Below are 72,089 nucleotides of genomic sequence, written 5' to 3'. Positions count from 1 at the left end.
CATTAAAAACAATTGTGTTTTGTAAGCACATGAAATTGGCCTCGACTAGGTACCAGGACAAATAGTCAACCACACAGGGAGGGAGGCAGGGAGAGAAAGAAAGACATGGCCATAGACAGGGTGAGAGAGGGAGCCCAGGGCAGTTGGACCTCAGATGTTCACCTAAGGAACATGGGGAAAGGTGGGGACATTATTGGAAGATGGCAAAGGTGCAGGGCACTGATTAGATAAATAAAGTTGTTCATAAGCTGCTTCCTTGGGGTGAAAGTTGCAGCTTCTTTCAGAACTGACAGTGAATTGCTGAGTGGTTCTGAGGCAGCTGGATAAGGTGGACACCAGGTCCCTGGGTCCTCCTCCCACCCCTACTGCCACCAGTCCCGAACACACTGTCTCCTTGTCCCTTGGTCCCCAACAGAAGCCAGCAGTGTCAGGCATGTGCTCGCAGGGATTGTCACAGCTTAGATGGGGCGCTCACCAGACAAACAGGCGCGACCAGAAGTTCGCCTTCTGCAGCGCGTTGGTCTTCACCTCCGGGGACACGGCCAGCATCTTGCCAGCCAAGACGGACGCAGACCGGGGTCGCCCTGCTCAGGAGGCGGTGGGGCTCCTGCTGCTCCTGGAGGTGCCGGCGCTGATGCTGGAGACTGGCCACCCCACAGGTCCACTGGGCCAGAGCCTGAGAACACCTGCTTCTGAGAGTGGATTGCCCTTTGTGTGCCAGGTCTCACCTCCCAGGACTGAGAAACCTCCAGAGTCCACTTTTGAGGCACCCACTCTGTACAGCTGCTGCCACAGGCCTAGGATGGATGCAGCATGCCACGTGTGGGGCTGCAGGACCAAGAGACACCCAGGTAAATGCTGCTGGGAGCCCCACGCAGGTGGGAGGCAAGGCTACCAGCTCTTTAATAAAGGCAGGCAGGCAGGCTGACTGCGGGGCACAACCAGCCCAGCTCCCTGGAGTGCACCTGGCTGCAAATTCGCGGAAGTTCCTGCTCTGAGTCCAGGAACTCACAGGAGGCGGGAGTCTCAGGCCCCGCCCATCTCTGCTGCTCAGAGGCTGCCCATGCGCTGCAGAGGAAACCCTGAGAAAGATGGCAGAAGGAGACAGCAGCCCACCTCCTGAGGAGGACATGCTGCCCTCCTCAGGACCAAACAAGGGCACTGTGGGAAGGTCTCCAACTGGAATGGAGTAGGACACTGATGGACCTTCCTGGGATAGACCCTACCCCAACCCCATGACCTCTGCCTGGCTCTTGTTTGTAGAAAAGCTTCAGTCTCCCAGGCCTCCTCTGAGTCACAAAAGGCTGGCTCAAGGATGACTGGAAGAATGTGAAGATGTAATAACAAAAAAACTTCATCGATAGATTAGCCATACAGCAGTCACAGAATCTTTACAACAGGGTCTGGTGCATATTCCTGAGTTGTTTTGCAGATGCTAAAATGTCAACCAGGTGGAAGAAGTTAACTGCATGATGACCAGGATAAACTGGAACCTAAGGATTTATGATCATAACCCCTGTTACATTACCCTGGTCCTCAACATCAATCGGAATAGTGCATGAGCTAATCAAATACCCTGGACTCTCTCCCTTAGCTTGCCATTAAAAATCCTCCCCTGAAATCCACTGGGGAGTTCCAGCCTTCTGAGCATGAACATCCTGTACTCCTTGCTTGACCCTTGCAAGGAACCTTTCTCTGCTCAGAACCCCAACTTTTCAGTTTGTTTCACCTCAATGTACATTGGGCACAAGACCTTGGTTTGGCCAATACAAACCAGGCACCAAACATTTGACGATGGCCAACAATCACGATGGTGTGATCATTCACCTAGAGCCAGACATCCTGGAATGTGAAGTCAAGTGGGCCTTAGAAAGTATCACTACAAACAAAGCTAGTGGAGGTGATGGAATTCCAGTCGAGCTATTTCAAATCCTGAAAGATGATGCTGTGAAAGTGCTGCACTCAATATGCCAGCAAATTTGGAAAACTCAGCAATGGCCACAGGACTGGAAAAGGTCAGTTTTCATTCCAATCCCAAAGAAAGGCAATGCCAGAGAATGCTCAAACTACTGCACAACTGCACTCATCTCACATGCTAGTAAAGTAATGCTCAAAATTCTCCAAGCTAGGCTTCAGCAATATGTGAACTGTGAAATTGCAGATGTTCAAGCTGGTTTTGGAAAAGGCAGAGGAACCAGAGATCAAATTGCCAACATCTGTTTGATCATTGAAAAAGCAAGAGAGTTCCAGAAAAACATCTATTTCTGCTTTATTGACTATGCCAACACCTTTGACTGTGTGTATCACATTAAACTGTGGAAAATTGTGAAAGAGATGGGAATACCAGACCACCTGACCTGCCTCTTAAGAAGCCTGTATGCAGGTCAGGAAGCAACAGTTAGAACTGGACATGGAACCACAGACTGGTTCCAAATAGGAAAAGGAATACATCAAGGCTGTATATTGTCACCCTGCTTATTTAACTTATATGCAGAGTACATCATGAGAAACACTGGGCTGGAAGAAGTTGGAATCAAGCTGGAATCAAGATTGCCAGGAGAAATATCAATAACCTCAGATATGCAGATGACACGACCCTTATGGGAGAAAGTGAAAAAGAACTACAAAGTGAAAGAGGAGAGTAAAAAAGTTGGCTTAAAGCTCAACATTCAGAAAATGAAGATCATAGCATCTGGTCCCATCACTTCATGGGAAATAGATGGGGAAACAGTGGAAACAGTGTCAGACTTTATCTTTTTGGGCTCCAAAATCACTGCAGGATGGTGACTGCAGCCATGAAATTTAAAAAGACACTTACTCCTTGGAAGAAAAATTATGACCAACCTAGATAGCATATTGAAAAGCAGAGACATTACTTTGCCAACAAAGGTCCGTTTAGTCGAGGCTATGGTTTTTCCAGTGGTCATGTATGGATGTGAGAGTTGGACTGTGAAGAAAGCTGAGCACCAAAGAATTGATGGTTTTGAACTGTGGTGTTGGAGAAGACTCTTGAGAGTCCCTTGGACTGCAAGGAGATCCAACCAGTCCATTCTAAAGGAGATCAGCCCTGGGTGTTCTTTGGAAGGAATGATGCTAAAGCTGAAACTCCAGCACTTTGGCCACCTCATGTGAAGAGTTGACTCACTGGAAGACTCTGATGCTGGGAGGGATTGTGGTCAGGAGGAAAAGGGAATAACAGAGGATGAGATGGCTGGATGGCATCACCGACTCGATGGATGTGAGTTTGAATGAACTCCCAGAGATTGTGATGGACAGGGAGGCCTGGCGTGCTGGGATTCATGGGGTTGCAAAGAGTCGAACACTACTGAGCGACTGAACTGAACTGAACAACAGGGTTTAGTACATATTATGCTTATAGAGCTGCAAGATTTAGAGAAATGTGACAGATTAGAAAACTCCAAATGATTTCAAAAGATTAATTTGCTGTCATTAAAGAACTCCACAACATGTGAGATGTCTTGCATCTCACAGGTTACATTGTAGGGGTACTCTTGTGAGCTTTTTGCTGCCCTCTTACAAGGGGAATTTGGGACAGAGAGATTGCCTTATGATTTCTTTCATCATGAGCTCAGCTCAATAAAGCTGGAGGAGAAATCTATTTTAAAGAAATCCTTAATGTATTCAAACATTTTTTATAACTCAAACATGTAACAGTGGCATATGTTATAGAACACAGGTTATGTGCATTTGTCGGGAACTTGCTTCACTTTTAACTCAAAGAATGCCCTATTCAAGGAGGTGTTATCTGTTTTACAGCTGAGAAAAATGAGGTTCAAAGACAGCACTTCTCCAAGGTCTTCGAATCAGTAAATGATGAATCTTGATTTGGATTCAAGTCCAAGTCCCTCATGACTGTTCCACTGGTGGATGGTCAGTGTGTGAAAAGAGCCAAGAATATGCTATCTGAATGAATCAATGACTGTAGGACTGAGAACAAAATCTTGGGCCCTCACTCATAAGTCATAAGTTATTTCTGTGGCTGCTTTACCAGCTCAGAAGCTTTTCTTCCCTTTCATCCTAAATGAAGAAAGATCTAAGTTTGTGGGGCTTATAACAAGTTCGCCTCATTATTCTTTGATAATTTCCCATGAACCTTGGCTAAAATGGTGTTATTAACAATGACTTTTAGCTTCAGGTTTGCAAGATGAATATGTCCTGCAGAACTAGGGCATGGCAATGTGGCTACAGTTGATAATTCTGTACTGTGTTCTTTTCATTTGCTGAGAGAGTAGAGCTTAGGGGTTCTCAACATAAAAGAGAGAAAAAAAATCTAAATGATTAAGATGTGAAGTGATAGATACATTAATTGGCTTAGTATGATGAGCATTTTAGTGTATATGTATGTCAAGTCATCAAGTTGTACATCTAAATATATAAAATTTTTGATTGTCAATTAGATCTCAATAAAGCTGGAGGAGAAATCAATTTTAAAGAAATCCTTAATGTAGTCAAATATTTTTTATAACTCATACATTTAACAATGGCAATGTGTTGATTATTTTCTATTAATGGGCGTGATGGTGGTTTATTATACTATTTTCTTGATATTATTTTCTTAATTTTTATGCAGATTTAAAATTTTTCTATTGCAAAAAGGAAGACAGAGCTGAAAATCGTCAGTTTTCAATTACCCATCTTTCTGGTGTTAACTCTTTCTCAGATAATGCAATCTACAATCTAAATAATCACTCCTCACCTAATTTCCAGTTGTCTTTGAAATTCTCTACATTTTCCATCCCTATAAATGTTCAGCTACTAGTTCTTTTTCAAAGATGAAGAAATTGCTTGCTGAAGTTGGGAGTCTGGTGACTTCCCTTTTCCCAATTCCCCAGACTGTTCTCTCCAGTTCCAACTATCTCAGAACCATAATTGTCATCTCTAAACTGTCAAATCACTCAGTCCCTTCAGCTTCTGCTGTATGTTTTAAAACTAAGAGTTTTTTGAAAATTTTTAGCATTGTTTTCTGAGCATAAACTAATACGATGTTTAGAAGAAATGTTGAAATCCAGTATTAAATTGTTCAGAGAAGAGTGGCTCTAGAGCCAGGGGACCAGATCCTTCACTCATCCTACTTCCTACAGGGTTACTGTGAGCCTCAGGATTTGTGAGAGCATTTTCTAAAAACTAAAACCTAAAACAACATACAAATAAAACTTTGTTTTGAACAGATGTTCAGTGAATGTCTTTCAGGTGCAGGACCACTAGGCCAGACACAGAGCTTACAAATGGGGGAGATGACATAAGACTCTATCTGCACTTGTTTATTGATCTGAAATGGCTCAATACTATGACTAAAGGAGCAATAACAAGTGATGGAGAGGGTGCAAAGAAACCAGAATCGTCATATACTGCTGGTGGGAAAGTAAAATGGTACAACCACAAAGTTACCACATAACCCAGAAATTCTTCTCATAGTTTTCTATCCAAGATAAATGAAAACATATGTCCACCTGAAAACTTAGTTACAAATGTTATAACACCATTATTCATAAAAGATAAAGGTGTGAGGGGTGGGAGGAAGAAAGTGTACACCACCTTATGAATGGGCAAATGAAATCTGGAATTACATGCAATAGGATATGATTTGTCAAGATAGATACACTGAAGTATGCCACAAAGCAGATGAACACTGAATATATTATGCCGAGTTAATGAAGACAGCCATTGACTCTAATGAGGAGGGCAAAACAATATCTAAGGAGAAATGCAATCTTGTTGGACTTGATGATTCATTTCCAAACAAACCTCAGGGATACATGGTGGAAATTTGTATCTGTGCAAACTATAAAATATTGTATGGTCTACAGCAGGGGTCTTCAACCACTGGTCTGTGGCCTGTTAGGAATCAGGCCACATAGTAAGAGGTGAGTGATGGGCAAGGGAGAGAAGCTTGATCAGTATTTATAGCCATTCCACTCATCACTCGCATTACCACCTGAGCTCCACCTCCTGTCAGACCAGCAGCAGCATTAGATTCTCATAGAGGCACAAACCTTACTGTGAACTGCCCATGTGAGGGATCTAGCTTGCACACTTCTTATCAGAATCCAATGCCTAATGATCTGAGGTGGAGCTGAAGTGATGATGCTAGCACTGGCGAGCACCTACAAACACAGATTATCATGAGCAGAGAGGTTGACGACACAGAGACCAAAATAAGACAATTGCTTGCAGACTCATATCAAAATCCTTTCAGTGAGTGGCAAGTGACAAGCTGCATCTGCTGGCAGGCTTTACAGTAACATGAGTTGATGTACTTCAATTGGACAGCCACATCTCGTGATAGGCTTTAAGTCAGAATCCAACACTCATTTCAGTGTGCACAAGGCCTGCCCATTATTTTCCATCAGCGGCTCTTCCTGCACTGCACACTTGACTCCGTCTCAGTCTGGTAAGCCCACAGCTAACTTTACCAAAATGAGTGAAAAACAAACACAGCTGAAGAGCTTCTTTGATAAGGGGGAGAGACCCAATGATGAGACAGCAAAAGACTCTAAGACCACCAACAAAAAGGAAACAATTTAAGATAAAATATCAAGAGTTCTACTTCAATTATGAGTTCATTGCAACACATATATGTGGCAACCAGTTATCCAACAAAGTAAAGTGGCTGCATTCCGTGCCAAACTGGATCTATGGGGGTGACAAGTGAACACTGAGATTTTTGACATGTTTCAAATATTAGCAGATATTTTGAAAAAGACTGAGCCAGGGACTTCTTTCTCCCAGGTGGTCTTTGATCACCTATCTCAGCTTTCTAAAGAGTTTGAGCATTACATCCCAACAGCAAAAGACCCTTGAACTGGGAAGGAATGGATCTGTGACCTATCTGTGAATAAGCCAGGTAAATCAACTTTGTTCATGCTAGAAAGAGGATCAGCTTCGTGAGACTGCAAATGATGATGACCTAAAAGTATGTTTGAGACAACTTCAAATTTCTATACATTCTAAAGTCAAGGCAGAATATCCTGCCACAGGATATTCTCTGTGGCAGAGATTGCCACAAAGCACTGAAAAGCCTGCTTCCATTTTGAACAAGCTATCTTTGTAAAGCAGGGTTTTCTGCAGTGACAGCAATCAAAGCAAGATCACAAAGTAGATTGGATATAAGAACACACTTCGGGTGTCACTCTCTCCCATCAAGCTTGGAGGAGACCATTTAGTTGTAGAAAAACAAGCTCAGGGCTCCCTGATTCTGAAATATAGTGAGTTGTATAATTATTTAATTATGTATTACAATGTAATAATAATAGAAATAAAGTGCAAAATAAATAAAGTGAATCATCTCGAAATCATCCCACTCTCCCTGGTCCGTGAAAAAAATTGTCTTCCATGAAACCGGTCCCTGGTTCCAAAAACGGTGAAAATGACTGATCTATAAGATCTCTGTCAAATCGTCAAAGCTTCAAGTGTTAAACCTACAGCAGGTATAAGAGCAGTACTAAAATGATTCAGCTGAGATAATGCTGGTCCTCAAGCATTTTCAACCAAGACATATAAGAAAATGAGATTTACAATTTAAACATAATCCTGTGGGTATGCATAGTTCTGAATATAGTGATAATTTCTCTATCACTTCTCCTAGTGATATATCCACCTCTGTAAACTCAGGAGTGAGTACCCAGCTGAAATCTAGCCAATCATCATATACCATGACCTTGTCCAAAGGGCTTGGTTGAGAGATAACCTCATGGCTAACCAGACCAACTGGATTTCTTCCTTGAGAATATTGAGCAGTGAAGGGGGCGGGGAGTGAGGGTGATTTTTGTTTTGCTTTTGCTGGAGCTAGAAAGGGAAAACCTCTCTTTCCTTTCTGATGAGGGAGTTTTAAGGACATGACCCATGATTGGTAACCATGTGCCCCATTTACATTGAGAGCCTTAAAGAATAAAGCAGGCACTCAGGGAAAGTCATACAGTCAACATTTATTAAACACCTACTATTCCAGGAGCTAGGGATATATAAGTGAATAGGATGAGTGGTATAAAGCGGAGTCTTTGTAACATCAAGTCTTTGTAACATACTGAGGCTAATAGGATCCCTCCTTGGACAGTGTGACCTGCTGGAGCAGAAGCTGTCACTTTCTAGCTCGTGACCTCTGACTCTTCTCCAGGACTAAGGAGGTCACTGCCTATCTGCAACTCTCCACTTAGGGCCTCTTTCTGGCTATGGAAGCACACTGGGGCCATATGAAAAGCAAGCCCAAAACCTTGGATTCAACCCTTAACCAGTGATGGATGGGAAGTGGGTAGATAAATGCCCCAATGCCCTTGCCTATGAGTTGGAATAACTGTGTCTACCAAGGTGACCACAAGGGAAGGAGCCCAGTTGCAAAAGCAGTAACTTTCTTGCTAACACACTTTTTATTGGTTTCCTTCCTGCTTTGTCTCACTTGTCCACTTCCTACATGTGTTTTCCTGGGATCACTTCTAAAATAAACCACTTTCACTCAAATGTTTGTCTCAAAGTCTGTGACTGGAAAACCCAAACTATGAAACCTCTGAGGAACATCATTCCAAGTATTGAAAACTATATTCACTTCCTCTTTGAGCCCATGAAAATACTTTTTAATATTATAAACCTTGGGTTTATAATATTAATACAGTAGCACTATTCACATGATGATTCTGAGGTCTTGAAATGCATCTGGTCCAAACTGAAGTGTCCTTTAATTGTACAATACAACACAGATTTCAAAGATAGTGTAAAACTCTTTATGCCTCAATGATTTTTTATATTTATTACACGTTGATATAGTATTTTTGACACATTGGCTTAAAAAAATCTTACTAATATTATTTGTCCCTATTAACTTTTTCACATGGCTACTACAAATTTAAATTTACAGATGTGGTTCACTGTATATTTCTATGGATAGCACGGCTGTAACCAGTGGAAAGGCTTTAGCACCAAAAATTTCTCTCCCACTCAAGAAAGCAAATAAGTAAGGGTAATGTTAGTATACAAATTTCGAATGTGATCTAATTCATGGAAAGAAGTCACACTCACATTTCAGAACTTTGTTGTTAGTGATGAGTTCCCGTCTCACTTCCCACTGGCCCTCAGTCCCATTTGCATCATTGACTATCATATAGAGACCTGATGTAAAAAATTAAGCAAAACTTCTCAATTTGGGCCAATGGCTTCCCTGGGGGCTCAGTGGTAAAGAATCTGCTTGCCAATCAGGAGGCCCGGGTTCGATCCCTGGGTCGGGAAGATCCCCTGGAGAAGGAAATGGCAACACACTCCAGTGTTTTTGCCTGGGAAATCCCATGGACAGAGGGGCCAGGCAGTTACAGTCCATGTGGTACAAAAGAGGATGCTGCTGCTGTTGCTGCTAAGGCGCTTCAGTCATGTCCAACTCTGTGTGACCCCATAGAAGGCAGCCCACCAGGCTCCCCCATCCCTGGGATTCTCTAGGCAAGAACACTGGAGTGGGTTGCCATTTCCTTCTCCAATGCATGAAAGTGAAAAGTGAAAGTGAAGTCGCTCAGTCGTGTCCGACTTTTAGCGACCCCATGGACTGCAGCCCACCAGGCTCCTCCATCCATGGGATTTTCCAGGCAAGAGTACTGGAGTGGGGTGCCACTGCCTTCTCTGACAAACGAAGATGACTGAGTAACTAAACAACAACATTAAGATATTATAATAATACTTGGAGCTTCAGTTATTTTGTTTTAAGCCTTTTGGAAAACTAGTCCATTATTGAGATAAGTTGTCTGGAAACTGATAAGAGTTGATAAGGGTGTTCTCAGAAAATAATATACCTAAAAAGATGAAAACCCTGCTTTCATTAGGCTCACAATCTAGAAAAGGAATAGGTAAAAAGAAAATTGCTGCAAAATGATACAAATATAAATGTATAAGTATATTCATTCTCATCTTTTAAATAAGCAACACTCTTTAAAAACCAGAATAGCCCACACTAGTGAAAAGTGTGGTAGGCACTGTAGTCTATTGGTAAACTGTATATTAGAAAAGCATTTTCAGAACATAATCTGACAACATCTATTAAGAGCCTTAAAAACATTCATCTTTTTTGACTCAATAGGATTTTTACTTACATGATGATGAAGGCAAAAAAGTCATTTATAGAGCACTATTTATACACAATTTTATTTATATGCAAATGTTTCTCAGAACAGTGATTATTATTAAATTGTAATAGGATTTAGAAATATCCTAACTTCTAAGTTTAGCAATAGCAACATGATTGAACAAATTATGAATTATTTTTAAACAAGTGCTTTTGAACATGTACCATACATCTACCTTTCAAAGCACTGGGAATCAATGGACTACAAGATATGTAAGGTTTATCTTCTCATGGTGTTCACATTGAAGTAGTGGGAGATAGATGGTTAAAAAGTAAATGGATGAACAAGATAACATTAGGTTTGATGAGGAATCTGAAGAACAGGAAGTGATAGTGGCTGGAGATGGCTGGCAAGCCCTGCTTTAAATTGGGTGGTCAAGAAGCCTTCTTAGAGGAGAAACTTAGCCAAAATCAGGGAGTCAGTCTTCTGCAAACCTGGGAGCAAAAAAAAAAAAAAAAAGATAAAAAAATTCCATGGTATTGGATAAGATAACTTAGGTAAGTGTAGATTAAAAAAAAAAAAACAGAGAGAGAGGAAAGGGAAACCTGCTCTTGCATCTGTCAGAGGAGGCAAACTGCCACCCCCGAGACTGGGGAGGCTCACAGGTAAACAGAGGAAGTTGAGGCTTCCTCAGGGTGAAACAATCATGGGAACCTGTGCTTGGGGAAGAAACCATAGCCGTAACTGACAAACTGCTGGAGGCTCAGTGTCAACAATCTGAAAGTAAAAACTCCAGGGGACCCAGTCATGGGGGGACTCACAATATTGTGAGATTTACCTCCAGGAGCTTCATCAGGATCCTACAGGAGTACCAGGGAAAATCCCCTCAGCCTTCCTGCTGGGAGTGGGGTGATAGGGGGTAGCCAATTTGAAATAGACCAGAACACTCAGTCCTCTTAAGAAGGCCCTAGAGGAAAACTAGTACTAGAGTCTAACCCTCTAGGGTATTAACTGAACCCAACTGACCTCAGAGAAGGGAATATCCAGCTCCAGCTGGCTCAAGCCATTCTGTCCCACACAAGGGATGGGGTAGGGGAGAGAAAAATGAGAAACACTTGTGAGGTTCACAGTCCAGAGGAAGAGGCTTACTGAGGGGCTGAGACCTAATCATGGGATCTGCCTGCCCTCACACCTCACCTCCTCATTACTAAAGCCCTCTTATAGCAGTCCCTTTAATCCAGGACATCATGTCTGCATTTCAAGAAAAACTTACAAGACACTGCAAAAGAAAAAAGAAAAATATTTTTGAAGAGACAAAGCATCATCAGAACCAGACATGGCAGGGATGTTGGAAATATTAGATGAGGAATTGAAAAGCAACTATGCCTTCCCTGGTGGCTCAGTGGTAAAGAATCTGCCTGCCAATGCAGGAGGCCTGGGTTTGATCCCTGGGGCAAGAAGATCCCCTGGAGAAGAAAATGGCAAGCCACTCCTGTATTCTTCCCTGGGAAATCCTATAGACAGAGGAGCCTGGTGGGCTACAGTTCTTGGGGTCACAAAAGAGTCAAATGCTAAAAAGAAACTAAACAACAATAACAATAACATGAATAATATGCCAAGGGCTCTAATGTATAGAGTATACAGCACATAAAAACAGATGGGTGATAGAAGCAGAAAGATGGAGATTCTAAGAAAGAACCAAGAGTAAATGCTAGAGATAAAAAGCAGTGTAACAGAAATGGGGGGGGGACCTACAACTAGGCATATTATTTTCAAATTAAAGAAAAAACATTTTGGCTATAGAGGAATAAAGATAAGAATTATATCCAATTCTCCTCAGAAACCAAGCAAACATGGAAGAGAGTAGAGTGAAAAAGTTTTAAGTGTTGAGAGAAAAAACCACCAACTTAGAATTCTGTAATTTGTGAAATGATTGTTCAAAAGTGAAGGAAAAATGAATACTTCTTCAGACAAACAAAAATTGGGAAAGGAGTACAACAAGGCTGTATACTGTCATACTGTTTATTTAACTAATATGCAGACTGCTGCTGCTGTTGCTGCTCCTAAGTCACTTCAGTCGTGTCCGACTCTGTGTGACCCCATAGACGGCAGCCCACCAGGCTCCCCCATCCCTACATCATGCAAAATCCCAGACTGGATAAAGCACAAGCTGGAGTCAAGGTTGCCAGGCAAAATATCAATAACCTCAGATACGCAGTTGAAGCCTGGTGTGCTACAGTCCATGGGGTCACAAAGAGTCAGACATGACTGAACAAATGAACTGAACTGATGCAGATGATATCACTCTAGTGGCACAAAGCAAAGAGGAACTAAAGAGTCTCTTGATGAGGGTGAAAGACGAGAGTGAAAAAGTTGGCTTGAAACTCAACATTCAAAGAGCTAAGATCATGGTATCTGGTCCCATCACTTCATGGCAAATAGATGGGGAAAAAGTGGAAGCAGTGACAGATTTTATTATCTTGGGCTCTAAAATCACTGCGGATGGTGACTGCAGCCATAATATTAAAAGACACTTGCTCTTTGGAAGGAAAGCTATGACAAACCTAATAAAATCTAAAGGGAAGATGTAGAAATTCTGGAGATGGATTCACAAAAATGTGAATATAATTACTGCCACAGAGCAGTGCATTTAAGAAATGGTTTAAAAAGTTCGTTTTACATTATGTATACTTTACTGTGTAGGGGAGAGGAAAATTCCTCTTTCTTTTACACTTCTAGGCTCTCTGGATGGAGCCTTGGAAATTCAAATGATGTAAGACAGATGAACAAGTGAAATACAGTTTATTAACCTGTGCAGCACGCACACTTATGGAAAGATCTTCTATCATTTACAGATTGCTATTGTTGTACTCGGACAGTTTTGCAAAAGTGTTTCATGTTCAAGAAGATTCATAGAAAGGACTTTTGATAAATACAGGTATCTGATATATTTCAGACCATGCTAGTCAACTTTGTAAGAAATTGTATAGATCTAGCAGAAAGCCTAATGGCTTCACAAAACTGTTAACAAAAAGGATTAGTTGCTGAGTGAACTGGTGAACATGGCTATTATTTTTATGTCTAAAAATATTGTCTAAATATATTTTATGTCTAAATATATTGTCTAAAATATTGAATTCATGTTTATGTATGGCAAAACCAGTATAATATTGTAAAGTAATTAATCTCCAATTAAAATAAATAAATCTATATTAAAAAATAAAATAAAATATTACCAGTTTAAGTTTGCATTTTCCAGATATAATGAAACAGTTCCCTTCAAGATAATTATGACTTACAACAATTTGGAAAATTAGACCTTTGTAAGTAGAACTAAAACATGTCTTTTCTTTCTACCTGATCCCTCCAAAACTTGGAAACTCTTAGGTTCCCAGCAGATGTATCAGATAAATAAGGAAGGCCACTTCCTATCAAGGACAACTCTTCCCCCTCCGGGTGATAATTGTATTCCGTGAACAAAGTTTCTTATCTGTATAGGGGGTACTGAAAATCAGTATCAATTTCATGGAGTTATTATTGATGTGAAAGTGCTTACTGCAGTTCATAGCACAGAAGAGATGTTCAATAAGTGGAAACAATTATGGAAATATATTTTACCAAAATATTAAATTGATTGTCCCTTGCTAGGGTGTGAATGTTTTTGTAAAAGGAATGAAAATGGAATTCTTGAGGTTATAGCTTAAAGGGTACTGGTGCTGGTATAAAGAGCACAATTGGCAAGAAAACAGCCAACCACAATTTCCTCCACAGAAGACAGATCAAAACCCAAATCAGAGGACAGCAAAGGTCTGGGAATGAGAGGCAGAGAGCTGGAGACATCTGTCCCCAGTGATCACCATCCCCAAAGTAGGGGGGATACAGGATATGATAGAAACCCCTTCAAGTATGGCTCATGCCTTACCTCCTGCTAGAAGCCAGCAGAGTTATCAGCTTTGTAGAGGAGACTCCCAGGCCATAAACCTGTGTTACGAGTGAAATAGAAAATCCTGATTTCCCACCTGGGGTCTGGAAAATTCAGAAAGCGGGAAGCAACAGGCTTATGGAGTGTGGAACCAGGATGAGAGAATGCCATAGAGGGAGATGAAGTGTGTGCCATCCAGCTGGGGAGCAAATGAGAACCAATTACATCCCTCCTTTAAAATTCCATGAAGCAAAGAGAAATGAAAGTCACTCAGTCGTGTCCAACTCTTTGTGACCCCCATATACTGTCCATAGAATTATCCAGGCCAGAATATTGGAATGGGTAGTCTTTCAATTTTCTAGGGCATCGTCCCAACCCAGGGATTGAACCAAGGTCTCCCACATTGCAGGTGGATTCTTTACCGGGGAAGAATTTACCAGGGAAGCAAAGAATACTGGAGTGGGTAGCCTATCGCTTCTCCAATGGATCTTTCCAACCTAGGAATCAAACAGGGTCTCCTGAATTGCAGGTGGATTCTTTACCAACTAAGCTATCAGGGAAGCCCGAAAATCCCATAGAAAAGTAGATTTTAAAAACAAAGCAAGTTTAAAAAGCAAAATCTGCTGGGAAATCAGAAATCAGACTTTGCTAGAGTTTAAGAGACACTAGGACAATAAATAAGAATTCTTCTTAAATATAGGTCAACTACTTTATAATCAGGTTAGATCTATAATCTCTATCCTTCATTCTCCAGGTTACCAGTGGTGCAGGAGAAGGAAATATCATGTCCTGGGAGCCCTGAGACTAGCTGTCAAGTGAGAGTCCTTGGCTTCTGCAGGAAAGAATACAAGAGCGAGCTGAAGTAGAGTGAAAAATGGACTGATTCAGGGAGATACACTGTCCACAGACAGAATGTGGACTTTCTCAGAAGGCAAGAGTGCTCCCAAAGTATGGGGTTGTGAGTTTTTATGGGTTGGGGAATTTCATAGGATAGAGAGTGGGAAGAATATTCTTGCTATTCTGAGGAAGGGACGGGGAGTGCCAGGAGCTGGGTCATGGAACATTTTTTTGCCTTTTATGGTCAGCCTTGGAACTATCACAATGCCTGTCATGGTGCAAGGGGAATGATTTTTAGTGTTCTAATGAAGGTGTAATGAGTTAGAGGTCAGTGACCAGATCATGCTCAACACCATCTTGATTGTAGCTGGTTTGAGCCAGTTTTTGTGGGATCCTGCCTACCAATGCTGGAGACACAGGAGATGCAGGTTTGATGCCTGGTTGGGAAGATTCCCTGGAGAAAAAAAAACAGCAACCCACTCCAATATTCTTGCCCAGGAAATCTAATGGACAGAGGAGCATGGTGGGCTACAGTCTATGGGGTCACAAAAGAGTTGGATTCGACTGAGCAACTAAACAACAGAAATTAGAATCAGGGTCATAAAATAAAAATTTAACCTTTTTTCTTTCCCTTTGTGCTGACTTGACTTTCACTTGCTCACAAGTCACCTCCTGCAGAGGCCTCCCATCCCTGGCCCTTCAGACAAGACTTCCTGGGGAGAAATGGCTCCACTGACACCTCAGCTCTGAGGGCCGAGGGCAGAGACGCTGCTCCCGGGGCTGTGATTCAAGATGGTGGCCAGGGGGCCGTGGGCAGAGACGATGCACCTGGCACTGGATCTGGGCGCGTAGCTACACAGCTGAGCCCGGACTCTCGAGAACCCCGCCCCTCTCCACTCACATGAACCACTAGCCCCAGCCCCTGGAGGGCTTTTAGCGGGGAGCATGTGCTCCAGAGCAAGTTCTATTGGAACTAGCCACAGCTGGCAAAGGACGCTTGTTGGGGTCTGACGTGGGACGGACGGTGGGTAACAGAACAGGAAGAAATCCAACCCCCTTCTGCTCAATAAGAGTGTGATTCTCCTAGAGACCTAGGTAAGGGAGAAGCAGCAGACTAGTTAAGAAAATTAGACTTAATATCATTGTAGTTTGCATCATTCCCTTTAAAAGTTATGTTCACTCCTGAAAACCTGTGCCTCCCCTCCTGATAGAAGCCAGGTGAGGCTGATACACCTTCCTGTTCTATCAGGTCAAAGACTTAAAGAACCAGACTCTCAGGAGCCTCTCAGAGTGGGACTCTTGAGGGAAATCCATTGTCTGGGTGACCAGGCTCACACTAGACCCAGAAACCAACAGCATCTTCTCCTTCAGATGCCCCCACCCTTCCTGACCTAAGCCCCAAGAAACACCCTGTCATGATAAACTGAGGTTATACTAAAGATTTGGTGACTGGCCAGGGAATGGAGACTGACTCAAGTGATGAGACCTTCATGGGGATGGGGTTTTCCCATGAGGATGAGTCTCCTGCAGGAGGCAGGTGGAGATTACTGTGAACAGAGTGGAAGGGGGTTCTAAGTAAAAAACCAGGTTCAAGAGTACTGGTGTTGCCCTGGGGTGTTCTCCCAAAAGAAAGAAAGAAAGTGTAGTCGTGCAGTCGTTTCCAACTCTGAGACCCCATAAACTGTAGCCTGCCAAGCTCCTCTGTCTGTGGAAATCTCTAGGCAGGAGTACTGGGGTGAATTGCCATTTCCTTTCCCAGGGGCTCTTCCCAACTCTGGGACTGAACCTGGGTCTTCCACATTGCTGGCAGATTCTTTAATATCTGAGCCACAAGGGAAGCCTAAGTGATTCTCTAAGTGATTTCCCCTTTATAATATGGGAAAAGACAAACTGTGAAAATCTTTAGCTCTTTCCCTGCTTACTGAAATAGATACTGACCCTTTGAAACATATTCTGGTTCTTGAGTTAACTAAGTGAGACCATCCCTGCCCAGCGCAGGACTGCAGTTCCAGGGAGGCTGATGGGACAAGAAGGTGAGATGGTAGGGGAACAGTCTCCCCACCTCCACTCACTGACCTACTGGGGAGAGAGCCTCATCCTGTCAAGTGGACCGTGACTCAGAAACTCAGGTCCTGAGAGCAGTCCTGTGAAGGGGACAGAGCAGGAGGTGAGGGGGGAATTCCCCACAGTAGCAAGGAGCTCTCCTTACTGCACAGTCAGGAACACCAGGGAGAATGAATCTGCTGTCTGTCACTACATCAACCACCTGAGACATAAGCACCCTAAGGCAGTAACTTTTTCATTACTCAATACATTTGTGAGGCTGATGAAGCAGAGTTGTTGCTAGCCTCCTGGGCTCACTCACAGGTCTGCCCAGAGCCAGGGCCCCCACTGGCACTGGGTGTCCAGATGGGCCTCACTTCCACTCCGGCCTGAGCTGGGATGGCCAGAGGACCTGGGGTGGCCTGGTTTCTCTCCCCATGTGGCCTCTCACCTCAGACTGCTGACCGCTCGGTGGTCACGGAGGGAGTCTGTGATGGAGTCCCCTTCAAGCTGAGGTCTCCTAAAGGATTGGAAGGCAGCAGTGAGCAGGGAAAAGGGGGAGAGGCTGGTGAGAGGGGAGAAATTGACTTATAAGAGAGAATAGCAAGACCCTGTGAGGGAGGAGGAAATATGATGCTTTCTAGAAAAACAGGAATAAAGTTAGTTTTGTTACTGCAAGTAATATAAGAAAAGAGGGGAGGTGAGTGTCAGGTGATGCAAGTTCAAGGAGCTAAGGAGGTTTTTTTATTTGTTTTTAATCTTCGTACTAAGAGTGGGAAACCGTTGAAAAGTTTTAAGCAATGAGGTGACTTGATCTGATGTTCTCTTTAAAGAAAGAGCCTGATTATGCATTTCAGGTTTTACAGGGGGACGAGAGCAGCCTTTCTCAACATTAGCACTGTTGACATTTGGACTAGACAAGTCTTTCTTGGTGAGAGGACCTGTACATTGCATGGTGTGTCGCAGAGTCCCTGACCTCTATCCACTGGATGCAGTAGTCACCTCCTCCCTCAGTCGTGACAACCAAAAATGTGTCCAGACGTTGTTGGTAAGGTATCCTTGGGGAAACCAGTTCCTGGTTGAGAACCACGGGGCTGGAGTGAATGCAGGGTTTCCTCTGTCTTCCGGGTGAGAAATACTCCTCACCTGGCTTGAGTGGTGGAGGTGGAGCTGAGATGAGCAGATGGGACTGCAGAGACCAGGAGATGAACTCAGCAGTACTTGCGTGGACAGACTCATCACAATGATCCAGTTCTCAACCCTCTCTCTGCTTCTCTCCTTCAACATTCCACCTGCTCTGAAGAAGGAATCTGGTCTTGTGTTGGGGATACTCCTGGTTGGGTGGCAAAAGGATAGTATGTGGAATGTAAAGTTCTCTTTCACCCTGTTGTAGTTTGTTGATGCAACACTCATATAGTGTCGAAGTCTGATAAAGGAATTGATTTCTCAAGTGGGGTCAAAGTTTGATCAAGGAACTGATTGAAAATCAGCAAGGCAGGTCAAAAAAAACACCAAAGTTAAAAAACAATAACAACAAAAGGGACTTCCCTGGCAGTCCAGTGGTTAATAAGACTATATGCTCCGGATGCAGGAGGTACAGGTTTAATCTTATTTTCCCTGGTCAGGGAACAGAGACCCTCCTGCCACAGAGTGTGACATTAAAAAAATAAAAAAGGAAAGAAGGCAGGTTAGTCCCAGCATTGTTTGTTTACTTGTTTTATTTTTAGCTGTGCTGGTCTTTCGGTCTTTGTTGCTTTCATGCGGCTTTCTCTAGTTGAGGAGAGTAGGGGCTGCTCTGCATTGTGGTGTGTGGGCTTCTCGTTGAGATGACTTCGTTTGTTGCGGAGTACAGGCTCTAGGTATGTGGACTTCAGGAGTTGCAGCATGGGCACTCAGCAGTGTGGCACACAGGCTTGGATGTTCCACATCATGTGGAATCTTCCTGGACCAGGAATCGAACCTGTGTCCCCTGCATTGGCAGGTGGATTCTTATTCACTGTGCCACCAGGGAACTCCTCCCAGGCTCATTTTTGAATGAGGGAAGTCTAGAGGTCTGGAGAGCAAACTGAGATGTGAGGGCAATGGAGAGAGGACTCTGGAATGAACTTGCTGAGGCACTGGCAGCAAAGCTTAGAACATCTGTCTGCAGAGGCAATGCTGTTCTTTTAAAATATAATTGTGCCCTCATCCCCTTGGTTTTTCATTTTCTTATTCAGTCACTTAGTCATGTCCAAGTCTTGGCAACCTTATGAACTAGAGCACACCAGACTCCTCTGTCCTCCACTGTCTCCTGAAATTTGCTCAAATTCATGTCCATTTAGTCAGTGAAGCTATTTAACCATCTCATCCTCTACCACCCCCTTCTCCTTTAGTCTTCATTCTTTCCCAGCATCAGGGTCTTTTCCAATGAGATGGCTCTTTGCATTAGGTGGCCAAAGTATTGAAGTTTGTCTTCATTCTTTCCCAGCATCAGGGTCTTTTCCAATGAGATGGCTCTTTGCATTAGGTGGCCAAAGTATTGAAGTTTGTCTTCATTCTTTCCCAGCATCAGGGTCTTTTCCAATGAGATGGCTCTTTGCATTAGGTGGCCAAAGTATTGAAGTTTCAGCACAATCCTTCCAGTGAATATTCAGGGTTGATTTCCTTTAGGATTGACTGGTTTGATATCCTTGCTATTCAAGGGACTCTCAAGAGTCTTCTCCAGACCACAATTCAAAATCATCAGTTCTTTGGCCCTCAGCCTTCTTCATGCTCCAACTCTCACATGGATACACGACTATGGGAAAAACCAGAGCTTTGACTATATGGGCCTTTGTCAGCAATGTAATGTCTGGTTTTTAATACACTATCTAGCTTTGTGTCACCTTTTCTACCAAGGAGCAAGTGTCATTTAATTTCATAACTGCAGTCACCATCTGCATTGATTTTGGAGCCCAAGAAAATAAAATCTGTTACTGCTTTCACTTTTTCATTTTTTATTTGCCATGAAGTGATGGAATCATATACCATAATCTTAGTTTTCTTTCATGTTGAGTTGCAAGCCAGATTTTTCACTCTCCTCTTTCACCCTCATCAAGAGGTTCTTTATTTTCTCTTCACTTTCTGCCATTGCAGTGGTATCATCCACATATCTGAGGCTGTTGATACTTCTGCTGGAAATCTTGATTCCAACTTGTAATTCATCCAGCCAGACATTTTGCATGATGTACTCTGCATAGAAGATAAATAAGCAGGGTGACAATATACAGCCTTGATGTACTCCTTTCCCGATTTTGAACCAATTAGTTGTTCCACATCCGGTTGTAACTGTTGCTTCTTGACTCACATACAAGTTTCTTTTTACATAATGAATAATAATTCTCTCTCCTGTGCCTGCCTATTAAGGAAATATCATGAGAAATGGTGAGTTCCCAACCCTAAAACACTGGGAATTCATCTGATCAAAGACCCTGTCTTTAGTTCTTATTTTTTCATATCCTATCATAGCAAGTAGGTGTTTAAACTTTTTTTTTATAGAAATTTTCAAACATATCCAAAAGTAGAATAGCACAATGAACTTCCAGGAAACAAGCTTCAACAATTATTCACATGTTGTCCATCTCATTTCATTAAACTGTCCTCTTTTGCAGTAGTGCCACCAGTATTTAGCACAACTCCCAGATACATATTTCACCCACTGATACTCCGGTACACATTTCTAAGAGCTAAACACTTGAGAGAGATAAACACAGTACCATCATCCCTTTACTAATCACCTTAATATGAATATACATATGTGTGTGTATGGATATATATACTCATACTCAGTACAGTACCTCAAGAGCATCTTAAGAAAGTGACAGATGCCTGCTAAAATCTTAATGCTAGGATTCACTACAGTTTCCTTCAGCCTTTATAAGCATATACATTTAATTTGGCATTACAATCCTTTATGTATTGAACCAAGAGATTGTTCCAATGATCACTGCTTCATTTTCTGTTTTTTTAATTAAATTTATTTATTTTAATTGGATGCTAAGTACAATATTGTACTGGTTTTGCCATACATTGACATGAATCCACCACGGGTGTACATGTGTTCCCCATCCTGAATGCCCTCCCACCTCCCTCCCCATCCTATCCCTCTGGGTCATTCTAAATTATCACAAGCCATTGGTTTAATACTGCACTTGGGCTTCCTTGGTGGCTTAGTTGGTAAAACATCCACCTGCAATGCAGGAGACCTGGGCTAGATCCCTGGCTTGGGAAGATCCCCTGGAGAAGGAAAAGGCTACCGACTCCAGTATTCTGGCCTAGAGAATTCCATGGACTATGCCCATAGAGTTGTAAAGAGGCTGACACTACTCAGTGACTTTCACTTTCTTTCACACTTATTTGGAATTTTACATGAGGGCAGTTTCTGGAATGATTTATTTCTTCCCTTTGAAACATTGGATAATGAGCTTCAGTCTTATCTTGATACCACTCCTTTTCTTTTGTTATTATTATGCAATAAGCGAATGAGATAATTTTCCACCCAACAACTGCTGCGGCTAAGTCACTTCAGTCGTGTCCAACTCTGTGCGACCCCATAGACAGCAGCCCACCAGGCTCCCCTGTCCCTGGGATTCTCCAGGCAAGAATACTGGAGTGGGTTGCCATTTCCTTCTCCAATGCATGAAGATGAAAAGTGAAAGTGAAGTCGTTCAGTCCTGTCCGATTCTGAGCGACCCCATGGACTTCAGCCTACCTGGCTCCTCCATCCATGGGATTTTTCAGGCAAGAGTACTGGAGTGGGGTGCCATTGCCTTCTCCGCCCAACAACTGGAGCCAGATAATAAACATGAGTTTGAGGGCTTCCCTGGTGGCTGAGATGGTAAGGAATCTGCCTGCAATGTGGGAGACCTGGGTTTAATCCCTGGGATTGGAAAGATCCCTTGGAAAAGGGAATTACTACCCACTCTCATACTCTTTGGACAGAGAAGCCTGGAAGGCTACAGTCCATGGGCCCACAAAGAGTAGGACATGCCTGAGCTACTAATACTTTTACTTTCAGTTTGAGGAGAGGTAGGAACAGACCAAAGACCTGGAGTTTTGGGAGGAGCTGCTGGTGACACGGAGGTCAGGTCAGCTCAGTTCAGTAGCTCAGTCGTGTCCAACTCTTTGCGACCCCATGAGTTGCAGCACGCCAGGCCTCCCTGTCCATCACCAACTCCCAGAGTTCACTCAAACTAATGTCCATTGAATCAGTGATGCCATCCAGCCATCTCATCCTCTGCCGTCTGGCGGGAGCCAGCACGGGAGTTCCCACCCATGACAAAGGTCATGCGGAGAGGATCTGACATGCAAAGGCGAATCAGAACTGGAGAGGCCCCCTGGACCTGCCCGAGCATCTACCCCAAAACCAAAATTTGTCTGTTTTACTATTTCACGACTTTCACCAACTCTTCTGACATTAACAGGGGGCTATCCCTGACTACCTTTCTCTGAAGAAAATCAACTTAGAGCTCTAGTTAATAAGTTTCCTGGGCATAATAGGAGTGTTTCAATTCAAACCCCTCTGATGACTTTCTAGCTTGCCTTACAGGTTTGTTCGGACTCCTGCAGCTACGCATGTGATTGTTCACAGCCTCCCAACCACAAGAGGCATGGGAAGCTTATGATATTCTAACAATGCAGAGCTTCTCAGAGAGTTAAAATTGTTAGAATAGAACTAGTAGAGGATTTCTTTGTTTAGCTAATGCTTGGTGCCAAGTTTCCATATCCCTCACCTACTGTGTCCCTGGGAGTGTATTGATTAATATAGTTGGTATATAGAAATGTAAGTAGTAGCTTTAATGTTTATAACCTTGGATGCTTGAGTTAATTGTTTCTTGTTATAGACCACCACACTTTTGCCCTATAGGAATGCAACTTTATCTAATGCTTTCGGAGGGTGGCACCTGATTTTAGAATAATCACCTTTAGAGCAAAATAAGTTTTCTGAAGAAAGGGTCATAAAATGTTAACAGGCCTCCTGGCCAGAAGATGATGTAAATCACCTAAAGCTTTGGCATATGATAAGTTTTCAGAAAGAAAGCCTGGCTTTGATAAGGATGAAGGACTGTTGACCTTGCATGACTCTACCTTCCCCCCGCCCCCTATTATCCTCTATGCACAACTTAAGGTATAAAAAAGACTTTGTAAAATAAAGTGTGGGCCATGCTCATCAAGCTTGGTCTCCCCATGTCGTTCTTTCTTGCTTCCTTTTCTCTCCTTTTCTTCTCTGTTCTGCCTTCAGGACAAATAATTGAGTGCGGGGGCCCTCTGAGACCACTTATTTGCCCGGGCTTCTAAGACCCACTCGAGAAGGTGCCTAAGGTGGGGCACCTTCTGCTATTCGAGAGGGCGCCTGCAGCCTCCCTGGTCAGTGCAAACCTGGTATCACAGGTTTTATTGGCTTTCCATGTAAACCAGTTATATTGAGCCTCTGATCTTTCTCCTTTTATCTATCCTTTTAATCACCAACGCAGTCCTCCCGAGGGAATCCCTGGATCCAACCGGGGCTGGACCCTGGCAATCGTCCCCTTCTCCTCCTGCCCCCAATCCCTCCCAGCATCAGGGTGTTTTCCAATGAGTCAACTTTTTGCATGAGGTGGCTAAACTATTGGAGTTTCAGCTTCAACATCAGTCCTTCCAATGAACACCCAGGACTGATTTCCTTTAGGATGAACTGGTTGGACCTCCTTGCAGTCCAAGGGACTCTCAAGAGTCTTCTCCAACACCACAGTTCAAAAGCATCAATTCTTCGACACTCAGCTTTCTTCACCGTCCAACTCTCACATCCATACATGACCACTGGAAAAACCATAGCCTTGACTAGATGGACCTTTGTTGGCAAGGTAATATCTCTGCTTTTCAATATGTTATCTAGGTTGATCATAACTTTCCTTCCAAGGAGTAAGCATCTTTTAATTTCATGACTGCAATCACCATCTGCAGTGATTTTGGAGCCCCCCAAAATCTGACACTGTTTCCACTGTTTCCCCATCTGTTTCACATGAAGTGATGGGACCGGATGCCATGATCTTCGTTTTCTGAATGTTGAGCTTTAAGCCAACTTTTCACTCTCTTCTTTCACTTTCATCAAGAGGCTTTTTAGTTCCTCTTCACTTTCTGCCATAAGGGTGGTGTCATCTGCATATCTGAGGTTATTGATATTTCTCCCGGCAATCTTGATTCCAGCTTGTGCTTCTTCCAGTCCAGTGTTTCTCATGATGTACTCTGCACAGAAGTTAAATAAACAGGGTGACAATATACAGCCTTGACGTACTCCTTTTCCTATTTGGAACTAGTCTGCTGTTCCATGTCCAGTTCTAACTGTTGCTTCCTGACCTGCATATAGGTTTCTCAAGAGGCAGGTCAGGTGGTCTGGTATTCCCATCTCTTTCAGAATTTTCCACAGTTTATTGTGATCCACATAGTCAAAGGCTTTGGCATAGTCAACAAAGCAGAAATAGATGTTTTTCTGGAACTCTCTTGCTTTTTCCATGATCCAGCAGATGTTGGCAATTTGATCTCTGGTTCCTCTGCCTTTTCTAAAACCAGTTTGAACATCTGGAAGTTCACGGTTCATGGACACGGAGGTCAGGGGCCAACAAAGCTAATTTTCCTCCCTGTCACAGGTGTAGGGGATCTGCTTCTGGTGAAATGCTGTGATGTTTGCCTTTGCTGTGTGTTAAGTGCCTCACACTCTAGTTTAAAAGTGAGATAATAAACTAAGCAACACGTCAGACCCTCCTGCCTTTTCCATACTCCGGGTTCTCCCCTTGTCCTCCTGAGTGAACTCACTCAACTATCAAGGGATAAGATTTTAAACAAAGGAAAAGATGGCTTAAGAAAGATTTCAGCTCTGAGATAGAACTCTGGGAAGCTTTGAATAAATATTAGAGGAAATCCAAGGGCAAGTACAAGGGCAGAGGGAACGGAAGGGTGGAGGTGCTGGGGGCAGGGCCAGGGGAGGACTGGCTGTGGGACCAGAGGACACTCATTTATCTCACCCTCCTCCCCAACTCTCAGTCACAGGCTCACACAACAGTCAGGGGGCTGGAGATGGAGACACGACAAGCCTTCTCTTACCCTCAGCCCTGCTCTTCTGGGGAAAGTGAATGAAGAGTTCTCAGAGGTTGAAGGATAGGACTCACGGACAACCAGTCCTTCCTTCCCTGGGAGTGGATGAGAGATTTGGACACTTTAAAATGTATGACGTCCCTATTTAAGCAGCTTGTTTTGGGGTGCAGAGTAGCAACCATTTATACAAAGAGACACAACACATGTTTCCCTCAAGTTGAGTTTCCATTCACAGCTTTGACCTCAGAGACTCAGCATATCAGAGAACCAGCCAGAGGAAGCCCTCAGGGAACATCTCCATGGCACGTTCATCCTGGGAGCCTCTTTCACACACACAGGACAGGCTTTGTGCAAATCACAGCAACTGGCTGTCGGCCATACTCTTCCTGAACTTCCCAGTTCTTTTCTCCGTACTCTCTCCAACTGTCTTCTATTTAAATCATGCAGGTGTCCTAATCCTCCCCTCAAACACCTGAAGTTTTATAGCCACTATTTCCTAAGTCCAAGGGGAAAAGAAAAGCAAGTGGACATATTTTAGACTTGGAAAATTGTTCACCTACCACCTGGGTGTTTTCAAAGTCAGCCACCAAATACTGAGCCCACCTGTGCCCAGGCTCCCAGACAGGTTCTGGGGTCCCTGGAGAAGACACAGCTGCTGCTCTTGCAGCCCGAAAGAGAGGAGAAAGGAGCCAACACAGGGGAATCAGGAGAGGGGGGGATAGGGAAGGAGGGGGGCCTTATCTCAGGGAGAAGGAGTCCTGCTGGGTAGAGCCATGTCTCACTTGTGAGCTGAGAGAAGAGTAAAAGTCTGTCAATAAAATATGTGTGTGGGGGGAAGGTTTCCTTGGCAGAAAAAGATGGGTCCAAATGTCCAGAGCAAAGGAGAGGTTAGTGGGTGTGAGAAACTAAAACAGTTAAGACACATTGGAGCTCAGGCTAGAGTGAAAGAAAATCTGGAGATGAAGCAGGAGAGCAGGCAGGACTCAGGTGGTGGAGGAGTCATCCCACTTCCTCCTGTGGACACAGTCTTCTGTCCTAAAGGAGTCCTTCCCCAATTTCTTACATGCCCCATTAGGGTTTTTCACTGAGTCATTAAAATCCAACCTTCCTCAGCACCTACTATGGCAGGCCTGGAACTAGATCTGGAGGAAAATAGTGATAACACTCAGTCCTCCTAATAAGGGGGCTATGTAATTATGTTCTTTTTGAAACACTAACTATTAAAAACAATGTCTATCTAAGACATAGGAGAAAAAAATTAATGACTAAAAAATACTTAAGAACCCCACATAATCAACTCCTTTCAGTTCAGTCACTCAGTCGTGTCAGACTCTTTGCAACCCCATGGACTGCAACATGCCAGGCTTCCCTGTCCATCATCAACTCCCGGAGTTTACTCAAACTCATGCCCATAGAGTGAGTGATGCCATCCAATGATCTCATCCTCTGCCATCCCCTTCTGCTCCTACCTTTAATCTTCCCCAGCATCAGGGTCTTTTTTTTTTTTTTTTTTTAATTTTATTTTTTAAATTAAATCAGGGTCTTTTACAATGAGTCAGTTCGTCCCATCAGGTGGTCAAAGTTTAGAGCTTCAGCATCCAACGAATATTTAGGACTGATTTCCTTTAGGGTGGACTGGTTGGATCTCCTTGCAGTCCAAGGGACTCTCTAGAGTCTTCTCCAGCACTACAGTTCGAAAGCATCAATTCTTTGGTGCTCAGCTTTATTTATGGTCCAGCTCTCACATCTATACATGACTACTGGAAAAAACATAGCTTTGACTAGACAGACCTTTGTTGGCAAAGTAATGTCTCTGTTTTATAATATGCTGTCTAGGTAGGTCATAATTTTCCTTCCAAGGAGCAAGTATCTTTTAATTTCATGGCCGCAGTTACCATCTGCAGTGACTTTGGAGCCCCCCCAAAATAAAGAATCTCACTGTTTCCATTGTTTATCCATCTACTTGCCATTAAGTGATGGGACTGGATGCCATGATCTTTGTATTTTGAATGTTGAGTTTTAAGACAGTTTTTTCAATCTCCTCATTTACTTTCAAGAGTCTTTTAGTTCCTCATCACTTTCTGCTAAAAGGGTGGTGTCATCTGCATATTGATATTTCTCCCTGCAATCTTGATTCCAGCTTGTGTTTCTTCCCACCCAGCATTTAGTTGCTGGGCGGAAAGAAGCACAAGCTGGAATCGAGATCCAGTCCCATCACTTCATGGGAAATAGATGGGGAAACAGTGGAAATAGTGTCAGATTTTTTTTTTTTTTTTTTTTTGGGCTCCAAAATCACTGCAGATGGTGACTGCAGCCATGAAATTAAAAGACGCTTACTCCTTGGAAGGAAAGTTATGTCCAACCTAGATATCATATTCAAAAGCAGAGACATTACTTTGCCAACAAAAGTCTGTCTAGTTAAGGCTATGGTTTTTCCTGTGGTCATGTATGGATGTGAGAGTTGGACGGTGAAGAAGGCTGAGTGCCAAAGAATTGATGCTTTTGAAATGTGGTGTTGGAGAAGACTCTTGAGAGTCCCTTGGACTGCAAGGAGATCCAACCAGTCCATTCTGAAGGAGATCAGCACTGGGATTTCTTTGGAAGGAATGATGCTGAAACTCCAGCACTTTGGCCACCTCATGCAAAAAGTTGACTCATTGGAAAAGACTCTGATGCTGGGAGGGATTGGAGGCAGGAGGAGAAGGGGACGACAGAGGATGATATGTCTGGATGGCATCGCTGACTCGATGGACGTGAGTCTGAGTGAACTCTGGGAGTTGGTGATGGACAGGGAGGCTTGGCATGCTGCGATTCATGGGGTCACAAAGAGTCGGACATGACTGAGTGACTGAACTGAACTGAACTGAGATGAGTGCAATTGAGCAGTAGTTTGAACATTCTCTGGCATTGCCCATCTTTGTGATTGTAATGAAAATTCACCGTTTCCATTCCTGTGGCCACTGCTGAGTTTTCCAAATTTGCTGGCATACTGACTATAGCACTTTACAGCATCATCTTTTAGGATTTGAAACAGTTCAACTGGAATTCTGTTACCTCTACTAGCTTTATTCATAGTGATGCTTCCTAAGGTGCATCTCACTTCACATTTCAGGATGTCTTGCTCTAGGTGAGTGATCACACCATCATGGTTATCCAGGTCATTAAGATTTTCTTTGCATAGTTTGGTGTTTTCTTGCCACTTTTTCTTAATATCTTCTGCTTCTGTTAAGTACATTCTGTTTGTGTCCTTTATTGTGTCCATTTTTGCATGAAATGTTACCTTGGTATTTTAATTTTCTTGAAGAGATCTCTAGTCTTGCCCATTCTATTGTTTTCCTCTATTTTTTTTCATTGATCAGTTAAGAAGGCTTTCTTATCTTTCCTTGCTGTTCTTTGAAATTCTGCATTCATATGGGTATATCCTTCCTTTTTTACTTTGCCTTTAGCGTCTCTTCTTTTCCAGCTAATTGTAAGGCCGCCTCAGACAACCATTTTGTCTTTTTACATTTCTTCTTCTTGGGGATGGTTTTGATCACAGCCTTCTGTATGATGTTATGAACCTCCATCTATAGTTCTTCAGACACTCTATTTATTGGATCTAATCCCTTGAATCTATTTGTTACTTCTACTGTATAATCATAAGGGATTTGATTAGGTCATATCTGAATGGTCTAGTGGTTTTCCCTACTTTCTTCCACTTAAGTCTGAATTTGGCAATAAGGAGTTCATGATCTGAACCACAGTCAGCTCCTGGTCTTGTTTTTGCTGACTCTATGGACTTCTCTATCTTTGGCTGAAAAGAACATGATTTTCATGTTGACCATCTGGTGATGTCCATGTGTAGAGTCATCTCTTTTGTTTTTGGGAATTGGGTGTTTGCTATGACCAGTGTGTTCTCTTGGCAAAACTGTGTTAGTTTTTGCCGTGCTTTGTTTTGTACTACAAGACCAAATTTGCCTGTTATTCCAGGTATCTCTTGACTTCCTACTTTTGCATTCCACTCCTCTATGATGAAAAGGACATCTTCTTTTGCTATTAGTCCTAGAAGGTCTTGTAGGTTTTCATAGAACCATTCAACTTTAGCTTCTTTGTCATTAGTGGTTGGGGCATAGACTTGGATTAGTGTGATATTGAATGGTTTGCCTTGGAAACAGAGACCATTCTGTTGTTTTTGAAATTGTGCCCAAGTCCTGCACTTCAGACTCTTTTGTTGACTATGAGCGGTATTCCATTTCCTCTAAGGGATTCTTGCCCACATTAATAGAAGAAATGGTCATCTGAATTAAATTCAGTCATTCTGGTCTATTTTAGCTGAGTCCTAAAACGTCAATGTTCACTCTTGCCATCTCCTGTTTGATCACTTCCAATTTACCTTGATTCATGGGCCTAACATTCCAAGATCCTATGTAATATTGTTCTTTACAGTATCAGACTTTACTTCCATTATCAGTCACATCCACAACGGGCCATTGTTTTCTCTTTGGCTCTGTCTCTTCATTCTTTCTGGAGTTATTTCTCCACTCTTCATATTGAGCAATTGCCAGCCGTGGGAGTTTGTCTTTGTGTCATATCTTTCTGCCTTTTCATACTGTTCATGGGGTTCTCAATGCAAGAATACTGAAGGGGTTTTCCATTCCCTTCTCCAGTAGACTACGTTTTGTCAGAAATGTGAATGAAAGCAGCTGCCATTTGGGAAGAAAGATCTTTTGCCTCCAACAGTGGTTTTCATTTGGCAACAGGGTAGAATCACCTGTAGGGTTTTAGTAATAAAAAGTGTTGACTCCTGCCTCCCCTCCCTGAGACTCTGATTTAACTGAGATGACTACTCAGCACTGGGATTTTATAGAGCTCCTCTGGTGATTTGAATTTGCAGCCAAGTTTACAAAACACTGGCCTTTGTCATATTGAGGATATAAAGGACTATACTTGGAGAAGGTAACTGAATATACAGGGATCAGGTGATTCTTCAGGAGTAGGAGTGTGCATTTCTGTGTGTGGAGGGTGGGGTGAATGAGGATGAGGCAAAGCTAGAGGCCCCAACCCTCTTGCCTGCTGTGAGGCCTTCCTGGTCCCTCATTCCGTGAACTTTCCACCTGGACTCGTGGATTTTGCTGCCCCCTGGTGGTGATTTGCAGTATGGTAGAGTTGTTTTTAGCCTCTTGATGAAAGTGAAAGTGGAGAGAGAAAAAGTTGGCTTAAAGCTCAACATTCAGAAAAGGAAGATCATGGCATCTGGTCCCACCACTTCATGGGAAATAGATGGGGAAACAGTGGAAACAGTGTCAGACTTTATCTTTTTGGACTCCAAAATCACTGCAGATGGTGACTGCAGCCATGAAATTAAAAGACGCTTACTCCTTGGAAGGAAAGTTATGACCAACCTGGATAGCATATTCAAAAGCAGAGACATTACTTTGCCAACAAAGGTCTGTCTAGTCAAGGCTATGGTTTTTCCAGTGGTCATGTATGGATGTGAGACTTGGACTGTGAAGAAGGCTGAGTGCCGAAGAATTGATGGTTTTGAACTGTGGTGTTGGAGAAGACTCTTGAGAGTCCCTTGGGCTGCAAGGAGATCCAACTAGTCCATTCTGAAGGAGATCAGCCCTGGGATTTCTTTGGAAGGAATGATGCTAAAGCTGAAACTCCAGTACTTTGGCCACCTCATGCGAAGAGTTGACTCATTGGAAAAGACTCTGATGCTGGGAGGGATTGGGGGCAGGAGGAGAAGGGGATGACAGAGGATGAGATGGCTGGATGGCATCACTGACTTGATGGACGTGAGTCTGAGTGAACTCCGGGAGTTGATGATGGACAGGAAGGCCTGGCGTGCTGAGATTCATGGGGTTGCAAAGAGTCAGACACGACTGAGCAACTGAACTGAACTGAACAGTTGTCCCTGGAGGTTTCATACAAGCCCCTCCTCAGTTCATCACAAATCTGTGAGCAGGATTCCCTCACATCCCATAGATGTGGTTTGCCAGGAGGGAAATCCTGGGAACCAGACACAAGGAGCAGCTTGGCAGTAACTTCAGGAGTTGCTCCTGCACAGGGAAGCTCAGGGAGCTCTAGGTCACTGGTCAAGCACAGGTCTGGCACATGCCTGTAACTGGAGCCTTCCTGTGCCTGGGGTATGAGGAAATTGGTCTTAACAGCCAGAGATAAGTGCCTGTGAAATCAAGCATCAGGAAGTACAGAGGTGTAACTTGACAAGCTTCACAGTAAACGGCAACAGTCCTACTGTATATTCCACCCTCCTGTATAGCAAAGATATGTTTTTACTTAATTACCACGTTTACCTGTGACACAAGCCTAGAGGGTGTTAGGATCCCCATCTCAGAGACATGGAAACAAGCCTACAGAGGTTAAGGAAATTGCTCAAGGTCATCCGACTCCTAACTGACAGATGCAGCCTGAGCCCAGGCAGGTGGGACCCCACAGTCTGTCCTCGCTCCTCCCATGTCCTGGCAGGACCCGGAGTTCTCTCCTGTCCAAAGATCTGCCCAGCCCTTCAGCCCGACTCTCCTGGTGGTCCAGGTGGTCCCTCCAGGTTCCCACAGCCCCTTTGCTCCTATTTCCCCTGACTCCGGTCCTTCCTTCTGCAGGGCAGCCCCGAGAGCCCCACAGTCAGCAGGAGGACACACTTGCCCCGATCTGGCCGCTTCTCCCTGCAGCCAACTCCCGGGGATGGGGTCAGCCCAGGTTGTGAGGGCTCATGAGAGAAGGAGGAAGGGAGTGAGCTTGTGGTCAGCGTCTTCCTGTGACCTAGGACCTCCCTCTCTCTACCTCTCACTTCCGGCCACTTATGGCAGCTTCCCTCTACGTTCCTCTCTGGCCGCCCCACACCCCCCCCCCGCCCCCGCCCCCGCCCCGCCCCGCCCCCCAATTACAAGTGCTCCTGTAGCTCTGCTGTGGATCAGAGTCACCAGGGGAAAGGTCAGAATGCAGAGTCCTAGGATCCATTCCCAAAGATCTGATCCAGGAGGTCACACAGTGGGGCCTGGGAATTTGAATTTTTATCAAGCATCCCAGTGCATTGGGGGATTGGGATGCAGGGGATCCTGTGAACACTCAGAGAAACATTTAATAGACCTGCCACTCACATCCGTGGGCCCTTGGTCAAGAGTACAAATGAAGGCCATAGTGTATTTTTAAATATTTAGAAGTTATAAATCAATCAAACAAAACTGTCAAGTACACCTTCCTAACTATTAACACCTGGCAGACTGGGGTTTTGGACACTGAGCTCCAAGCCAGAAGGCAGGACAGCAGAGGGCGGGGCTGACCCAGCCCCCAGCCCCCTTCCCCTGCTCTTCCCACCTCTGGCTTTGACCTTCCCTTTGCCCTGAGGAATCTGCTGCTCAAGCAAGAGCACTCCTATCCTTCAAGTTCAAAATCAGGCCACACTCTTCCCACCCATGAACAGCAGTATCTTGACCACCTGTCAGGCTAGGACATGGGCCCCAGGAGGGAGGCTGGCACTGGGGATGGGAACAGGGATTCTGGGGTCCAGGTGCTCAGAGCACAGCCTGGAGGGGGCGAGGCTTCAGGTGGCCACACCCCCTGGTCCTCTCTGGCTGCACCTGGGGAGGATGCATCCGCAGGATGACCGAGCAGGGCCTCGAAACTAGCGCTTCTCAAACTGTACTGTGAGCAGGACTCACCTGGGATCCAGAGATTCTGAGTCAGTAGGTCTGGGATAGATTCCATGTCCTAACTGCCTCCTAGGAGAGTCGATGCTGCTGGTCCACAGGCCACACTTAGGACAGCAGAGCTCTAGACAGGGTTGGCAGAATTTTTCTGTAAAGGACCAGGAAGTACATTTCCAGAATTTGTAGATCTTATGGTTTCTGCTCAGGAAAACATCTACTTCTGCTTCATTGACTACACTAAAGCCTTTGACTCTGTAGATCACAACAAACTGGAAAACTTAAAGACCACCTTACTTGTCTCCTGAGAAACCTGTATGCAGGTCAAGAAGCAACAGTTAGAACCAGAAATGGAACATCTGCCTGGGTCAAAATTGGGAAAGGAGTATGACATGTATGTTGTCACCTTGCTTATTTAACCTATGTGAAAAGGAATGTATGTATACGTATAACTGAATCACTGCTGTATAGAAGAAATTAAGACATTGTAAATCAACAATACTTGAATAAATTTTTAAAGAAACAAGAAAAAAAAAGTCAAGGGTGTCAGTAGGCTCACTATTAATAATATTCACTGGTTATTTGCTTAGCCAGGTGTTTGCCAGATTTTTCCACTTTGAAAATACAATTCTTCCCTAAAGAATTAATCTGAGAAGATGCTTTGAGTCCATGAAAGTGCTGTGTCTCCCCCAACCCATGAACACTCACCGTATATTCAGACAATGATGAATTTTGTCTGAATTATTTATGACAAGGATGGCTGCTATATGGTACTTTTCTGTCCATCCGTCTACATTTGTGAGTTGACCTTCTACTGAAAAAAAAAAGGGCTTTCCCTTCTTACTATCTATTTTATGTCTTATAGGAATCAGTATAAACTCATGGATTTAAAAAAAATTTTTTTTAGTGTTGTAAAATGTAGGTTTTAAAAGCCCACAGCCCTCTGTTTATGGTTATTTACTTATGACATTTCTAATGTGATAAAAACTCCATCTCAGAGACTCATTTTTTGTCTAGATAATCGGAAAAATTTAATTTTAAAAATGCTTTTCCTGTAATGTCCTCCAGAATTAAATATGATAAGCTTTTGGATCAAACACTGGTTTGGAATACCCAAAGCTTCCACCTATTAGGATGGATACTTGTGAGCATGTTTGCTGAGTGAAAGAGTGAGTTTTAGTCAGGACTGTCCAATATAAATGTCTTATAGAACATTCCTAGTGTATCTAAGTCTTAACCTTGGTTTTTATTAAAAAATCACACAATCCCATTTTGACTCCTAAGGCAAGTCAGATGGGCCTGGAGTATAGATGGAGGTCTCACACAGCTGGAGCATGAAATTCCTTCTAATAATGTTATTTTTTAGATCTAAATTCAAATAAATATATCTTTCTCACAGTTTTCAACACACATTGCTATTTTAGTTTTTGGAAAAAAGAAACACTTTTCTTAGAACATTAGGTTTAAAAAACAAAAGCTCAGTTAATCTACATTCTTTTTGTTTTTAAAGGAAAATTAACAGCTTACACTTAAAACCTTGTGTTTAAAAAAATTCTGAAGGTTTTAAAGTGGCCTGTTGTGCTTCCAGGGACCTTCTTCAACATTAGGACCATGCTGCTGATTCAAGAATAGAATTGGTAAAATATATGCACAGTATTGTTTTAGATTTGAAAAAAAAAAACACTTTTAAACTTGAACAGGAATTTAATTATTTCTAACTTTTTAATGCTATTAAAAGCATTGATAATGTATAGTAGGGCCTTTTGAAAGCCTGTGTGCTCTAATTTTAAGATAAATATGATGGGAACAATTAATAAAGAGGATAGGGCTGGAGGGGATAGTACTGGTTGACAGATAATCACATATCCAGCATTGTTCAAAAGCAGTCTTTCTCACCTGTCTTGGATTAAATATGAGTTTTACTTAACGTTACATTTTCAACCCATTGCAACCTAATCAATGATCCATTGTGCACGGCTAGTGTGCAGCTCAGCCACGGGCCCCTCCCCCACCGCACAAGTGCAACACTCACACTGGTCCCCGGGGAATTCAGGATCCCACCCATCCTGAGGGTGGATGTCACAGCAATACAGAGGGTTTTGAATTTCTAGACTTCTTGAACTTCCTGTACTTATTTCTAACCGGGTTACAAACAGGTCAGGGACTGACATTAGCACACAGACCACACTGTTTCACTGTCATAATCAATCTTTGCAACAGCCTTCTGAGAATCAAGAAGGCTATCCCCACCTCACCCTTCAAAGACCCTGAAGCACAGTGGGCTTCCCAACCTTAAGAGCCCACACTCACCAGGTAGCAGAACTTGAATCCAAGCCCAGTCAGTGCCCAGAGGAGCCAGTATTTGCCCCTGACTCCAGATCCTGTGCTCCTCCCCGTGTGCTTGTGTCATTTTAACTACATGTGGAGGAGAAACAGTTTGGTTTAGGCCATCAGATGAGGACCTCCTCACGTACACCTTCTACATTCCACAAACCTCCTTCATCCACACCCATCCTGTTCTCCTCTCCTGGTGATAAGAATCTCCAAGGTCAGTGATACCACCCTGTGTCTTTGGATGCTCTTAGGTCATCATCCCAACCAAAGCAATGGTTCAACAGCAGGAACTGTATTCATTTTCCAGACAAAGAAGCTGAGATTCAGAGGTTGAGATGCTTACCCAAGCATGTAACTAAGACTACGTGGCTGTAGGCTGTCCAGAGCCTATTTTGTCAAGGATGGTGCCATTCTAATGTCCTGGCACCTTGGCTGGTTACTGCTTTCCCACACCCACACTGCTAGTGAGTAGTAGAGAAAGGACAGATCAGTGTGACTGATTCCAAAACCAGGGCTTTCTGTTATCCCAGGCTACCTCTTAATATCTCAAAGTTAAAAAGTTGAGAACGAAGATTTGCTCTCAGTCATCATTTGTTCATTCCACAAACATTTATTGAGAAACCTCTATGTACAGATACTCTGCTGGAAGACATGATTAAAAAGTGAACAGGGCACAGTTTCAAGTGCTCTAAACTAAGTGAGAAAAATTCCACGTGTGGACACTTACAGTCAGGGCAGGCTACATGCACAACAGAAAGAACAGGCCCCTTATTTAAAAATAAGGTCTCACAAGATGGTGACACAGGACACTAACCAAGTATGGTTCAGTTTAACACGAGAGGCGCTCAGGGTAATACACAAATCCGAGTTACCTAGGATGGCAACTGATGTTAATGTGACTTCTTAGAAGAGGCAACAACTGGGCTGACCCTGGACAATGAGGATATCTCCCCTACATGGACCTTCTCTGTCTTTTAGACCAGATGGTATTCAGGAGAATCACTGAGTCATCATTTTCACTTAAACATCAGTCATCAAGAGGTTTCCCCACAGTGCATCCTCACCACCTACCTCTGGAGCTTTGATACAAACCAAGGGGGGACACTGAGACGTGCTGTCCTGACCTCCCTTCAGGGACTCGTTGTCCAACAGCTGAAAGTGCTGCCAGTGGGCAACCTTAAACCACCAGCCCCTCTGGGGGCAGCCTGCATGCAATGACCCATCTGGGTGGAGGTATAAAGGACTGGTCATTGGATGTGTCAGGACAACCCTGGGGGGCCATCATCACTCCAGACTCCCATGTGGGCAGCTCAGGTCGTCTGGCCAGTGATCCAGCTTGATCCTTCCCTCTGCCTTACCCTGTTTATTCCCTCCTGATTCCACAGTGTTGACCCCAAGGGCACCCCTGATACACATCCCAGAACTAAACTCCATCTGAGTGTGCATCCCAGAGAACCAGCCTGAAACACGTATCATAAAACATTCCAGTATTTGGGGAGGATTTTTATTGAAAATTACTGATTACACATGTACCAGTTAACATTTTAACATTAAATGTTAACATTTTAAAAACTCCCAATAAAATACAAAATGGTAGAAACAAAGACCTTTAGTGTGAATGTCATTACCTTTGGTTTAAAGTTCACAATTTAATGTTGTCTGACCAAATGAAATTAAGTTATATATTAACAACAAAAGACAACTATATGTTGAACCATATGAAAGTGCCATTTTATAGCTTATAAAAAGACTGAATGTTAGCCATTCTATATGGTTCAATCTAAAAGAAAAAATCCATAAGCATTTGAAATTTAGAGAACATTATACTTATGAATAACCCATGGGTAAAAGGCACAGTTAATGAATTAAATTAGGAATTAGAAAATACATAATACTATGGCTATTGACAGTGGTAAGTACCAAAACTTGCAGGTTGCAGCTAAAATGGACCTTAGGGGAAAAGTCAGCTTTATATACTTATTTTAGAAAAATGATGACATTACTAATCTCTTTTCAATTTAAGAATTTAGAGGAAAAACCTCAACATTAAGGAAAAGTTGAAGAAAAGAAAGAATGATATGATGATCTAGGGGAAAAAAAAGAGCATCAGTCAAGCAAAAATTTGATTCTTTGAAAACAGGAAAAGGTTATGCAAGATTATTCACAAAAAAGAAGGCTAAAAGAAAATTAAAAAGTTAAAAGAACAGAGTTAGAGATGCTGCAGAGATTAAACATACAAGATATTATGAATAAATTTATGTCAACCAAGCTCAAAACTCACAGGAAACAGATTCCTCCTAGAAAAATGAAACTTATCAAAATGACTCTGCAGAAATAACACACTGAATAGGAAAAACATAACTACCAAAAGTTACCCAGACAGTGTGGCTGCACAACACTGTGAATGCAATTAATGCCACTGGATTGTGTGATTAAAAATGGTTATATGGTAAATTTTATGTTATATATATTTTACCACAATTTGTAATATTAAAAAAAATAAAATTCTCTATCTAGAATACAGTCTAGCACACGTCTGTCCTTCATTAGCAAATCCCCTAGAAGGGCTCCTATTTTGAGAAAGCGTATTTTCTCTTCCTTCTCTTTTAGAACATATAATATTGTCTTTCGGTATTTAACCATATATCTATTTTTTAATTGTTGTTACTTAAACTATAGTATATTATTATGTTTTTCCTATCAGTTTTCTCTGTAGCATTTTAACCAGAGGTCTTTTGATAGAAAAATGGATCCTAGTCATGTTAAAGGAAGTGGTGACACAAAACAGCAACTTCACACAGTCTTCAAGTAAACAGAATCCCTGATATAATTGGAAAGTAATATGTAATTCTGGGAACAGTAAAAATACATCTGTGACAACTTTGTCTCAAATCTTAGAAAATGAGTTTAGCTCTGGAGTCTCTCAAGACACAAAACCTGGGAGACAGCTTTTATTGGTGGCCTGCATCTCTGATTTGGATAAGAGTGAGTAATATAACACTTAAATAAACATAATAAATCCATTTTCAAGAGCTTGAAATCATTGAGTGAAATTGGAGAACAATCATCTTGTAATGTGTAAATATTTGTTGCTGGCATAAAAAAAGTAGAATATAGTTTATGCAGTGCAAAACCTATTGGAAAAAAGCCTTTGGAATAAACACGAACTCATGGTAAAATCAAAGTGTTGATGCAAAAATTGTTCAGGCTGAGGGTTGTCCACTGGAAACATTAATAACCACAAGGTCACTGAATAATATCTGGCTATCTCCTTTTGAAGTATACCTGAGGGAGAAAAAGACAAGAACAACATGTTTAAAAGTCTTTAAGCCCTCCTCCTGATGCAACCATTTCTAGGTTTCCTTCTTCATGTGAAGCAATCATATCATTATTGGAGGCACAGTTTTTGAAAAACCAGGGCTGTATTTATTCTACAGAGGAAGCAACCCCATTAAAACCCTCAGTTGGGCTGGATATAATGCTAAATAACCTGTAGATCTCCTAGATTTCTGGTCATTCAGAATCACATATATGCTTTATAATTACAGTAAATTGATAAGCAAAATCATTTTATTCCCTGAAATAAATTTAAAACAGTGTAACAAAGAGGACAGGAAAACTAGCATCTTAACAGGGTTTGTCATTTTCACACATAAAAGGAGCACAACAGATTTGGATGTTAATGCTGCTGCTGTTAAGTCACTTCAGTCCTGTCCGACTCTGTGCGACCCCATAGATGCCAGCCCACCAGGCTCCTCTGTCCCTGGGATTCTCCAGGCAAGAACACTGGAGTGGGTTGCCATTTTCTTCTCCAATGCATGAAAGTGAAAAGTGAAAGGGAAGTCCCTCAGTTGTGTCTAACTCTTCGTGACTCCACGGACTGCAGCCTACCAGGCTCCTCCATCCATGGGCTTTTCCAGGAAAAAGTGCTGGAGTGGGGTGCCATTGCCTCCTCCGTTGGACTGGCATATACATATGAAATATCCTGGTGTTTAATTTGTGTGGCAAAGCAGTTATAGGGCCTATAGAAATGTGACCTGTGGATAGTGGGTCACAAGAATGAAAAGAAAATCAAATGCTTTAACAATGACTCAACCAAGAAACTTCTCTAAAATGTAAGATGATACCCAATAATAGGACAGATCTCTGCCAGACCTTTAGCTCTTGAATTCTACCAAATTCTAGCTGAACTGGAAGAGATGAAGGTTTTCTCAGTGTATAATCAGAACACAAACGAAAGGAAGTGCTGTCAAGTTCCACAATCATCAGTTTTTAGTAGCTGTGTTGTATCTTGGTTCCTTACAGATGGACATAACAAGATAAAATAATGTCAGGGCTTGTGAAGCCTTATCTCTGAATGTGTTTGGACAAAAAAAGGATTTCAAGTGTAACTCTTTATCCTCAAAGAAGAATGTGAAAAGTTTCATTTGAGTCTTTAAAACAGAAAATGTATTATCTATCAGAGGCTGACTCATGTCACAAACTGGTTTACTTAGACACATGATCCCAGATCTCCCTTATAAAACCTGACTGCAGGTCAGGTGGGTGCTGTAAACAGAGTTATTATGAGAGAGAATGAACTTCACACACGAAACAGAAAAGCACTAGGACACCTACCTTCATAGTAAGTGCACTTTCTTACTCTCTTGTTGCTAACGTATCCTGCTCTGCACATGAAATGCTATATATTTAAATGTCACCTAAGGAGAAAAATAAACCCTCCAAGAATGCTTGGGCCCACTGGCTGAAATCTGAGGCTATTTCCATTGTAATGGAAGCACTTAAAAATAAAGCCTTTGGTGGGAGTCGGGGGATGGTTAATTGCATATCATCACCCTCCTCCATTTTATTAAGCTAGACATAGTTGGTGATTATATGCTTATGTACTATTTTGGTGAAACTAAAAACAGTTAAAGGAACCAAAGAAAATTCATTTCATTTTCTTTTTTTCATTTTCTACTCCTTAATATTCTTTCCAAAATTATCTGCTTCTTTTCTCCATAACCCTTCTCAATACAATTTTTATAAAGAAAATATTATTTCTGCTGCTGCTAAGTCACGTCAGTCGTGTCCGACTCTGTGCAACCCCATAAATGGCAGCCCACAGGCTCTCCCATCCCTGGGACTCTCCAGGCAAGAACACTGGAATGGGTTGCCATTTCCGTGTCCAATGCATGAAAGTGAAAAGCAAAAGTGAAGTCGCTCAGTCGTGTCCAACTCCTAGCGACCCCATGGACTGCAGCCCACCAGGCTCCTCCGTCCATGGGATTTTCCAGGCAAGAGTACTGGAGTGGGGTGCCATTGCCTTCTCCCATATTATTTCTAGCAACATTTAACTAAAAAGGACTTTGCTTCATGGTCTGAAATACCTGAACTGGATACTGCAAAGGATCTTCAGCAATTGGAGACACCTGATTAGGGTCTCTAAAGTGACCTAGAAGAACTATGGGTATATTTGTTTTATTATTGGGAGGCAAGGTTTCTACCTACAGCCTTTTATAAAATGATCCCACTTTTATACCGTTAAATGCTCTATATCCTCAAAGCACTTAAGCATCTGCTCTCTCATCTGATCCCTGTGATAAGTGTGAAGAAGCCAGCAGGGCTGTAATCCTGCTATACACACAGGTGAGGACCTGAGGCTCAGAGACCTGGGGGACACAAGACCACGTGGATGCTAAGTGCCTCCTCCATCTATCCAACTGGACCAGGCTCCTAGAGCTGGGATATGAGATTTTTACAACTGCTGGGCTGTATTAGGAGATTTCATGAATAGGGAAAATGACACCTCTGTTACATACTGAGAACAAAGAAACTTCAAAAAATCTCAACCTGATCTGCTTCATCACAGAACAGAATGGATGGCAGGCATTTATTCTTGGAGCTGAACTGTGTCCCCTCTGAAAGGCTGTTGCTGAACACAAAAGATGCCATGATTCTTGGCCTCTAGAGGAGAAGAATTCAATTTGGGGCTAGTGATGAAGCCTGATCACTCAGAGCTTTTGTGTAATAAAGTTTTATTAAAGTATAAAAGAGACAGAGAAAGCTTCTGACATAGACATCAGAAGGGGGCAGAAAGAGTGCCCCCTGCTATTTTTTAGGCGGATGTTATACAGCTACTAGTAGTAGTAGTGTTAGTCACTCAGTCGTGTCCGACTCTTTGTGACCACGTGGACTGTGGCCCGCCAGGCTCCTCTGTCCATGGGATTCTCAAGGCAAGAATACTGGAGTGGATGGTCAATCACTTCTCCAGAGGATCTTTCTGACCCAGGGATCTAACCCAGGTCTCCTGCACCGCAGGCAGATTCTTTACCGTCTGAGCTACAGGGAAGATCAATATAGCTACTAGCAGTCTGCTAATTAGAGAAAGGAAATGTCTTAAAACTCAGAGAATGGTATCAGGCCCCTCACAAACAACTTGCATTTTGTGACAACATTGGCACAAGATGAGTTGTCCCTGGCCATAAAATGATTGATATGAATCTTGAAGAAAGGCACGTTTCTAAGCAAATATAGTTTCATTGACATAGCTTAAGAGAACATTTGAACGAGTAAACATTCTGGTTTCTCAAGTCCATTCTGAGTCTTAGGGGGAACTGACTTGAAGACAGAATCTAGGATAAATACGTAGTTCATTAGCATAGGTTAAGAAAAACATTTCCATAAGAAAAATGCATTGGTTAGCTCAAGGTTTGAGAAAAGTTCAGGTGGAACCAGGTATCCTATGGCAATACAGAATTTTAAAAGAAATCTCCTTTTTAAATTTGTATCATTTCAGTTCAGTCGCTGAGTCCTATCCTACTCTTTGTGTCCCATGGACTGCAGCATGCCAGGCTTCCCTGTCCATCACCAACTCCTAAAGCTTACTCAAACTCATGCCCATTGAGTTGCTGATGCTATCCAACCATCTCATCCTCTGCCTTCCCCTTCTCCAGCCTTCAATCATTCCCAGCATCAGGGCCTTTTCAAATGGGTCAGTTCTTCATATCAGGAGGCCAAAATATTGGAGTTTCACCTTCAGCATCAGTCCTTCCAATGAATATTCAGGACTGATTTCCTTTAGGATGGACTGGTTGGATCTCCTTGAAGTCCAAGGGACTCACAAGAGTCTTCTCCAACACCACAGTTCAAAAGCATCAATTCTTCTGTGCTCAGCTTTCTTTATTGTCCATCTCTCACATCCATACATGACTACTGGAAAAACCATAGCTTTGACTAGATGGACCTTTGTTGTTAAAGCAATGTCTCTGCATTTTAATATGCTGTCTAGGTTGGTCAAAGCTTTTCTTCCAAGGAGCAAAGAAAGTGAAAGTGAAGTCACTCAGTTGTGTCTGACTCTTTGTGACCTGTGGACTCTAGCCCACCAGGCTCCTTCATTCATGGCAAGAATACTGGAGTGGGTTGCCATTTCCTTCTCCATGGGATCTTCCCAACCCAGGGATCAAACCCAGGTCTCCCACATTGCAGGCAGATGCTTTAACCTCTGAGCCACCAGGGAAGCTCCAAGGAGCAAGTGTCTTTTAATTTCATGGCTGCAGTCACCATCTGCAGTGATTTTGGAGCCAAAAAAATCAAAGCTTGTCATTGGCTCCATTGTTTCCCCATCTATTTGCCATGAAATGATGAGACCAGATGCCATGATCTTAGTTTTCTCAATGTTGAGCTTTAAGTCAACTTTTTGGCTCTCCTCTCTCCTCATCAAGAGGCTCTTTAATTCTTCTTCACTTTCTGCCATAAGGGTGGTGTCATCTGCATATCTAAAGTTATTAATATTTCTCCCAACAATCTTGATTCCAGCTTGTACTTCATCCAGTCCAGCATTTCTCATGATGTACTCTGCATATAAGTTAAATAAGCAGGGTGACAATATACAGCCTTGATGTACTCCTTTCCCAATTTGGAACCAGCCGTTGTTCCATGTCCAGTTTTTACTGTTGCTTCCTGACCTGCATGTAGATTTCTCAGGGAGCTGATCAGGTGGTCTGGTATTCCCATCACTTGAAGGATTTTGCAGTTTGTTGTGATCCACAGAGTGGATCTATGGCTTTGGCATAGTCTATGAAACATAAGTAGATGTTTTCATGGAACTCTCTTGCTTTTTTGATGATTCAGCAGCTGTTGGCAATTTGATCTCATGTTCCTCTGCCTTTTCTAAATCCAGCTGCTTAAACATCTGGGAATTTATGGTTCACATCCTGTTGAAACCTGGCTTGGAGAATTTTGAGCATTACTTTGCTAGCATGTGAGATGAGTGCAATTGTGCAGTAGTTCAAGCATTCTTTGCTATTGCCTTTCTTTGGGATTGGAATGAAATCTGACCTTTTCCAGTCCTGTGGCCACTGCTGAGTTTTCTAAATTTGCTGGCATATTGAGTGCAGTACTTTGACAGCATCATTTTTCAGGATTTTAACTAGCTCAACTGGAATTTCATCACCTCCACTAGCTTAGTTCTTAGTGATGCTTCCTAAGCCCCACTTGACTTTGCATTCCAGGATACCTGGCTCTAGGTGAGTGATCACACCATCGTGATTGTCTGGATCATAAATATCTTTTTTGTATAGTTCTTCTGTGTATTCTTGCCACCTCTTCTTAATATCTTCTGCTTCTGTTAGGTCCATACCATTTCTGTCCTTTATTATATCCATCTTTGCATGAAATGTTTCCTTGGTATTTCTAATTTTCTCGAAGAGATCTCTAGTCTTTCCCATTCTATTGTTTTCCTCTATTTCTTTGCATTGATCACTGAGGAAGGCTTTCTTATCTCTCCTTGCTCTTCTTTGGAACTCTACATTCAAATGGGTATACCTTTCCTTTTCTCCTTTGCCTTTAGCTTCTCTTCTTTTCTCAGCTATTTGTAAGGCCTTCTCAGACAACCATTTTATCTTTTTGTATTTCTTTTTTGGCAGATATAAATTGTATAGAGAAGGGGGAAACATATAACACTAGTAGTTTGATTCTTCCTGCAGCTTATGAGAGAGAGAAAAAAATGTCTGACACTTGTAGCCTACTCCCTCCGTTTGGAGACTCCTGGCCTTCCTTCTTCCAATTTTACATGTTGAAGTCCTAAACCCTCTAGTACCACAGAATGTGACTGTATTTGGAGACAGTGTCTTTAAAGAGGCAATAAAGTTAAAATGAAATCATACAGGTGGGTCCTAATCTAACAGATTGGAGTTCTCATATAAAGAGACCAGGAAGGTCAAACAAAAGGAAGAGCATGTGAGGACACAGAGGGAAGATGGTGTCTACAAGGCAACGAGCGAGACCTCAGAGGAAAACAACCCTGCTGACACCTTGACCTCAGACTTCCAACCTCCAGGGCTGTGAGGATATAAGTTTCTGCTCTTTAAGTCGCCTACTCTTTGGTCTTTGTATGGCAGCCCTAGCACACTACAGCCCCCTTTAGCTTTATGTATCTAAAAGCGACTTTCTCTACTATTTCAAGGATCATCCAAAAGGGTCAATCAGACAGTGTCCGCTCACCTGAGCTGCAAGTTCAAGAAAATGTGATGTGGAAGCACCTTCTCCCAGATATTGGGTTTTCTTTTCAGATGAATGAATTCTGTTCTATTAGAGTGAGAACCTTGTGACTTAGGCTAGTGCTCCCCGTGTTATAGCTCTGAACAATGCACTGATATCTAATGCTTGCACATTCAAAAAAACGATAATCTGACAGTTTATCCTCCTAAGAGGATGCAGAGTATGCAGAAGTAATGTCAAGATGGGATGAGAATTAAGAATTATATTTATTTCTGTAGAGGGACCTGAGCCAGTGGCAGGACTGAAATCCATGAGTGAGGTTCTGCCTCCCTGCGAACTTCGGTGACTGGCCTGACCTTGGCTACCATGTGACACGAGAAGTGTTCTCAGGCTCGACACAGAACACAATACCTAGGATGGCACTTCGACTCTGCCAGCAATTCCCCCTCTGTGCTCCTTGGACCAGCTCTGTCACCTTGGGTGAGCCCTGTACACACTCTCCTCATCCATTACATGGGATAAAAATGGACCATCATGAGATTATGTGAAATCATACATGTGAGAACTGTATAAAACAAATTATAAATAACTACACAAATGTAACTTACCATTAATATTGTTACCATAGGTGCAGGATTACCAGACCTGGAATCACAAGATTTCTAATTCTATGACCTATGACTGCTTCAGTATGTATGTTACACTTGATTTAAAATATTTACTAAAAGACCAAATTTATAATTCTGTGTCTGCTGCAGACTAGCTTAACACCAGTTATATACATAGGGCCACCCTCCTTCTAAAGCACCTTAGTTTCCTCATCTGTACAAAGAGAGTGTTGAATCCTATTATCTTATTATCTGGACCAATCTAAAATCCTGTGTTCTATTTCTCATTATTCAATGTCATGATGATATAGTTTTAAAATGAATACTTTGACATACAGGTGGGAACACCTCTTTTTGATGTGAAATGCCTAAGGTCAAAAGAGCAAAGGGTTTGGAAGATTCCTGGCTCTCTAGGTCTCAGGATGGATAGTCTGACTGGGAGACACTCCAGTGGATAAAAGCACTCTGTGAATTTCAGCCATAAAAAAAAAAAAAATACCCTTGTTCAGCTTCTCTAAATTTGCATACAATGTAAGTACTTATGAAAAGTTGAGAACACAGACTTCCTTGCCCCTAAACCTAAGCACAAACTATAACTCTACCAACTCTTCAGCCAGCTCTGGGACCCAGGAAGTCTCCTACCTGATGAGCAGCAGAAGGTCTTGCTCTGCATTTCCTCATTTCTACAGAGGATTGAGAGAAGACAGTGATGAACTCAGGCCACATTTTAGATAAATCTTTCTTATACAAGTACCTAAGATACTGGGACATGTTTTCTTTAAGACATTTTAAATATTACACAAATACTCTTATTCTGTTTACAAGTGAAAATCTGGGAAAGGCAGAAAAGTATGAAAAATGGAAAACATATCCATAATTTAACATCCAGAGATAAATTTTTGATGGGGAAACCACATCCCACCCTGAGCCACACACGTTAAGGGGTAAGAACACCAGACCTTCCTTCCCTCCCTCTATCTTCTCATCAACTCCAATCCCACTCCCACCTGGTTCCAGAAAGAATTACAGATGGCTGCTTGACAATGGCTAAGTCTCTTAAACCAGACCTTGGTTACCACTACACTTCTGTTAGGAAGATACCATGTGACCTGAATGTGACTCACTGAGCCCCTTCCTCACAGCACACACAGTGCTTAGTGCTTCACACACCTCATCTCTGAGAAAGTGCTTTGTAAACCTTCAGGCACCATTCAGACTACAGTGTGAAGGTATTGTGATTTCTTGATTTGTCCTGATGACAATTTCATCTTCTAGAAAGTAGAGGAAGCATGCGGGGTGGGGGTGGGGGCAGGAAATGGACCTACTAAACAATGAAGAATTAGGGAGAAAGTGATAATATCAGGTAAGAGTTTTCTTTACAGGTTAGGAAACAGAAGAGACCTACACCTTTCTCTAGAAGAGCTTCCTAGAATCAAAATATTCCAAGTTTTTTCCCCTTAAACTCTCAAATTTCCTGGATATTCCTTGACAGAACCTATTCACAAATGTGCTGAGCACCAATCAGAATGAATGTAAAGGGTATGAAAAATGAGACTGTTCAGTGCTCCATGAGAATCTCAACTCAGAGTCTGAACACATGGAAAGTCGAATCCAAAATCTGTCTCAGGCACAGGTGTGTGCATACAGAAGGGTTCACACATCCCGACCCCACCCCCAGCACTGCTGCAGATTCTCAGCAGACCGTCAGCCTTCTACCTGCCACATGTTGTTAAGACCCAGTCATGAAGCTTCCTCTCTGGAGGCTTCTAACTGAAAACAGCACAGAGTGCTTGCTCCCAGACCCTTGGTGGAGATCCTGTGAAGAGTGAACCCTGGAGGCAAATTTTAATTACAGCTTCCCGCAGCAGGCTCACCTATTTTGCCCTTTTGGTGAGGACAGCAGCCTCCTCCTCGCCCAGTTGTTGAACCATCTTGTAAAATAGGCTGTTTCTATTTTGCAGCAAATTATATGGCCGATTACTTTCTTTCTGAGTCCCTGAATCCAAAACCTGTTAACAGAAGAAAGAAACCCATTAGCACACAATATCCCCCAGTAACATAACTCAGACAATATTTCAAAAAGGGGCAGGTCACGGAGAATTTGGGTGGTAGGACTGATATTTAAATGGTTTGATTACTATGTTTTACTAGGGAGACAAAGGCCCAGCCCGACCTTTCATCATTATATGGTTATAGGAAAGGAAGAAAATAAAAAGTTTAAAATATGATTACTGGAACTGAACAGTCTGTAGCATTTTATATACTGCCCAGGGCATTTGGGGTTGTTATCATTAGTTAGTGCTTTTAGCTCTCAGACTCTGGCCTTTGAGGGCTATTTATACAGATACACAAAGTTGGGAAATATCTTGATTCAAGAAAATCAGACTGCTTTTATCTAAAAAGTAGGTTGACATACAAACCACATGACAGTTTCCTGACAACAAATTATTTGTCCAGTTGATTTGACAATCTGAGCAATATTTTTGGGGAAAAAAGTAAATGCTTCTGGAATTTCTTTAGGGTCCGGGATTATGTCAGCCCCTACTGGAAGAACTAATGCTGAAGCTGAAACTCCATTACTTTGGCCACCTAATGGGAAGAGCTGACTCACTGCAAAAAACCCTGATGCTGGGAAAGACTGAAGGCAGGAGGAGAAAGGGACGACCACAGATGAGATTGTTGGATGGCATCACCAATTTAATGGACATGAGTTTGAGCAAATTCCAGTAAGTAGTGAAGGACAGGGAAGTCTGGAGTGCTGCAGTCCATAGGGTTGCAAAGAGTCTGAAACTGAGAGACTGAGTGACTGAATAAGAGGGGCAGAATCCCTTGTCCAAGAGGTTAAGATGCTTCTTGACATTGGCTGTAGCTGTAGTTTATTATTATGAGAGTGGAAGGCTGGCAAAAAGAGCTGCTATATAAGCAGCTTTTGCGGAAGTGCTCTGCACATAAGGCATTTCTAGAAATACAGTTTTCTTTTTGGATAAGACTATAAAAGCAAATAAGAAATTGAGCTCCAAATTGAAGTGATCACAGCCTGCACAGCACATGGGGTAGCCCAACCTGAACTGCCTAGGATCTGAATCTGTTTTCACAAATTACTTTTATTTGCTTCTTTCTCTTTCTTTCTTAGGCTACCTGCCTTTCACCCCTTTTATTGCTCATTAATAAACCTAATTGGAAATTGAAAGGGAGAGGAAGGGGCTCTTAACTTTGCCTCTCTACTTATGAGTGACCTTGGTTAATGGTTATGGAGGAGGAAAAAGTACCTGAAATAATTGACCCAAATAATAGAACTACAAAAACAGTTCTGATGTTACTGCTGCTGCTGCTAAGTCACTTCAGTCATGTCTGACTCTGTGCGACCCCATAGACCGCAGTCCACCAGGCTCTGCCATCCCTGGGATTCTCCAGGCAAGAACATTGGAGTGGGTTGCCATTTCCTTCTCCAATGCATGAAAGTGAAAAGTGAAAGTGAAGTCACTCAGTCCTGTCCAACTCTTCATGACCCCATGGACTGCAGCCTACCAGGCTCCTCCGTCCATGGGATTTTCCAGGCAAGAGTACTGGAGTGGGGTGCCATTGCCTTCTCCAGTTCTGATGTTAAGTGGAATTTAATTATTCATTTAGGTCATATTTAGAGTAAATGTATCTAAAGAGAATATGCGGTATGGGCTTACCTGGTGGCTCAATGGTAAAAGAATCTGCCTGCCAATGCAGGAGTCCCAGGTTTGATCCCTAGTCCAGGAAGACCCCACATACTGTGGAGCAAATAAGTTCATGCACCACAACTACTGATCCCACATGTCACAACTACTGAAGCCTGAGTGCCTACAGCCTGTGTTCCACAACAACAGAAGCCTCTGCAAGGAGAAGTCTGCACATTTGCCACAACTAGAGAAAAGCCCACACAGCAACGAAGACCCAGCACAGCCAAAAATAAATTAATAAAATTATTTTTTTTTTTAAAGAAAAGAATATGCTGGAACTCTAAACAAGACACAAGTTATTTTTTCTACACATAGGTATTGCAGTTAACTTCATCCTGTTTATTTAATTGGAAACATTTTTTAAGTCTCATAAAGGGCATATTTCTATTAATCTTTTGTTTATACTGTGAATCATTGTTAAGAGCAGCTTTCTCAAAAGAGTCCAAGAATAATTTAATGTCTCATCTACATAATTAATTTTCTATATGCCTATTGAGCATGCCAGTTTAGATGCCCTGAATGTGCAATTTTACTTAAGTATAGCATAATAGAACATAACTGCTCCTCCTAAAATTGAAGAAGAAAAACTGCAGTTTTAAAACACAGGTCTCAAAATACCTATGTTCAATTAATCTATGAAAGATTAGGTAAGAATATATATTGAAGAAAAGACAGTCTCTTTGCTAGGTAGTACTGGGAAAGCTGCATACCTGGAAATGAATGAAATTAGAAAACTCCCTCATACCACACATAAAAATAAACTCAAAATAGTTGAAAGACCTAAGATAAGACTAGGTATTATAAACAGAAAGGAAAACACAGGCAGAAAACTCTTTGACATAAAATACAGCAATATTTTCTTAGATCAGTCTCCCAAAGCAAAGAAATAGAAGCAAAAATAAACTGGATCTAATTAAACTTAAAAGGCAAGACTCACATTAGGGGCTACAATAGCTAAGATGGGACATAGACTGAAAAATGGCCAGAAACAGAATTTTACCAAGTTAGCCTTTACATTTACTGGCTTGATCAAAGACTCTAGATATTTCAGAATAAATAAACATAAAGCAAATCTAAATTCTCTTTGTGTACAGAAAAATAGGTATAGTTTTAGATTTTTAACATCCCTTATAAGAATAACATTGCATAATTTCCCACTATGTCCCCACCCTTGCTGTAACACAAGTTAAACTATAAACTAAATCACACATTCAAATTGGTGTGATAATAATCCCAGAACCCCAGGATCTCTCCAGGAACCCCAACCTTGAATTACTTATCAAGCTCTAGTCGGTTATGTAAAAAAACATTACATTGGACAAATGAGTTACATAAGCCCAATAAGACATGTTTATCAAACCTGTTTATGTGTATATATTCTTGGTAGCTGTCTAGACATAAAAATTAAATGGACCCACTGCAAAATAACTCGATCCATTTCATTGGCAAGATGCCATCAGTGAAAAGGAGGAATGCAAGGAGATGTGGGCGAGTGCACCGAGAGGTGGAGGGCAGGAGAGGATGGAGTTAAAGCCTGATGAGAAATTATGACAACAATAGAGATAGATCCCCACTTATTGACAAGTAGAGTTGCAAAGGGAAGGTCTGTGTCATATCTCTGTTTCTGGTCGCCAGGCGATGACACAGGGACAGCTGTCCAAACTTGCATACTGGGTCCAATGAACATAGGTGCCCATGATTTTCTAAGTGACGGGGCAACATGGCAAGTATTAACTCAAAATCCCTTCCTAGATCTTCAAATAATAAATTAGTCTCTCACCAGGGGGGTGATGAAGGCTGGGTTATAGTTGCCTCCACAGTCACTTTCCCAAATCTGCTGCCTTTGCTCATAAGCACTGCCCTCTTAAAGTATCTCTTCTTCCCAACTGTGCTTTCTACCTCCATATTAGTTATTTTCCTTTGAAAACTTGAGTGAAATCTTTTGGAGTTTTTGAAGGAGTTTTCTCTTCTGAAATATTCTAATTGCAGCCATGTAGGCTTCTGAAAGAAATGTTCCATGAAGGTGAAAAACAGAATTTAAGTAAAACTCTAGTTAGACATGAGCTGTTTTGTGCTTTCCAGGTGGGGATGTTACAACAGTTTCTGGTTTTGATTTCCCTGGGGAAAATTCTACTGAGAAGAGGTTTGTGTTGAGGAAGAAACAAAAAACAAAATCAAAAGACTGACTATAAACAAAAGAGGTGGAATCTGCGTTTCCTGTCCCTGGTTTTGTTTTTTCATCATTCATTTCCAAAGAACTTTCTAACTGCAGACAGTGAAAATGTTGACCACAGACAATACTGTTAATGCAAGTGCAGATTGTCACATGCTTCTTTGTTCATGGTTCTAGGGAGAATTCAGGTGATATGAAAACTGCAGTGTGCAGGAATTAGAGGCAACAGCTGTGCTATTGGCTGCAGAGAAAGCAGGTCACAAGCACCCAGCTAATCCTAAAATCTGTAGGAAGAACCCTCTAATGTAGAGACAGTAGTGAGTCTTAGGAGAAAAAGGATTTCTAATTTGTCTGTCTTGCTCCACTGGTTTGGAGCAAATGAGGAAGTTTAACTTAGTTGCTGTTATGACTTTTATGCTTAATCATAACTTAGATGCTGTTATGACATCTTCAAGATACTTTAGAAGAATTTCTTTGTAAAATAAAACTCTGAAACATTAATGGCTTGGTTTATCGAACCAAAACTGGGTAAATCCCTTCGGAGAGCTTTACCATCTGAACCACCAGGGAAGACTCATCAGAGAGCCAACACATACAAAATGGTATTAATTGGGTCACAGTTGTTTCCCCAAAAGCCTTTTCTCTTGGTTACTTACGCTAAGCAAAACCATATCCATCTAATTATTTCAAGAGTTTTGAATGAAAGTGACAATTTGAAAAATATATAATCTCTAAAGTGAAGTGTTAGTTGCTCAGTCATGTCCAACTCTTTGCAACCCCATGGACTGTAGCCTGCTAGGTTCCTCTGTCCATGGAATTCTCCAGTCAAGAATACTGGAATGAGTAGCCCTTCCCTTCTGTAGGGGATCTTCCTGATTCAGGGGTCAAACCTGGGTCTCCTGCATTGCAGGCAGTTTCATAATAGTCTGAGCCACTAGACAAGCCCATATTATGTCAAAGTTTCAGATTAACTATACTCGATCTCTAAGATGAAATTTTAAGCAGCTATTAAAATTGTGCTATAGAAAATTAATGACATGGGGGATTTTAAGAATATATTGTTGCTATAAAAATTCTGCTGATGAGACACTGTTTTGCATAAGACTTTAGGCAATGGCACCCCACTCCAGTACTCTTGCCTGGAAAATCCCATGGACAGAGGAGCCTGGTAGGCTACAGTCCATGGGGTCACTAGGAGTCGGACACAACTGAGAGACTTCACTTTCACTTTTCACTTTCATGCACTGGAGAAGGATATGGCAGCCCACTTCAGTGTTTTTGCCTGGAGAATCCCAGGGACAGGGGAGCCTGGTGGGCTACCATCTCTGGGGTCGCACAGAGTCAGACACGACTGAAGCAACTTAGCAGCAGCAGCAGCATTACACTATTAATAGTTCTAATTTTATCCCAATATATTATTACAGCACTATACAACTGTTACATTCTGGTGGTGGGTATTTTGTAATCTTCTCTTTAAAAGATTTAAAAAATTTTTTCCTATTTCTACCTTGCACATTTATTGCTCTTTTGTAACAAATATATATATTTTTATGAATTAGGCTCTTCATTTTAAAAAACAGAATAAAAGAAAATATACATCTATGTTTGTGCCAAAATATTCATCAGTGCAACAATATGTAATTATTACACCTTAACACTTGCAGTGACAGGACTTTATGGTGACAGCACTGTTGGTTATGCCCTTCCTTCGTCAGCATCTGCCACTTGCCCAGCCCCTCCCCCAGGCTGGCAGCCCGCCCTGTGAAACATCAGGCTTTGCAGCAGATTGACTTGTCTTTATGCCCTTAAAGCTTTCAGAACAATCACTTGCTTTCCAGAAAGTAACTGGTACAAGCATCCCTCAGAGCTATTGTGGGTTCAGTTTCAGAACAACAGAATATACTGAATATTGCAGTAAAGTTAGTCACATGAATTTTCTGGTTTTCCAGGGCATATAGAAGTTATGTTTACACTATACTATACCCAAGCATGTGTGCAATAGCATTATGTCTGAAAAAAAAATAAATGTACAGACTTTAACTTAAAAATAAGGCATTGCTAAAAAATATTAACCATCATCAGAGACTTCAGTAAGTCATAGTAGTAATAGCAAAGATCATTGATGTTACAGTTCATCAAAGCAACTGCACTGATAGTGAAAATGTCTGACATATTGTGAGAATTACCAAAAGGTGATAGAGACATGGAATAAGCAGATGCTGATGGAAAAATGGTGCCTATAGACATGTTCGATGCAGGTTTATGACAAGCTCTCAGGTTGTAAAAAAATGCAGTATCTGGGAAGCACAATAAAACAAGGTATGTCTACAGTTCTAAAGCAAGCAATAAAAATAAGATTGCCTCAAAAATTGAAGGTTTGAGAAAAAACATTATTTGTGATATTTTTGCTGCACTGAAAGCCAATTGATAATTAGAAGCTCTAGAATAACATATAAGCTTTACACCTGGGGTGAATGGAGCACAGAGGACAATCCCCAACCCTGAAGCTGGGGGATGCCTGTCTCTTGGTGCCCTGAGGTCTAATCTTGTTATTCCTACAAGAGGAGTCAGCAACAAAAACTAGCTCAGAATGAGAAGTAAACACAGGTCCAAGCTTACATCTCCTGGTGGGACCTCCTTGTGACACTACTGATGATCTCAACCAGGGAAGCTTAAACTGAAGGTCTCCCAACACAGGAGTGGGAAGAGCAGCTCCACAGTGAAGGGTAAGATCCTTTCTGGAAACAAGGTCATTCATCACAATGATGACAGACTCCAAACAGAACCCTTGCCTTTCCCTTCTCCCTCCATCTTCCCCATTCACCCAGATGCTCAGTCTCTGCACCCAGAAACCAGCATCAACTTCTCTCTCTGCCCTCAGATCCCATGTTCAATCCATCACACAGTCCACTTGGCTCCACTTCCTTATCTAGCCCAGGTCCCACCATCTCACCATTTCCACTGCAAGCACCTTAGACTAACCCAACAGTCTACAGAGAGCACATTGTAAGAGAGTGAACATTGAATTTGGAGAACTGAAAGACCATCAGTGTGGTTTTAGCTGTAAAGGAAGGAGGGAGAAGAGAGTGAGACAAAACTAGAAAGTTGGGGAGGGACTGGCTGTACATTGCTTCATAAAAGTCCTTTAAAGATTTGTTCACAGACATTGACCAAGAGAGAAGAAATTGAGATTATAGAAATTTACCAGGAGATATTGATAAGATATTCCAAGATGCTTATTCCTTGGAAAAAAAGTTATGACAAACCTAGAGAATGTATTAAAAAGGAGAGACACTGCTTTGCTGACAAAGGCCCATATAGTCAAAGCTATGATTTTTCCAGAAGTCATGTATAGATGTGAGATTTGGACCATAAAGAAGGCTGAGTGACAGCCAACGAATTGATGCTTTTGAACTGTGGTGCTGGAGAAGACTCTTGAGAGTTCCCTGGACAGCAAGGAGATCAAACAGTCAATCCCAAAGGAAATCAACCCTGTATATTCACACGGAAGGACTGATGGTGAAGCTGAAGCCCCAATACTTTGGCCACCTGATGTGAAGAGCCAACTCACTGGAAAAGAACCTGATGATGGGAAAGATTGAGGGCAGGAGGAGAAGGGGATGACAGAGGATGAGATGGTTGGATGGCATCACCAACTCAATGGACATGGGTTTGTGTAAGCTCTGGGAGATAGTGAAGGAAAGGGAAGCCTGGCATGCTGCAGTCCATGGGGTCACAAAGAGTCAGACAGAACTGAATGACTGAACAACAAACCGATAAGTAAAGTGTTAAAAAAATGAGCATATTTTGATAATAGCAACAAAGCTGACTGGTTCAGAGGATATAGATGTTCACATCTGCAGATCAGGTGCTGAGTGATAACAGTTTAGGACTGATCAGGAGCATGTCCTCCATTTCTGTGCTTCTTCAGTTTCCCTAACCAGCCACACATTCCAAGGTGACAGTATTTCTAAGAATTAGATAATAAAAAGAATCTGTTACCATGAATGTCGTTAATACTATAATACTAAAAAACCAAAAATAAATCTTTAGGGTACATTTAGGAACAAAGAATTTAATTGAACAGACCCTTAACTGAGCTGGAGATCAAGCCATCTTTCTGCTGCTATGTCTAAACCCTGACAAAGGGCTTGAAACAGGTACATTTCACAGCATCATTTACTTATTATGGAAAAATGGTGCTTTGGGGGACAGTCTTTGAAATACAATGTTGAGAGGTAAGAACAACAAAGTGACAGGTAAAAACTAGAAATAAAAGGTTACTTTTCCAATTAGCATTCAAGAACACAAAATGAAGGACTGACACAAAACATTTCTAGAAATTAAGAGTCACTGTTGGGCAATCTTGAATGTCATCCCACCTTTCATGAAAGTCTGCAGGTAGAGCCTGCTTCCTACTGTGATATCTAGTCCACGTGACCAGACACACTGCTTGGAGCCTAGATGACAGGATGTCTCACTCCTTTCGTCTGCCTCCCCAGAGCTCACTCCTGAGCACATCCAGCTTGGGGTGTGAGGCTACAGGTACTGCCTCAATGCTGACAGCCTGGTATCTTCTCAGTGTCCCACTGATGATCCCATCTGGCAATGCATGTGAAGTAGGATAGGAGGTGATATTCCAGAAGCTGCCCAAGAAGTCAAAGAGATGGTACTAATATCCTTAGATGTAAGGAACTGTGGGTATTACTGACCACTCATTAGTGATTATTACTTGTTTTGTATGAACCATCAAAATACCTTAAAGTATCTTGCATTCCCTGAGATTATTTGCTGCCAAAGTTTTTCCTTTGAGGAATGCTTTTCTTGTTTTATAAAGCCACATCCTAACATTTATTGAAACTGAGAAAACAACAGAGGGAAAGGACAAGGAAAGAGATAAAATGAAAAAGAGAGAGAAAAGGAATAGTTAGAGGAAGGAAATAAAGCTAAGGAAGGAAATATTAAATTACTAAGGAAGAAAGAGCCAACCAAACCTGGAAGGAATATACTAGACAGATAACCAGAGACCAAAGCCTGGAACTTGCCATGTGTGCAGAACAGAGATATTGTGTAAGAGATTTGCTGGTTGTTTAGTTAGTCTCTCATCCCTGATTTGCCTTTCTTTCCAAACTCTCATCTGTGATGCAGAAGCTGGGTCTCTGCAAGTCACTGCAAGAGTTCAGACTCTTTTGCCAGGTGGCCTTTGTTAGGTCTTGCCAGTAGGGGGCACTAGAAGGAGACTGAAGGTGGAAACAGCTAATGTGCTACCTGATTCTGCTACTAGCATCACCTCAGCACTGGAACCTGACTCCAGCTCCCAGCTATTAGCACCTGGATAACCAGCCCCATCCTGCCCCCTCACAAATATGACCAGCAACCGGGCAGTGACCTCTCCTTGGAGGTCTGAGCATCAATTTTTTAGGGCCTCTCTTTTGAATTCTCAGGTCTGGAGATCTATCCGAGGATATGGTAGCTGCTTTCTAAGATCATTACCCCCGTGTTTCATTTTTCTAGCACTCTAATCCATATGTAATACATTTCTTATATGAAATCCTTTCAGTTAAAGTACTGTTTTTCTCACTAGGCTTTTTCTTCTCATGGACTCCTGAGAAATTCTACAACTTTAGCCATCAACCTCCTGGCAGTCTAAATTAGAGCCAAATTTTTTGATAAGAGAATCCAAAAATGCTGAAATTTCTATGATACAGTGAAAATGATGGTGTTCTGCCCCACTAAAATATGGAGCTATAACTTAGGTTTGAAATATTTTAATGGTTGGTGATCATAAAAAAATGACAATTCAAATAAACTTTTAATATGAAAATATAAGATCATTGGATATATTATTTAATAGTGCATTCTAAAAGTATAGTTAAATACTTGAGTAATTTTCAGGAATGAGAGAAAAAACTAAGAGAAAAATTAATGGACGTTCCTATCAAATTTTACATGGAAGGATATATTGAAAATTGAACATAAATGGAAACAGCTAAAATGGAGAGGGTCTTACCATTATCCGTTCACAGTCAATAACAGTGCTCAACCTGTGTGCAATGGTCAGCACAGTGCACTGGGCAAATCTCTCACGAATTCTTTTTTGTATGAACTCATCAGTTCTAGAAACAAAGAAGTTGATTTAGTTCAGTAAAGACAGGAAAAGCAGACTTAAGACTTAAAAAAATATTCTATAATATTTTTACAATGTTTTTAAAAATCAATACTTTAACATATAGTCTTGTTCCTAAAAAACTAAGTATAAAAAGTCTACTTAGAAATTTAATATTTTTTATAAAATGATGGAAAATTAGTCTTCCCTCAAAATTGTTTGAAACTATCAAGAGCTGGATTTAGGAATTCAGCTGTCTTATTGTGCCTCAAAACAACATTAACACCATATAACATGTCTTGGTTTTTTCCTTTGTTTTCTGGAATTAATATTATCAACAGATATCCATGAGGCCAAGAGAGCACTTAGAAACATTTCGAAGATTCACTAAATGTTTTCCATTTACCACATTTACAAGTCAGTTCAAGATTTCCTAGGGCTCAGCTCCATACCTTGGATCCACGTATGATGTGGCTTTGTCAATAATCAATATCTGATTCTTCCTGAGAAGAGCCCTGGTAAGGCACACCAGTTGTTTCTGACCAATACTCAAGTTCAATCCAGATTCTGCTAATTTGGTATTCATTTTAGCAGGAAGACCTTCGATGGATTCTTTAAGTTGTACCTATGGATACAGAAAGAGTGACATTTTTCTAAGCAAACTGTTCCTGAAGTAGAGAAGCCTCTTAGACATTAGAACTTTGACATCCTCAGGACTTCTTATGTATCTTGCATGTACAGCCAGGTGAAGGGGAGAGCTCCTTCCAGTGAATGTTCACTGAGAAAGATGGTGGAGTCAACTCAGGACAGAAAGATCTCAGTGTCCCCCACTCCCATCACAGGACATCCACCAGAAATCCCACCTAGGGGTTAGTTACGGAAGTCTCTGAAAAAGTGAAGCTATTTCTCCCAATGTGACTTAAACAGAAAAGTTAAAAGGATCTTTATGGTTGAGTCAAGTTTCCCAAAGTACATTTTGCATAGGAGTTGGTACACTAGAGAAAAACTTACAAAAATTTTACAGAAAAACTGGTTTTCTGAAGATATAAGCTTATTGGCCTTTTATTATTTTCTAAAGTTTAATATATGTAAGTTCAAGCAATGGCAAACTTCCCCTTATACATTAGTAATCCTGGAACCCATTCTGATGATGGTTCTTTCCCAAGTTTAATCCTATAAATAGTGGACCAATCAAGTGCGTTTTCTTCAGTATCATAAATGCATTGTAGTGAATGAAAACACATGAAAAATAAAATATAACATCTTATTTACCAAAGCATATGGATACAGGTTATTGTCATCCAGCAGCTGAGTCGTGCCCAACACTTTGCAACCCCATGGACAGCAGCACACCAGTGTTCCCAGTCCTTCACTATTGCTTGGAGTTTGCTCAAACTCAGGTCCATTAAACTGGTGATGCCATCCACCCATCTTGTCTTCTTTTGTACCCTTCTCCACCTGCCTTCCATCTTTCCCAGCATCAGGGTCTTTTTCAATGAGTTGGCTCTTCACATCAGGTGGCCAAAGTATTGGAGCTTCAGCTTCATCATCAGTCCTTCCAAGGAAAATTCAGGGTTGATTTCCTTTAGGATTGACTGGTTTGATCTCCTTGCTGTCCAAGGGACTCTCAACAATTTTCTCCAGAACCACAGTTCAAAAGCATATGTTCTTCAATACTCAGCCTTCTTTATGGTCCAACCCTCACATTGGTACATGACTACTGGGAAAACCATAGGTTTGACTACATGGACTTTGTTGGTAAAATGATGTCCTGCTTTTTAATATTCTGTCTAGGTTTCTTGCAACTCCTCTTCCCAGGAGCAAGCATCGTTTAATTTCATGGCTGCAGTCACCATCTGCAGTGATTTTGGAAATAAAATCTGTCATTGTTTCCCCTGTTTCCCCATCTACTGCAATGAAGTGATGAGACAGGATGGCATGATCTTAGTTTTTTGAATGTTGAGTTTTAAGCCAGCTTTTTCACACTCCTCTTTCACTTTTATCAAGAGGCTCTTTAGTTCCTCTTCACTTTCTATGATTAGGGTAGTATCAGATGCATATCTGAGGTTATTGATATTTCTCCCAGAAATCTTGATGCCAGCTTGTGCTTCATCCAGCCTGGCATTTTGCATGATGTACTCTGCATATAAGTCAAATAAGCAAGGTGACAACATATAACCTTGATGTACTCCTTTCCCAATTTGGAACCAGTCCAAATTGTTGCTTTGGAACAACTGTTTCATGTCCAGTTCTAACTGTTGCTTCTTGACCAGCATATAGTTTCACAGGAGGCAGGTAAGGTGGTCTGGTATTCCTATCTCTTTAAGAATTTTCCACAATTTGTTGTGATCCACACAGTGAAAGGCTTTAGTGTAGTCAATGAAGTAGATTGTTTTTTTTTTAAATAGAATTCTGTTGCTTTTTTGATGACCCAATGGATGTTGGCAATTTGATCTCTGGTTCCTCTGGCTTTTCTAAATACAGTTTGTACATTTGGAAGTTCTTGCTTCATGGACTATTGAAGCCTAGCGTGAAGGATCTTGAGTATTGCTTTGCTAGCATGTGAAATGAGTGCAATTGTATGGTAATTTAAACATTCTTTGGCACTCCCCTTCTTTAGGATGGGAATGAAGACTGATTTTTTTTTCCAGTCCTGTGGCCACTGCTGAGTCTTCCAAATTTGCTGGCATATTGAGTGCAACACTTTCACAGCATCATTTTTTAGGATTTGAAATAGATCAGCTAGAATTCTGTCACCACTAGCTTTCTTCATCATGATGCTTTCTAAAGCCCACTTGACTTTGTGTTCCAGGATGTCTGTCTTTAAGTGACTGATCACATCATTGTAGCTATTTGGGTCATTAAGACCTTTTTAAAAAACAGTTCTTCCGTGTATTTTTGCCACCACTTCTTAATCTCTTCTGCTTCTGTTAGGTCCATACTGTTTCTGTCCTTTTTTGTGCCCATCCTTGCAGGAAATGTTCTCTTGGTATTGCTAATTTTATTGAAGAAATCTCTGGTCTTTCCTTTTCTATTGTTTTCCTCTATTTCTTTGCATTGATCACTTAGAAAGGCTGTCTTATCTCTCTGTGCTATTCTTTGGAACTCTGTATTGAGATGGGTATATCTTTCCTTTTCTCCTTTGCCTTTAGCTTCTCTTCTTTTCTCAGCTATTTGTAACGCCTTCTCAGACAATCATTTTGCCTTGTTGCATTTCTTTTTCTTGGGGATGGTTTTGTTCACCACCTCCTGTAGAGTGTTACAAACCTGTGTCCATAGATTTTCAGGCACTTCTGCCTATCAGAACTAATCCCTTGAATCTACTTGTCACTTCTACTGTATAATTTGTAAGGGATTTGTTTTAGGTCACGTTGGAATTGCTTTGTGGTTTCCCCTACTTGCTTCAATTTATGCCTGAGTTTTGTAACAAGGAGTTCATGATCTGAGCCATAGTCAGCTGCCATCTTGTTTTTGCTGACTGTATAGAGCTTTTCCATTTTTGGCTGCAATGAATATAATCAATCTGATTTCAGTATTGACCATCTGGTGATGTTCATGTATAGAGTTGTCTCTTGTGTTGTGGGAAGAGGGTGTTTGCTATGACCAGAACATTCTCTTGACAAAACTCTGTTAGCCATTGTCCTGCTTCATTTTGTACTCCAAGGCCAAATTTGCCTGTTATTCCAGGTATCTCTTGACTTCCTACTTTCACATTTCAGTTCCCTATGATTAAGAAGACATCTTTTTTTGGTTTTAGTTCTAGAAAGTCTTCTAGCTCTTCATTGAACTGTTCAACTTCAGCTTTTTTAACATTAGTGGTTGAGGCATAGACTTGGATTACTGTGATACTGAATGGTTTCCCTTGGAAATGAACTGAGATCATTCTGTCATTTTTGAGATTGCACCAAAGTACTGCATTTTAGACTTTTGTTGACTATTTTTGTTTTCCAGCCAAACAAAAATAAATTGGAGACTTGAAGCCAGGCAGCCTGGACATAAGTCTTGCCTGGCTGTGCCAACTGGGCAAGTTTCTGAACCTACTCTATCTTATCTTCCTAAACTCTAAGTAAGACTATAATATCATAATAATAAAGGTGTGTACCTCTTAAGACTGTTAAGAATATTAAATGTGTCAGTGCATGTAGAATTTGTAACAGATCAATAGATATTGTCCATTATTAATAATGCTATCAGCTCACCCCTCCTCAAGTTCTGCTTCACTTTTCTCCTTTGCATGTATCAGCACTGAGATTTTGTTACATATGTACATTTTGTTACATATGATTGGCTTGATTTTCAACTTGTCAACTTCTCCAGGAGAATTTCAGCTCCAGAAGGACAGACATTTTATCTTTTGATGATTGTGACAGCCTCAGAATCTGCAGCATTGCCTAACCAGCTCTTAGTAGATATTAGTTGGCTGGATGAAGGTGGGCTTCCCTGGTGGCTCAGTGGTAAAGAATCCACCTGCCAAACAGGAGACTTGGGTTCGATCCTGAGTGAGATCCCCTGGGTAAGGAAATTGCAATCCGCTCCAGTATTCTAACACTGTTTGCTTAGTAAGTGTAATTGTAAAAAGGATATATTCTTATAACAATTAACTGATTCCAAGATATATCACACTTTAAACAAAGGAAAGCACTGAAAAAGTTATAATTTAAGGAAAATAGAACAAATAATAACTATTCAAACTATACATCTCTGTATAGAATACTTCAGATTATTTTTGAACTTGGGAAAATAATAGAATATAGCAAAACTGAAAAATAATAAACTGGACTCATAAGGCACCCTGTCTCCATCATTGCCATGTGCACTCTGTGTAGTAGGTGCTGACGCCCCTCACATGAGGTGAACACAGATGTCAGGTGCTTTCCAAATTTTGTGGAACTTTATTACTTTTCAAAGAGAAAATCTGGTGTGGGCCAGAAGGAGACACTGAAATGCAATCAACAGATGGGGAAGAGCTTTTGCTAGAACAGGGCCAGCAGTAAAGGAATTTCACCGAACACAAGGCCCGGGGAAATGGACATGTGACCTATTGCCACCACAAGGACTGAACCACGTGGTTCCTGATGCATCAGCTGCCGATGCCCAGATTTCTGTATCTCGGTTTCCTGTGTGATGTGACACACTTGTGTCCTAACAGAGACACTATCAATGTCAGACATTTAACCACACGATTTCTTCCCAGTTTTGTCCCAAACAGGACATTTTTGTTATTGTTTAGTTGCTAAGTTATAAAACTTATGGACTATAGCCCACCAGGTTCCTCTATCCATGGGATTTCCCAGGCAATAATATTGGAGCAGGTTACCATTTCCTCTTCTAGGTAATTCTCCCAACTCAGGGATCAATCCCACTTCTCCCCCATTACAGGCAGACTCTTTATCACTGAGAAACTGGGGAAGCCCCCATACTCTACCCTTAATTCCAAGTCCCAGTATCTAAGGTGTTTTGTTTTTGCTTTTTAACAGAAGCAACACATCAATGATTCATTCCCAGAGTTTTATCTACTATGACGTTTTAACCTCTGGGTGATAAAGTGCTTCATCTTCAAGTACTTCTCATGTTATATTTTTAGAGCTGCCTTTGCTTTTTAGCACCCCAATAGCACTAATTTCTGATGAACTTTTATCAGTTTACAGTAAGTTGGCAAGTTTTCAGTACATGAAAAATGTATTTTCAGCATATTTAGAAAAATAAACAAAATGAGACAGGCAGCATCCATTGGACTGTCTTCCTTCTGAATGTCCATCTCTGCTAAGGAAGAAGGAGGAAAGAGAACTAGAGGACCTTGAAAAAATTTTAAGTCATATTTTCCTTTTAATTGAAGTTTATAAAGAGGAAAACATAGTGGTTCTCTCCTACTCATTCTCAGGTTAACTCTGTGAGTTTGGGTTCACATATCCAGTTAGGCATCATACACAAATTAATTTTTGGTTCACTTGAAAACTGACTTCATTGATTTAGTGATACCTCTTGATGAGGGTGAAGAAGGAGAGTGAAAAAGTTGGCTTAAAATCCAACATTAATAAAACTAAGATCATGGCATTCAGTCCCATCATCTCATGACAAATAGAAGGGGAAAAGATAAAAGCAGTGACAGATTTCCTTTTATTGGACTCTAAATTCAGTGCAGATGGTAACTGTAGCCTTGAAATTAGAAGATGAATTCTTCTTGGCCGGAAAGCTATGACAAAACTAGACAGTGTATTAAAAAGCAAAGGTATCACTTTGCTGACAAAGGTCCGTATAATCAAACCTATGGTCTTTCCAATAGTCATGTACAGATGTGAGAGCTGGACAATAACAGAGCACTGAAGAATCAATTAGATTATGGACTGTTCCATCTCTGGGTTGGGGAGATCCCCTGGAGAATGGGATGGCTACCCACTCCAGTATTCAGGCCTGGAGAATTTCATGGACTGTATATCCTTCGGTGCAATCTAGAGTAATTGGATGCAATCTCAAAAACGACAGAATGATCTCTGTTCGTTTCCAAGGCAAACCATTCAATATCGCAGTAATCCACGTCTATGCCCCAACCAGTAACGCTGAAGAAGCTGAAGTTGAATGGTTCTATGAAGACCTACAAGACCTTTTAGAACTAGCACCCAAAAAAGATGTCCTTTTCATTATAGGGGACTGGAATGCAAAAGTAGGAAGTCAAGAAATACATGAGGTAACAGGCAAATTTGGCCTTGGAATACAGAATGAAGCAGGATAAAGACTAATAGAGTTTTGCCAAGAGAAAACATTGGTCATAGCAAACACCCTCTTCCAACAACACAAGAGAAGACTCTATACATGGATATCACCAGATGGTCAACACTGAAATCAGATTGATTATACTCTTTGCAGTCAAAGAGGGAGAAGCTCTATACAGTCAGAAAAAAAACAAGATCAGGAGCTGACTGTGGCTCAGATCATGCACTACTTAATGGCAAATTCAGAATTAAATTGAAGAAAGTGGGGAAAATCACTAGACCATTCAAGTATGACCTAAATCAAATTCCTTATGAGTATACAGTGGAAGTGAGAAATAGATTTAAGGGACTAGATCTGATAGAGTACCTGATGAAGTATGGACGGAGGTTCGTGACATTGTACAGGAAACAGGGATCAAGACCATCCCCATGGAAAAGAAATAAAAAAAAAGAAAAATGGCTATCTGGGGAGGCCTTACAAATAGCTGTGAAAAGAAGAGAAGTGAAAAACAAAGGGGAAAAGTAAAGATATACGCATCTGAATGTAGAGTTTCAAAGAATAACAAGGAGAGATAAGAAAGCCTTCCTCAGCAATCAATGCAAAGAAATAGAGGAAAACAAGAGAATGGGAAAGACTAGAGATCTCTTCAAGAAAATTAGAGATACCAAGGGAACATTTCATGCAAAGATGGGCTTGATAAAGGACAGAAATGGTATGGACCTACAGAAGCAGCAGATATTAAGAAGAAGTGGCAAAAATACACAGAAGAACTGAACAAAGAAGATCTTCATGACCCAGATAATCACGATGGTGTGATCACTCACCTAGAGCCAGACATCCTGGAATGTGAAGTCAAAAGGGCCTTAGAAAGCATCACTATGAACAAAGCTAGTGGAGGTGATGGAATTCCAGTTGAGCTATTTCAAATCCTGAAAGATGAAACTGTGAAAGTGCTGCATTCAATATGCCAGCAAATTTGGAAAACTCAGCAGTGGCCACAGGACTGGAAAAGATCAGTTTTCACTCCAATCCCAAAGAAAGGCAATGCCAAAGAATGCTCAAACTACCACACAATTGCACTCATCTCACATGCTAGTAAAGGAATGCTCAAAAGTCTCCAAGCCAGGCTTCAGCAGTACGTGAACTGCGAACTTCCAGATGTTCAAGCTGGTTTTAGAAAAGGCAGAGGAACCAGAGATCAAATTCTGAACATCTGCTGGATCATGGGAAAAGCAAGAGAATTTCAGAAAAACATCTATTTCTGTTTATCGACTATGCCAAAGCCTTTGACTGTGTGGATCACAATAATAAACTGTGGAAAATTCTGAAAGAGATGGGAATACCAGACCACTTGACCTGCCTCTTGAGAAACCTATATGCAGGTCAGGAAGCAACAGTTAGAACTGGACATGGAACAACAGACTGATTCCATATAGGGAAAGGAGTACATCAAGAATGTACATTGTCAGCCTGCTTAATTAACTTATATGCAGAGTACATCATGAGAAACGCTGGACTGGAAGAAACACAAGCTAGAATCAAGATTGCTGTGAGAAATATCAATAACCTCAGATATGCAGATGACACCACCCTTATGGCAGAAAGTGAAGAGGAACTACAAAGCCTCTTGATGAAGGTGAAAGAGGAGAGTGAAAAAGGTGGCTTAAAGCTCAACATTCAGAAAATGAAGATCATGGCATCTCGTGCCATCACTTCATGGGAAATAGATGGGTAAACAGTGGATACAGTGTCAGACTTTATTTTTCTGGGCTCCAAAATCACTGCAGATGGTGACTGCAGCCATGAAATTAAAAGACGCTTACTCCTTGGAAGGAAAGTTATGACCAACCTAGATAGCATATTCAAAAACAGAGACATTACTTTTCTAACAAAAGTCCTTCTAGTCAAGGCTATGGTTTTTCCAGTGGTCATGTACTGATGTGAGATTTGGACTGCAAAGAAAGCTGAACACTGAAGAATTGATGTGTTTGAACTGTGGTGTTGGAGACTTTTGAGAGTCCCTTGGACTGCAAGGAGATCCAACCAGTCCATTCCAAAGAATATCAGTCCTGGGTTTTCTTTGGAAGGAATGATACTAAAGCTGAAACTCCAGTACTTTGGCTACCTCATGCGAACAGTCTCATTGGAAAAGACTGATGCTGGGAGGGATTGGGGGCAGGAGGAGAAGGGGACGACAGAGGATGTGATGCCTGGACGGCATCACTGACTCTATGGACATGAATTTGGGTGAACTCAGGGAGTTGATGATGGACAGGGAGGCCTGGCGTCTGCAATTCAGTGCTGCAATTCATGGGGTTGCAAGGAGTCGGACACGACTGAACGACTGAAGTGAACTGAGCTGAAGAATCGATGCTTTTCAACTGTGGTACTGGAGAACACTATTCAGAGTCCCTTGGAAAACAAGGAGATCAAACTAGTCAATCTTAAAGGAAATCAACCCTGAATATTCTCTGGAAAGACTGATGCTGAAGCTGAAATTCCAATATTTTGGCCACCTGATGCAAACAGTTGACTCTTTGGAAAAGACTCTGGTGCTGCGAAACATTGAAGGCAGAAGGAGAAGAGGGATCAGACGATCAGATGCCTGGATGGCATCATCGACTCAATGGACATGAACTTGGGCAACCTCCAGGAGATGGTGAGGGACAAGGAAGCCTGGCGTGCTGTAGTCCATGGGGTCACAAAGAGTCAGAGGTGACTTAGCAACTGAACAACAATAACTTAGAGTGATAAATCATCCCTTTATCCAGATCCTCGAGGAATGATTTCTTTCTCACATTTGTATGTTTTTCAATGAATGATTTGGTAAGTTTTCTTTTAAAATAGTCATAAGGAATCAATTCCTAGAGAAGCATAATAATGGGATGATTTCTTTAAGTGCTATCACCAAAATTAACAGGGTTAATTCCAGAAGCAATACATGGAAATCACACACTTCACTTCGTGAAATAAACTCACATTTCTTTCTTTTATAGAAAGTTCCAAATGTAGTTTAAATAGATGTAGATCTTAGTATTATCTACTACTTCAGCATTTTTATAATTAGATTGCCTCTCTGTCCATGGAACAATGTGTTCTAAAATTCTAGAATAATGCTACCTGTGAATCTGTGAAAAAAGGTCTCAATCTGGGAAACAAACAGAAAAATAATTTACCAGTACTTTCTGTTTTTTCTTTTTTAAAATGTGTCCCAATTTCACCATTAAATTTGTCCTATGAATTCAAGAATAATGGATCATCCTATCATTCTTTGCTTTTAATGGTTAAATGCTCTACACACCTCTTCTCTTGTAGAATTTTACTGCAAAAGTGTCGTTAGCCGTGTTAGGCATTACTGACAAAATGGAGGCATGGCTCAAATCCCCTCTCCTTGTCCTGCAGGCATGGACCCGGGATGAATGAGTTAGGCCTTGTGATTCTGACTTGTTTTTTTCCTCTCCTTGGCTGAGTTGACTGAAAAGGAATATTAAGCTTCTTATTGTTCTTGAGAGGATCATGAGAAGGCACAAAGCCTTCTGCAACTGTTTTCAGAGAATAATTCATAAAGTTAATCACTGACATTTGTTCAAAGACTTTTACAAAAGAGTATTCCAGGATGAGCACATAGGCCACAGCTTGAGGCCATGGGAGCGATTGCTATCTGAAGCCTATTTGTGAGGAAAATGTTTATGGCAAAGGAGTTTACTGAATTTAGGGCTTAGGAATAATTAAAATAGCTAGAAGTTAAAGATTTAAGAAATATTGTAATCTTAGCATATTTTATTATAGCTTATAGAGGTTAGGAATTTTAGAGATACTAATAGAAGTCTTTTTAAGAGATAGTGAGCTCAGGATGTTAGGGGCAAACAGGATTTAGAAAGATAAGAAATGAACTGAGGAATGTAGCATGAGTTACAATGTAATCACAAGTTAACTATAGGACACATGAAGTAGATAATAGATGGTAAAGCTGAATCTGAGAGAATCCCTGAAGCAGGAACTGTGTTTGAAGGGCAACAATGATTTATGGAGATAACAAATCTGGGTGAGGGGAAATAGAAAGTCAAATCTCCAACCTAATGCTTTTGTAAAAGTATTAAAGAGAATCATAAGCTTGAAATAAATACACAGTCCAAGAAAATTGAGAGGCTGCATCATTTCTCACTGACACCGCTCACCCCTTCAGGTTGAATCCCTGGCTGCTGGAGCTGTACACCGGCATAAAAGACTCACAAACTTAAATGAAATCAGAGGTGCACTGTTTTTCAGGCAAGAGAAGGTGAAGCAATCGACCCAATTTAAGAAAACAAAATCCACATGCTGCCTAAAAGCAGGGTGGGTGTATAAAGACTCAGTGGTGACATCCTTCAGAAACCAGAATTACTGGCTAGAAATGCTCATACTTCCAAATCTGCCTGCTTACAGTCAAGGCTCATCTGCATATTATAGATTTCAGAGCTTCCCTGGAAGCGTGACACTAAATGACAAATATACCAATTCAAACCAACATGAACAATAAATCTCTCAGATTTGTGTTACAACAACAACAAAGATTAAAACATATATATGCCACACTTCTCTGAAATGAAAAGATCAATCAAACACTTAGTAGTTATTTAGGTAGAGTGTTTTCCCTATGTTGTCCTCTAAGAGTGTTATAGTATCTGGTCTTCCATTTAGATTTTCAATGTACTTTGAGTTTAGTTTTGTATATGGTATCAGGGAGTGTTCTAATTTTATTCTTTTACACATAGCTGTCCAGTTTTCCTACACCACTTACTGAAGAGACTGCCTTTTCTCCATTGTATATGTTTGCTTCCTTTGTCATAGGTTAGGTAACCACAGGTATGTGAGTTCATCTCTGAGCTTTCCATCCTGTTCCATTGATCTATATTCTGGTTTTTGTGCCAGTGCCATACCATCTTGATTACTCTAGCTCTGTATTAAACTAGTGAAAAAGTTCATTTAAGTTTTTCCATCAAATCTTATGTAACAAACATTTTGGTCAACTCAATAATATATTCTGAAGTCAGGGAACCTAATTTCTCCAGCTTCATTTTTATTTCTTAAGACTGCTTTGGCTACTTGGGATCTTTTGTGTTTCCATTAAAACTGTAAAATTTTTGGCTCTAATTCTATGATAAATGCCACTGGTAGTTTGACAGGGATTGTACTGAATCTGTAGATTCTTTGGGTGTATAGTCACTTTCACAATATTGTTTCTTCCAATCCAAGAACATGGTATACCCCTCCATCTGTTTTGTGTCACCTTTGATTTCTTTTGTCAGTATCTTGTAGTTTTATGAGCACAAGTCTTTTGTCTCCTTAGGTAGGTTTATTCCTAGGTATTTTATTCTTTTTGTTGCAATGGTAAATGAGATTGTTTTCTTAATTCCTCTTTCTGATCTTTCATCGTTAATGTACAGGAATGCTCATTCTTACTTTTTAAAAGCAAAAGACTATGTATGGAAAAACCACTGCAATATTGTAAAGTAATTTGCCTCCAATTAAATAAATTACAAAAAAGAAGTCTAGGGTTTCTGCCATCAGTAGAACTGATTTGTAAAAGGAATGCAAAATCACAAAATAGTCTGTATTAAAATACAAACTGACACAACTTAATAGTCAAATTTTCTTTTCATGCAAGGGTTAAGAAATTCAAAGAAACGGAGCAAGGGAAAACATAACACAAATAACAGAAAATTCTCTAGAAATGAACCTACCCGTATAAAAGCTGAGCAGATGTTCCAGGGTTCTGTTATCTGCATTCATGCTACAGCATTAAAATAACATAATTGCCAATAAATAATCATCATTAATTCTGATTATATAATTTACCTTTATAAACACTTTCCTATGAAAGTCCTACATTTTATTAGTATGAGCTTGTTTATATCTTTTAGTTTTAATAAGGAAAAACTACTATTGTCTCCACTTAGGAGATGTTTCCTAAGACCAGAGGAAAAAAATGAATATTGGAGTGTAATGGAGTAATTAATTCACTAGGTCACTAGTAGAATTTGATCCCACAGTTTTAACATCTAATTGAGTACTCTGATAAGGAGAAGATTATGTGTCTATTTGTTCAGGGTTCTAGGAAAACAGCTAAAATGAAAACATATCACATTGTATTGTTGATTTTCATCATCATCAATACACACATTTTTAAGCATACCCATGTCATCAGTGTTTTCCTATTACGGAAGTCAGTGAAACTGACACGCTCCCCTTAATTATCTGCAATGCTCTAAATGTAAACACACATATACAGATGCTAACAAGTTAATTACAGTTACTATTAATTACCTCTTCCAAGGCATTCCACAGTTCGTTATCCGTATGCTCATTAAAGGGATCCAGATTTTCCCTCATTGTTCCAGTAAATAAAACAGGTTCCTAAATATGCCAAAACAGTGAGTGTTATTACCTTAACCTCTTTTTATTTTATTCTAATGCGTACAGACTGTCAAAATTAAAATACAAAAACATCTAAATTCATTAATTATTAATAATAAAGTTGCAATGTATGTTTGCAAAACAGTGTCTCTAAAATAATTTTCCATTGTACAAAGTGTGCTACAAAATATCTTCTGAACTACTGAACACTAACAGAATAAAGTGTTGAAGTTTTTTTCATCTTAAGGAAAAAACTGAAGACAAAGGAAGACTTGATTCAAAAAAAAAAAAAAAATACCACCCTGGTAATAAATATCTGTTTAAACACTCACACAAACTGAGGAAATAATTACATGAGAAACTTAACATCAAGATCTACATAAATTAACTGTCAATCCTGGTGTGACTGGGAAATACCCACAGCATGATTAGTAGAGGTTTGTGCCTCAAAGCAAACCATTAAATATTTACACATTAGCACCAAAGACTAAACTAGGCTATTTTCTCCATTGGTCAGACTGTCTTCTAGGATCTGGAATCTCTCCAGATGTGTGAAATGAACATCCCCACATGTGCAAGGGGAACGTCAGCTCCTGGGGTCTGCAGCACCTCTGTCCATGGAGAGATCACCTCTGATTTTGGCATCAGCTGGCCCCCACATTCTCTCACATGTGTTTTAGGATGGCCTGCCTCACAGAACTTCATTATTAACTGCAAGGACAGAAGGACCTGAAACCCACTGTGACCTGTGTCATGATGCTATGCTAAGTCACTTCAGTCGTGTCCGACTCTGTGCGACCCCATAGAGGGCAGCTGACCAGGCTCCCCCGTCCCTGGGATTCTCCAGGCAAGAACATTGGAGTGGGTTGCCATTTCCTTCTCCAACGCACGAAAGTGAAGTCGCTCAGTTGTGTCGGACTCTTCACGACCCCATGGACTGCAGCCTACCAGGCTCCTCCATCCATGGGATTTTCCAGGCAAGAGTACTGGAGTGGGGTGCCATTGCTTTCTCTGCTGTGTCATGATACTTTAATTTAAATAGTTCTTCCTAGTCCTCTGCTTCAGGAGGAGCCACAAGCAAATTAATCTGGGAATATACGTCTCTTCTTGGCCTCAAGAAGAATCCTGTACATAAGCTAATGTAGGCCATTTACATTTTCTTCTTGAAGGCTCAGTAAGCCAGGTCATAAGAATATGGGCAGAAGAGAAGAGCCCAATTGGCTCCTTTCAGTGAAGGGGGCAGGACAAGGGGAGGCACACATGTGGGTGGGAACAAGAGGAGACCTGACTCTTCCACAAGTGCCCGGAACTGCTCGGAATCCCCACGTTCAAATCCCGCCTGGCCTTGGGGCTGGACTTTCCTCCTCACTTCACAAAAGCCTGAGAGGAAAGATGAAGAAGACAGGCATTTCTTTTCCCTAATCATGAGGAAGAATGATATTCAGGAAGCCTTCCAATCCTTCCTTCAATATGATCTCAGTTTTAAGTCTAGTGAGAGAGAAATGAATACAGAAAACTCAGGGTGTGCCACCAAAAACAAAGACATACTCCTGAGCAAACTCCACAATTAAAAAGACATTATAAAGGGAGATTTAATTGCACAAAGTTGATTAAGTGGCCAATATGCTTCCAAAGCTTATACAATATTTCAGAATGAGTACTTGTCGGGAGCCGCATTAGGCATTGCTAACAAAATGGAGGCACGGCCCCAACCCCCTCTCCTCATCCTGCAGGCATGGTCCTGGGATGAAGGAGTTAGGTCCTGTGATTCTGACTTGTTTTTTCCTTTCTTCGGTTGACTTGGCTGGAAAGAATGTTAAGGTGGTTATTGTTCTTGAGAGGAGTGTGAGAAGGCACAAAGCCTTCTGCAGTTGTGCCCAGAGAATAATCCATAAAGTTAACCACTGACATTTGTTCAAGGACCTTTACAAAGAGCATTCCAGGATGAGCATGTAGCCTGCAGCTTGAGGCCATGGG

The 72,089-nt window shown here is 41.4% G+C and overlaps 1 protein-coding gene, 1 long non-coding RNA gene and 1 pseudogene across 5 annotated transcripts in view; all 3 read right to left on the bottom strand.

The window, feature by feature from the left end:
- LOC147361895 (ATP-binding cassette sub-family C member 4-like) overlaps positions 1–694 on the bottom strand; it is a 228,591-nt gene extending 227,897 nt beyond the window's left edge. For all 3 annotated transcript variants that reach the window (XM_086330214.1, XM_086330212.1, XM_086330213.1), the window contains exon 1: positions 476–694. In XM_086330214.1, coding sequence (XP_086186340.1) covers positions 476–549 — 74 coding nt within the window. In that variant the 5' untranslated portion in view covers positions 550–694. The remainder of the gene's footprint in view (positions 1–475) is intronic.
- A 9,415-nt stretch (positions 695–10,109) lies between these two features.
- Positions 10,110–15,861, bottom strand: LOC147361894 (uncharacterized). The gene is made up of 3 exons (XR_015138361.1): positions 15,436–15,861; positions 13,981–14,179; positions 10,110–10,552 (listed from the first exon to the last, which is right to left on the bottom strand). It is a non-coding gene; the product is annotated as an uncharacterized LOC147361894 (long non-coding RNA).
- Positions 15,862–37,976: 22,115 nt separating this feature from the next.
- LOC147361893 (ATP-binding cassette sub-family C member 4-like) lies at positions 37,977–70,088 on the bottom strand (annotated as a pseudogene). Its single transcript, XR_015137562.1, has 5 exons — positions 70,023–70,088; positions 57,458–57,630; positions 56,910–57,015; positions 46,891–47,025; positions 37,977–38,213 (listed from the first exon to the last, which is right to left on the bottom strand). The product of XR_015137562.1 is annotated as an ATP-binding cassette sub-family C member 4-like (transcript).
- Between the last annotated feature and the right edge of the window lie 2,001 nt (positions 70,089–72,089).

This window comes from Bos grunniens, chromosome 12, assembly GCF_055505025.1.
Source record: "Bos grunniens cultivar Pamir isolate PY7600 chromosome 12, Bosgru_T2T1.0, whole genome shotgun sequence".
Classification (NCBI taxonomy): Eukaryota; Metazoa; Chordata; class Mammalia; order Artiodactyla; family Bovidae; genus Bos; species Bos grunniens.
This window is presented reverse-complemented; position numbering and strand designations above follow the sequence as displayed.